The 72,089-nt window shown below is 35.0% G+C and overlaps 1 long non-coding RNA gene across 1 annotated transcript; it reads right to left on the reverse strand.

The window, feature by feature from the left end:
- Nucleotides 1-25,270: 25,270 nt before the first annotated feature.
- LOC110353146 (uncharacterized) lies at nucleotides 25,271-39,391 on the reverse strand. Its single transcript, XR_002403255.2, has 3 exons — nucleotides 39,303-39,391; nucleotides 25,957-26,148; nucleotides 25,271-25,860 (listed from the first exon to the last, which is right to left on the reverse strand). It is a non-coding gene; the product is annotated as an uncharacterized lncRNA (long non-coding RNA).
- Between the last annotated feature and the right edge of the window lie 32,698 nt (nucleotides 39,392-72,089).

The following is a 72,089-nucleotide window of genomic DNA, read 5'->3' on the forward strand; positions in this document are numbered from 1 at the left end:
TTTTGAAGAGCTGCTTCCTGTGGGAAGTCCACACAGGATCAGTTCGGGAAGGATGGGAGGGACCCCATGTAGAGCGGGGGCAGAGAGTGACCCTGAAGGAGCGGCTACAATGAAGTGTATGGACAGATCAGAAACCCCAATTCCTCATCCCCCTGCTTTTAATTTGCTTTTCATTTCTCACTGCTCTAGCTTGTTAGTAATAGCTAATAAATTGTATGAATCTCCCTATACTGAGTCTGTTTTGCCCAAGACAATAATTGTTGAGTGATCACCCTGTCCTTATCACAACCCTTGAATCTTTTCAATCATATTTTTTCCCCCATTCCTTTTAAGGACGGGGAGTGAGAGAGTGGTTGTGGTGGAGTTCAGCTGCCCAGCTGGGTAAAACCACTACAATGACTAAAATTTCTGATATACAAAACAAATAAACAAACAAATAAATAAATAAATTGTAATGTCGAAGTGGCTCAGAGATGAGCTTGACAAAATGTGATTTGTTCTAAAATGATGTTATTATCACAGGGTTTGGAGCCATGCAATTTTTAAATTATATTTTATTTTATTTATTTTTTTGCTATAAATATTTAAAAGAACAAACAAAAAACCTACCATGAGCAATGCGCTCATAGTAAAATTATCAAGAAGCCTTGACATACTAATCAAAACCTCTTGAATCTACATAAAATTTAGGAACTAATTAGAAGAGAGAGGGAGACATTTATTTTTCAGAACTTGATATATCTATTTCCACTTATCCAAGTTATAATAAAATTTACATGAATTTGCCATGTATAGTATATATATATTTCTCTTGAGTATCACAATGAAAAAATAAGACTGCATTTTTCACATCAGTATCTGTGGTCAGTTCCATAACATTACAGGACAGCTATAAAATTTCTTCTAAAAATAAGCATACTTTTGACTTTGTTTCACAGAATTTCACAGAATTTTCTAGGTTGGAAGAGACCTCAAGATCATCGAGTCCAACCTCTAACCTAACACTAACAGTCCCCACTAAACCATATCCCTAAACTCTACTTTTGTTGTTGCTCAACCTTTGTTGTTGCTCATATAATTATGTTCATGTAATTGCCAATAATATATCCTTGAGATAATGTACTGTGAACAATCTCTTACAAAACTGATTTAAAATTGAAGTATTTAATTCAGGCTACATTTATGTTACAATTTCTTAGGATTAAAAATAAGCCCATGGACATTTTGAGACTGGACAACTGCAAAACAAAAATGCACAACTTCAGGATACAGGTTATGGAAGAAGATGTTAGACTGAAGACAAGTTTTTCTTAATTTCACCTTCAAACAGATTGAATTTCAGGGTTTAAAACAGAATTTAAACTTAAAAACAAACAAACAAACAAACAAAAAAACTAACTAACTAACAAACAAAACATATACAGTACTAGAGCTTGAATTTAATTTTAAAACAGTGTGTTTCATAATTTACACTTCTTACCATGGATTTTTCATAAATGGTAAAAAAAAATAAAATCTGCATTTATGTCATGTCAGCATAAGCTTTAATATTTGATCAACCTCAGAACAAGACCACAGCAACTGACACAGTTACTTTACAGTAATTTAAAGAAATGGTAATGAATTCTATGACCTTCAGCATAGTGTATCACAATTTCTAAAAATGACTTCTACTTGTGTGACCTCAATTACAAAGAACCTTACTATCATGAATCAAACTAAATTCATTGTCTGAATTTATAACTTCAGTTTTGTTGTCCCAGTCATCTACACAAGCAGCCTTGTCCATTTTAGATGGTTACTGTTTATGTCAGTGTAAGGAAAATCATTTATTTCATATATTAAATCATATAAGTCCTTCTTACAATCATTGTGGTTACTTGCATTTTAATGTTAATCCCAAACTTTGATTTCTGTGAATATTTTGTGTACACTTAGGTGGTTCACTTTTTCAACCAGAAAAAAAAAAAAAAACCAACAAACTTTTTTCATAAATTTACTTAGTCCATCTTAAAGCGTAGAAACAGATAGCTATACAACTGAATACATATTTCAGACATCAACCATCACTATATGACTGAACTATAGTCTACATATTTCACTAGACACATAGTTTATGCAATTTTGTTTTTATTTCTTAACTGTTACAGCTTTGTTGGGGTTAATCCAGGATGAAAACAGAGATGAGCTGACAGGAAATAAATGTAAGTCATCAGAAATTGATGTCTTTGTTTACTAAATTTCCGTTAAGTCCCTTCTTCAGTTCTTACACATATTATGGTTTGATATGACAACTTCTTGCCAGAATATTACTTAATGACCAATCCTAGCTCATAGAAAGCCAACCTTTCCAACATTCTTCAGTGAAGAAACTTTACAATTTCTTTGTAAAATTGTGAATCCAGATGAGATGAAGTAATCCAGATAAGATTTCTGAAGTTCACATTTGTGACTAAATATTGATCTTAAGCTAAACACCCCTTCAAAAACATCTTTATTTAGTCAGCATTTAGAAGTGTGTTTTTAAATCTTGCTTGTTTGTTTGTTTTTTCATTTCTTGACCCTTCCTGTGACAGCACAATAGCGCTCTGCCCTGCTGCTGGTCAAAAGCAATACTTTTTCTTTCAGAACAAGAAAACAATGTAGAGGAAATACCTGCAATAACTGCCTTATTTTTAAAATGGTAATATGAACAGTTTAAACTTCTGCCTTTGTCCCAAATGTGTCCTTTTCAAAACAAACATGCACATTTGCATGCTGTAACGTCTATCATACATGTATCTTACAACCCATCACAGTTATTCCATCATAAAAGATTTACTCTACTCCTTTGACAGAGGCACAGAGGAGAGGAAAAAAAAATGCTACAGCCTGATACTGAATGATAGTTGGAACAGTGCCTAAGTTTCTGTTCCTCTGTAACAGTCTCTGACTAAAGGCAACTGCTACCAAGAGAAGGAATTTAGATTTCTGATATAGATTTTGGAATCAGGACTTTAACAAGTCCATATACCTTCTTCCTTGCACCAAATATAGGAATGCTCAGCCTGAAGTTCTCTAACACTGAAGATCCCAAAATTGTTGCTGCCAGAGACTGTGTCTACAGTATGATGTTGGACATTATAAAACTTGAGAAATTTAAGAGACAGAAAAAAAAACTTTAAACAAATACATGAAACTCACTAAACTCTTCATGTCATACTGCTCAGTATGAAAAAGTTGCATTTGTGCAGAAAACATTAGAGTGGGAGCTTTAAGTAAACTAGATGAGAGATTATAAATTTATCTGTGAAGGTCTTTTAAATTTTCTATACTTCTGTTTCAAAATGATTGTGAGGTTGCTACAGAATTATATGGTACAGTGTTCTCAAAAGAAGGAATTTGATTTGCTAAAACTAAGCACATTAAATATCCCAATGTTCAGTCTAAGGAATGAATCTGTATTCTTAGTATCCTTGAATCTAATGTCATGATTATTAAGAGAAAGGGAGGATTCAGCAATAATCCAGATGACAAATGCACCAGGAATTTCTTTAACTATTGCTAATATACTTGTTTTCTCTATTAAATGGTTATAACAACAGGTCAAAAATATTTTAGAATCATGTTAACCAGCATTTCATTAACATTTGAGTAAATCTAGCAGGAGCTGTAAACAAAACATGTTTAAGTCTGCACAGGAAAACTTGAATTGGTGAACCAATATTGTCCTGGTTTCAGTTAGAACAGAATTAATTTTCTTCCTAGTAGCTGGTGGAATGCTGTGTTTTGGCTTAGGATGAGAAGAGTGCTGATAACACCCCGATGTTTTAATTGTTGCAGAGCAGTGCTTATACTAAGCCAAGGACATCTCAGTTTCTTGCTCTGTCCTGCCAACGAGCAGGCTGGGGGTGCAGTAAGAGCTGGGAGGGGACAGACCCGGGACAGGTGACCCAAACTAGCCAAAGGGGTATTCCATACCATCTGACATCATGCTAAACAATATATAGGGGTGGCTAGCCGGGGGGAGGGGGCCGGACTGCTCGGGGTTAGGCTGGGCATCGGTCAGCGGGTGGTGAGCAATTGCATTGTGCATCACTTGTTTGTACATATTATTATTAGTAGTACTATTATCACCATTGTATTATTATTATTATTTTATTATTATTGTTATTATTATTTTCCTGTCTTATTAAACTGTCTTTATCTCAACTCATGGGCTTCACTTTCCATTTCTCTCCCCTGTCCCAGAGAGGGAGGGGGGAGGGTGAGCGAACGGCTGCGTGGTGTTTAGCTGCCGGCCGGGCTAAACCACAACAAATATTCTCATCTTCCTATAACTTTCTGTTATAATAGAAACAAACAAATCTTTTCTAAGAAAAAAAAAAAAAAAAGCAATACATCTAGTTGGTTTTGGACTCAGTCATCAACAATGGAACACATTGCAGGTATATGCAGGGTTTTTTTTGAATTTTAGTCATAGTATCCACATGCAGAAGTTTATAATAATGAAACATCAACTATATTGACATCCAAGAAGTAGAAAAAGAATGCAGTCTATAGAGTGAAAATACCTTTATTTAGAAAATATCAATGTCTTATATCTTTATTTTGGATACTTACAGCTTATTTAAATCATTTTAAGATGAGATGCAGACTCACTTGCATTAAATCAATAAAGAGTTCAGAGAATTTCATCTTCTCCTGTGCAAGATAGTGAGCTTCCAAACGTAAGGAATTACGTTTCTAGATACCGGTTGACTGGGAACAGAAAGGGATGATAAAGGGATGGGCTTTGGAGCAACAATGGCTATTTCAAACAGAATACTGAGAAGTTTTATTCTGTTACAGATCATCTCTGACAAAAGGACAAAGTGCAAACTTCCTGGAAATACTTTATTTTACTAAGCTGCAAAGCATACTTATTGAGAGCTTCTCAGGGGGCACTTCCAGTCCCTGTGACTACTGCAATTTGTTGTTACAGAAATTCCAGAGATGGGAATCTCAGAAGTGTCCAGTGATGGCCAACTCAATGTAGAGAGGCCCGTGGAGGACACCAGGTGGCAAAAAGATTTTCACTTTTTAGCAGACAGATGCAGTCTATTCTCAAGAATCAGGCTCAACAACAGAGGGACATGGTATTTTACATGGATGCAACACACTTTGCTTACGCTTCTTGGGATCAGAAATCTTGTCCCTGGCACTTCTCTGTCAGGTGAATGCCCACTGAAAAGACATCTCAGTCCCTGTGGAGACTGGTTGTGGAGAGCAAAGGACTGAGATTTTACTTCATATTTTGTCACTGTGCTGCACAGAAAGGGCAAGCTTAGCACAAGGCTAGAACATATTCAAAAGCTCTTCATCACTTCAGTCATCCCAGAACTACAATACTTTATAATCTGTCCATTTGGTTCTCATTTTCTGTCTACTGAAAACTTTCTTAATGCTTCCGTGTTATTTTCTGAATTCAAGAGTTTAGAAGAAGGAAATGCTCTTTCTTTAAAAGAGACATGAGAAATATGCAAGTCCATATGTTTGATGATAATGTGGCAGACTGAAATGATGCATGAAAACCAGAATCAAGAAACCCCCTCCAAACTCTATGCCATAAAAAAAAGAGTGAACAACAGGAAAGTCATGCAGAGCTTCTGCCATTCATTCTACGTGTCTGGAATATTACAGTCTCTGTGAAAAAAAAAAAAATAAAAAAATAAAAATCTGCCATAAGGCAATTTTCTGTGCAGTGTCATTGAAAGGGCCCAGATATCCAAACAGGAAGTATCATGAAGTTTATTGGCAATATTTCAGTAAGAGCACACACTGGCAAAAAACACTTGAGTAACAGCATTGACAGCTGCCTTCCAAGGGAGAATTCTGCTAACAGAACAGCTGGTTTGGGAGAGGGAGGAAAATAACTTCAGGGACTGGAAGCCAAACATTTAGTTCTTTCTCTGAACCAAACTCTCAGAGTCACAGTAAGATGACATACTGGGAGACACCACAGAAAATGAAATAACTTGAGCAGCAACAGCAAAACTTTAGAAATTACTCTTGCTCAAGAATACTAAAAGAGCAACAAAGTACAGTGAAATATGGACACATTTTCTCTCCCTAGAACTGCAGCCCATACAAGCTGAAGCCAAAAGAGCTCTTTTCCAGACTTAATGAATTTACGATTCTATCTTGGTTGAAAATGAAGTGGGGCAACTAGCTGGTAACAACAAAGCCTATGACATGGCCAATCAAACAACTGGAAAATCTTATTGTGCATTTTAGATTTGTGGTGTATTGCCTGCTATTTCAAAAGGAAGATACTGTGGCCCTTCTTTGAGATTACAGAGAAGAAAGTACACCAGAAGAGGATAAATTTCCGTCACAATCTGATACATGCTCTGGAATGCATACTTGAATTCTGAAGCTCGCAGGAGCCATGGTGTAAAAAATAAATAAAATAAAATAAAATAAAATAAAATAAAATAAAATAAAATAAAATAAAATAAAATAAAATAAAATAAAATAAAATAAAATAAAATAAAAGATACATGATACATGAATCATGTATCATGTTTATCTGAGAAAATAATAAAACAATGCTGCAGTTGCAGGATATTTGTTTTCTGTGACAACTGTTCATGGGTCTTGGACCTACCAGAAAGTTATAAAAAAAGACTACACGATGGATATTGTCTTTTAAAAGGACGAGTAGTCACATTAGTTTAAAGTCAGGCATCTCTTTACTACTGCTTCAAAGAGAACACACAAAAAATCACACAATTTTTTTCAGGCAAGTGAAAACAGAATATTTTCATTCAGAGCTTTTCTAGCTACTATCCTCTCTTTATATGTCTATGTATATGTATCTATACATATCATGAGGTTAGAATATCAAACTTGTTATTTTAAAACACAAGGAAAAACTATGACAGAAGGATTCACTATCACTGTGGATATCATAGTAGTTAACAGCAGCTTTTTCTTCTGTTCTATGATTTGAGAATTAATTCCCAGTTTCCTGGTTTGACCTGTGCTAGATGCACGTCATTTGGACTGGAAAAAGAATTTGAGATTCAACAGTGATCAGGGTAAAGGAGATTAGCAGTGATCTGGGTAAAGGAGAGAGGAAATAAAATAGTCAAAAGATGGGACAAAAAAGGAGATAAGAATATGCTTACAAGTAAACTTAAAAAGCAAGTCCAATTTTATTAGTCTTCTTGTCTTATTAAAAGAATAAATGCTTCTCTTAAGTGAATACTTCACTGATTTTTTTTTTTTTTTCATTTGTTAACCCAAATGCTAACATTCTATGGATAGAAACAGTTTATGTCACTCATTCCCCTAGGGGTAGATTTCATTATGCTTATTCATAGCAGCTAGTGAGTTACTCTGCGTGAAGATTAAATTAATCTAATGAGACCATTCACAAAGCAAGCAAAAACCAAAATGAGTGAATGTTGCAGATTTTGACCTCTAAAAAGCATCGAGACCATTTAACCCAGTGTTTCAAAATTTGTCTCTGCTTCTAATTGCAACCATACCTACCCAATACCATCTTTTAATAGCAATCTACTTTCTACTCACTTGAATAGAAGAGGTTTGAGCCACTTTAAGAAGTTCTTAAAACAGATGACCTCAAACAAATATAATAGATGAACATTGAAAAAAGAAGTACAAAAATGAGGGTGAAAACACAGTACAGATCTCACAGGAACATAGACTAAATTTTCTGTTCTGACAGCTATTTCCACAGTAAATAAACTTTCAGAATAATATTAACAAAACAGTCATCCATTCTGGATAGCATTTAATTAGTCCAAATTTAAATGAGCGTCTTCAATGAACATATGGAGATTTTGACTTATGCAATAATTTCTATTGTCCCCATGTGCACAGAGTCACAGAATCATCTAGGTTGGAAGAGGCCTCCGAGATCACCGAGTCCAACCTCTGACCTAACACTAACAAGGCCTCCACTAAACCATGTCACTAAGCTCTACATCTAATTGTCTTCTAAGACCTCCAGGGATGGTGACTCAACCACTTCCCTGGGCAGCCTATTCCAATGCCTAACAACCTTTTCAGTAAAGAAGTTCTTCCTAATATTCAGCCTAAAACACCCCTGGTTCAACTTTAGCCCATTCCCCCTCATCCTGTCACCAGGCATGTGGGAGAACAGGCCAACCCCCAGTCTCCTTTAAGGTACCTGTAGAGAGCAATAAGGTTGCCCCTGAGCCTCCTCTTCTCCAGGCTGAACAAGCACAGCTCCTTCAGCCGCTCCTCGTAGGACTTTTTCTCCAGACCCCTCACCAGCTTCGTCACCCTTCTATGGACTCACTTGAGCACCTCCATGTCCTTCTTGTAGTGAGGGGCCCAAAACTGAACACAGTACTCATGGTGTGGCCTCACCAGAGCCGAGTACAGGGGGACAATCACTCCCCTAGCCCTTCTGGCCACACTGCTTCTTATACAAGCCAGGATGCTGTTGGCCTTCTTGGCCACCTGAGCACACTGCTGGCTCATATGCAGCCAACTATCAACCAATACTCCCAGGTCCTTCTCTGCCAGGCAGCTCTCCATCCACTCATCTCCCAGCCTGTAGTGCTGCTTGGGGTTGTTGTGTCCCAGGTGCAGGACCTGGCACTTAGCTTTGTTGAACTTCATATGGTTGGCCTCAGCTCATCGGTCCAGCCTATCCAGATCATCCTGCAGAGCCTTCCTACCCTCGAGCAGATCAACACATGCACCTAACTTGGTGTCGTGAAGCTCCCTCATTCATACCAGCCCAGAAATTTACACTAGCATCAGATTATCCTGCATATGCAAAGGGCAGTGGCAATCTTGGCCTTGCTTGTGCAGTTTTCCCAGTAGCTTCCACTGCTACTTTTTATAGTTTTATACATTTAACTCCCACCAGCTGAGGCATTGTGAGCATCAAAACATTTTTGCTGTTGCTTTCCATCTCTTCCCTTTTACCAGTAGAGAAAATGGGGCTGCTATATGTTTTATTCATTTTTGCTTCACTCTTTATTTATGCAGTTCTTTCTTCTCGATAGGGAGTAACTCCTGTAGTAGCTAGGACTGTGACTGGAGGCTGTGTATTCTGGGATTTTATTTTATTTTTGATGTTGTTTTTCTTTCTTTCTACTGTTATTCTGCTTTTTTTTCATGTCCAGTATCATCTCTTTCCAGATTCATAACCGTGCCCATGCCATGAGATATCTAGCTTTTAAGCTTACAATATTTTGCTCTTCACTGATTCACCTTTCTCTTCTTAGCACCATGATTTCTTATTTACAGTTATTAATGCAATAAAATCTGTTTTTCTTTCTTACCTGCACAAGTTGACAGTAAAATTGAAGGACAATACATTTTCACCTATGATCTTTTTCATAAGTACTAAGCTATTCTTCTGCAACACCTTTGAGTATTACACATCAAAGTCAAATATTTAGCTATATTTCCATTCATACTGGAATTATATTGGAATGAGTGAAGCAATCCACACTGTACCCAAGTCACACAGCAAATACAGCATGTTTTTTTTTAATTCTTTTCTCTCTCTCTCTCATTTTTTTTTTTCCCATTTTTTGTGGGAAGTTGAGTCAGCCTAATAGCTCATAGATGTCAAAATGAATAAGTCTTATTCTCACTTCTTTCTCCTCCCCCTCACCTTGAACCTTATTCTGCACTAATTTGACCCTTCTGTAAGCTTCTTTAATGGCATCTAAAAAGAAAACGGTCCTAATTTTCTCCCTATATAACAATATATTAAAGCAGTTATGAAACTGCCTAATAAATGAAGAAGCTGGCACAGCATATAGCAAGAATGCAAGGCTATTGATAGGGAAAGACTATCTGAAACAGCTTCTTTAGCATCAGTGAGCTATGAGATTATGTGTATGTAGTTTATCGAACTGTATCCTCAGATCGATGCTCTTTTTTATCAAGGGTGTGTCAAGATAGTGTTTTCATATAGAACATACTGAATCAGTTTTATAAATGGCCCGTTACCTCACTGGATGTATGACAGGGCTGACCCACCCACACAACTTTGAAACACACAGAAAACTTCTCTGGACCAAGAAAAAAAGATGGCATTCCGTAACCTAAAGTTCATATTTATCTGCAACCTCTGCATCAACAGAAGTCACTGTCATGCCAAGTAGCGTTAATACAGCATGGAAACAAAACCTGAACTATTCAGATAGTTACAGTCAGATTGGCCACCTAAGTGGATTCCAGGTATGGTAAATTCTGTCCTTTCCTACATGCTGCTGGGTATGTTGTTTACCCATGCTTCTAAAGTAAAGTTTCATTATCATTATCATTATCATTCTATTATAATATTTTGATAAAATTCTAAAACTATATATCAGAAACATTTTTCAGATCTAATCTTTCTATTCAGTTTATTAACTAAACTATTTTATAGTATTTGATTCAAAAGCATTAGTTGCTTTGTTTTATAATAAAGTATGAAGGCATAAAAAGTCTTATTTATGTGTAGCATCTAATGGCTATTTTACTCAGGTGCAGCATTTTCTTTTCTCCCTCAGCCTTTCAAAATGTATGAAGAAGACAAAGCTGCTACTGGCTGTCTCCATAGAGACACCATGACAGTACCATGAGAAAACATTTCTACTTCAGTACTTAATGGATTTGCCTCCTGAGCAAAACCACTCAATAAAGGAAATGCCAGGAATAGAAAAGTCATTCATTACAGAGTGCAACTCATTGTGATCTGCATTGGCTTGGTGTGCGATAAATGATTTAGCACAATGTTTAGAAGTGTTAGAGAAATAGATTTTTATTTTTTTTTTCATTTGTTTACTTTGCTAAATTCAAAGATTATTTAAGTTCAGTGTCTGGTTTAAATGACACAAAAGAACAGTCTATTTCTATCAATCTAGGAAAATTACTATTTTACTTGGCCCTGGAAATAAACTTGGTTAAAAAAATCCACCACCACCACTGCCAACAACAACAAGATAGCTTTTTATTTGGGGAAGTATTCTGTGTAGTTTCAATGATATCAGAAGGGTATTTAATTCAGGAAGTAGAACTGGAAATACAGCGATGACCGCTTGCAACCTTACTATTTTTAAACTGGAGTTTGCATGTGAAGCCATCCATTTACAAGCTATATGTCAGAGGAGTAATTTGTGTTCTAAAAGTTCACATAGTCATAGTAGTCTTCACTACTTTAAAATACACAGATGTTTAAAAGAAGTTCATCACATTGAGATGTCTTCCCTATTAAACATCTCTAACTCTACCCCAAAAAATACATTGTGGTATTACACAGTGCATATTAATATAAAGTGGAGTTGTATAGTACATATAATGTTAGTTAATTTAACATGGGAACATAAAAAAAAGAAGACAACAAATCAAAATATACACCACCACCACTCAAGATAATTTAGTCAATTTAGAACAGATTATGTGAGACTACAGGTCATCTGGAACTTTGGATTTTAAATTGGATTTTAACACATTCAATGAATGCTAAGCCTTATGACGTATCTTTTTTTTTTTTTTTTTTTTTTTTTTTGCAAGGGGTTTCCGGCAAAAAAAGACATTCCAGACTGGTATTTCTATAGTTATATTGTCAAGCAACAATGCCACCAGAGTGCTTTCCTGGTTTTTGACTAAATACACAGTGATTTTGACATAGCATTTGACTCTACCTACCCTTTAACTCTAGCATTACCACTGAAGTTACATATCACTCTGTTCACTCCCACTCTTCCTGGATATGAAAAGGCTTTCATGAGTCTTTTGATTAAACAAAGAAACAAACAAATTAAACAATACATCATCTCCAATTCAGAAGTGCTGAGATTACTCCCTTACATCAAATTTGCATAAAGTTCTGCTCTTTTTTATGATAACAGAAAATATACTAGGTTTGGTATATTTTTAGACAGAGAAGAAAAACCCTCTCCCTACTTTTCCAATTGTTTTAGAATAAAGATGGATTACAGCATCTACAGTAATAATGGTAATGATAATGATGATAATGATAGTGATAATGATAATGATAATGATAATGATAATGATAATGATAATGATAATAATAATAATAATAATAATAATAATAATAATAATACCAGAGCACTGAGCAACAAGATTTCCAGTAGTACTAAGCTATTTGTTAAGCCATCTAAAAACAAAGCATGCTCTTATTTGTCATCCTATTATGGTAACGCTGGTAGACCTGATGGATAATATAAACCAATTTCAGCAGGACTGCATCTCTAATGAAATTCCTATCCAATATTTTTGTGCCTATGTCTTCATGTGCCAGTAATCTTAACACTTAGTTATCTGTTTGTACTGGCCACAAACATTTTTAGATAAAGCCTAATAGGGTCATATCTAGAAAAAAAATACTAGCAGCTATCTTGAGTCATATTAAATATTTTCAAATAGAAAATTCTAACATGAATAGCAAATTTAAAATCAAATTAAAACCAACCTATCTTGAGGTTCTTTTTTATGATTCTTTTCAAGTTAGCCAAAAAGTTAGAATTGCAAAGGGGGAGAAATAATATTTTATTATACAGAGAGGAAAAGAAAATTAATTAAGATTTCCAATTTCAGTTAAAATTGAATCCACATAATATTTAATTATAATCCATATATAATCCATATAATATGTACATATATATAACCATGTTTATAATTTTAATAAAAGTATATTTATTTTTATGTGATGTAAGATTTCCCTATTCCTACATATTGGACAAAAACAAGATTTTTTTGAACCTTAAAGCTGAGGAATACTAAAAGCAATTAATATTTGGCATTTTCTAATAGACTTCTTGCACATTGGAATATTCTGGATGCAGTTTTAGCTTTCAAACTAAAAAAATAAATCAAATGAAAGAGAGAAAGAGAGATTCTACTATTAAAAATTTAAGGCTGTCTATAAGCTATCTGGCTGTAGTGATCTTTATTTTGTATCACTGAAGCAGCTGCTTATTCAGCAATTTTAGTGAAAGTGGGGATTTTTATTTCATTTTATTTATTTATTTATTTATTTATTAATTCAAATGGCACAGAAAATGTCTGGAGGCAAAAAAGTGTCCAAAGTTGATTGATCAAAACACAAGGGCTAAAACTAGAGCTAGAAAGCAGAACTATTTCCAGGTTCAGGATATAAGATACTGAAGTCTATTCTTAAGTTTTATTTTTAATTTTAAGATAACCACATTTTCAGTTTCTAGGTGATGTTGTGGTCCACAGTTGCTGACATCTATGGTGGAACTAAACTTTTCAGCTTTTTTTCCCTGTATTTTTCATGTCCAAAATATTACCTTTCACAACTTTTCACATACTGAAAAGATTATGTTAAATTATGCAGTGGATAAAAGGAAAAATAAAGAAAAAATAAAGGAAGTGGAATGGGAGAATGTGGTGCAAATTTTGAAATATCACATTATTCCCTGCTCAGGAAAAAATAACAAGACAAAGATGCAAATTTTAATTATATATATATATATATATATAATATATATTATATATATATATATATTATATATATATATATTATATATATAATATATATATATAAAAAATATATATTATATATATAATATATATATAATATATATAATTATATATATATATAATTATAATATTATATTATTATATTATAATATTATATTATAATATAATATTATAATTATAATATATATAATTATATATATAATTAAAATTTGCATCTTTGTATTTGACAAAATTTGACAAAGATGCAAATTTTAATTATATATATATATATAATATAATTATAATATTATATTATAATATAATATTATAATTATAATATATATAATTATATATTATATATATAATTAAAATTTGCATCTTTGTATATATATATATATTTTTTTTTAATTTAAAAGTTTACTCAAAGAGGGGCGAAAAAGTCTATTTAAAAATGTTATTTTGAGAAACACCTTTTTCCAACGTTATAAAATGTTACTGGACAGGAATGTAACTTATTTTCATCAACTCTGTTAAGCAGGAAAAGAAAGATAGTTTATATCAGTAGTCAAAATGCATGAGGACACTCACTTTTACATATAAAAATGCGTGTATAATCTTTTTTATGTCTAAGCAAATAGAAATATATTAATCTAATTATAAATATAAAGTTATAGTTAAATTTGTTATATTCTTTATACGTTCTTATAGACATATTTCTAGTTGTATCTATTGTAATACGGTATACTACTGTATAGTAATGTATCTATTACTAATTGTATATATGTATCTATTATATACATTGTATATATGTATCTATTATATACTCAGTTATTGTATATGCATGCATATGTATGTGTTCATGCTTGTGTGTGTGTATGTGAATGCATATATGACCTTAACAGCTTGAGGCTTTCTACTACTCTTCTGTGAGACTGAAAGAAATTAACACATCTTAATTTTTCTGGATGAAGGAGTTACAGAAAAAACAGAACAGTTTCCATTGAAGCTCTAGATCTGAGAGGACAACAGAGCTCCAGAAATACTAAAGTTGATGCCCATTTCACCCCTGCAGCTCCCACAGATCCGTAGTGTGATGACAGGGCTGAAAACAGGTCTAATGCTAAGCAGAGAATCTGAATATTTTGGGTTTGGGCAGATAACCCACTGCAGGATATAAAGATATAGAATTATAGAATCAGATAGTACAATGCAAGGCATTTAGACAAACTTGACTCATGCAAGTAAATAGACTTACCAACCTCTTTTATATTGTTTGGTAGGGCTACTTCAGAAGTGTCTATTCCATCAAATGAAACACTGAAATACTACAGAGCAAAAAGTATCCACATTTTTTATTAACTTCTAATCAAAGTGAGCCTATAGAGAGTTAACTGCATTTCTGAAACACCCTATCAAGACAATGCTGACCCCATAGTTATGGTTTAGTAACAGTGCTCTGTTTTGGTGACATATGGGAGAACTGAAGCAGCAGGTTAACAGGTAACTATTATTATTATATTTTTTAATGCATTAACATGAAAATGTTTCCAGAGAGGGTAGATAGAACAGTTTTGTTATAAAGGAATAATTAAAGATTAATTATATGTTTACCATAACAACATTGTTTCCATCTCTCATTATGTTGAGTTTTTCCTCATCTTGTCAAAAATGCTTTGTAAGATTGTCATTGCAAGAAAACACAAGTTTTAATGAAGATATGAAAATCTTGCCTAAAAGAAAGAAAAGACAACCAGAAAAAAAATCTTGAAAGCATCTCCAGAGGGTGGCATAAATACAGCTGCCTTATGTCCCTTCACAGAAAAAACATAGCAAACTGTTAATTCATCTGCAGTTCAGGAAAATCAGTTGGATGGAAGGAGACTATACTGAAAGAGACAGATGAAGAATTTAGTAGTCATGAAATGAGGAAGGTGACTGTCACTATCATAAAGATTACATCATTGTTTTGACTTCATGGCAAGATCCTCAAGATATAGAATTGTCTAGAGAGGATATTTCTCTCTTTATCTTTTTGCTTTACCAGATGGGATTATAAAGTTACAGACATGAGTAGGATAACAGTTACAAAAGGATTCAATAATAATCCAGTGGAGATATGTTTAGGAATAAAATCAAGTGCCATAAAATACTAAATAACTGTGACAATAACAATTGACAAAACAAGCGATGCACAATGCAACTAATTGATCGCCACCCACTGATTGATGCCCATCTGGACCCCAAGCAGTGGCGCCCTGCCCCCAACCAGCCCTCCCAGTTTTATTGTTCAGCATGACACCATACATTATAGGACATCCCTTTGGCCAGTCTGGGAACCTGTCCTGGTTCTGTCCCTTCCCAGCTTCTTGTGCATCCACAGCTTCCTCACTCATAGGGCTGTTTTAGAAGCTAAAAAGTCCTTGACTAAAACACTGGTGTTTTATCAGCATTATTCTCACTCTAAATCCAAAACACAGCACCATACCAGCTACTAGGAGGAAAATTAACTCCATCCCTGATGAAACCAAGACAGGTTATCAAATCTCTCTAATAAGAAGATTAGTTACTATCCAGATGGCAAATGAATAAATGAAGTCTCCTTTGCAAGTGTCCTGGCAACAGCATTTTCAGGTGAATAAGTTCCCCCGAACAGCCATTCTTCTGAATTTTAATAACCAACTGTCCCATGGTCCTTTGGGACCATGCCAGCACATGCACCATCTATCACTATTAGATTCACTCATCTTAAATTGTGTATAAAATATGTCTTAACTTGTGCAAAGGATGCATCTTCCTGCATCTGCAGGAAAAATCTCTGCTAGATACTTATAGATGTCTTCCCTATACACTACTTGGTCAATTGCAGGTGTCTACAGAGATGGTCAGATTGTCAATCTTGGATGTTGATCAACAGATTGAAGCAAACAAAACTGGGGCATAGCAGGAGATGCCTGAGGTAACCTCTGCAGTTTTTTGAAATTTCTGCAGTTGTTTGAAATTTCAACCTGTATAACTCCTGCAACTGTTAGCAAATGCTTTTCTATGAAACCAGTTAGAATTTCGGTCAGTCCCCTTGCTCGAAGACAGTCCATTGTTTCATCTATCTGAAGAATAGCTGAATTACACACAATACAGGGGACTGAAGACTAAGTGTTCTGGGTGCAACACAACAATTATAACTATACAAGAAATTAATTTTTATCTTTCTATCACACTTACAAACTTAAATTCTGTAACTCTTGTCACAGGCTTCTGAAGCTTTTGTTGTTTCCATTGTCCTTTCAAGCAGCTTTTAAGCTTCCTAGTCTAGGTTAGATAACAACAGCTAAACCACAAAACAGTAGATGAAAAACTATCAGAAAAACTTCCTCCAAGGCAGTAAAGTGCCTTCTTGCATGCAGGTGCCTAAAATGGAATTCAGCTGTTCATGTTACATATTATGAAGGTCACTTCAGTATACAACTGCTGAAACAGAGATGCAGTAACAGCAGAATGTTATTATTTTCAACGATGTATGTAAGCTCAACTGGATAGCTGAGAAAAAATACAAGGTCCTGCACACATCCTGCTTGAGATGTTCTACACATTATTTTGGCATGAGAAGCTCTGTGAGCAATGAAAATGAAATGTCTGGTTCTGATTCCTCAGAAGTATGTATACCCATATCAGTAACATGTACATGAAACAGCGTGTGAACATATGATGAAATTGGTAGCACGTAAATAAAAGTTTTAACTCATTAAAACAAGAAACCTACATTAAGAATGGTGTACTTTCTTTTTGGAAGGACTGAATCAAAATTTCATAACCTTTTCACAGTATGGATTTGAGAATTTGAGAAGAGATGTTTAGCTTTGGAGTTCTGGCAGGATCACTCTGACCCCTATCCAGGTTTCTTGAACATCTGCTGAACTAGATTAATTTTCTCCTCCCAACCCTTCATTCTTGTCTGCAACAGTATCATCTCAATTTCCTTTGATGGGGTGTGGAAGCTAGGGGTGATTTCCCAAATACAAAGTTTTCATCTCCTTTATGATGAACTATTACTCTATTTTGATTTTGCTTTTGTTGCTGTTCAAAATCAATGTTTCATCATTCTATGACATTGCTCCTATGGATCATAATCCTTTAATCATTCTTACTCTGTGACCAACTATTTGTTTCTTCTACAACTTGTTTCTGTAAGCAATACTGAAAATATTGTTGTATTATCAGCATTGTTTTAGTCACAGTAACATACAGTCTCCAATAATGAAAATTAATTCCATTCTAGCCAGACAGAGTAGAGATATAAAGGACTTGCCACCACAAATCTTATGTCTTAATATCTAATAACTGAATATTTGAAAAGATAACTCAGAAATGAAAATATTTTTGATTTTGTTGTTGTTTTTTTGGTTTTGGTAGGGCTTTTGTTGTTGTTGTTGTTCTTAGTTTCTTTTCATGTGGAAATTATTCTGAAAGTTTAGTACAATCACATCACCAATTATTTATTAATTTATTGATCATAGAAACCATATTGGTTATCATTAAGAAATTAATCAGTAAAGGATTCCAATGTTTGATCTCCAACTGCCTTGAAATATTAAATTGAGATTTAAGTCCTTCTAGGAAGACATCAGTAACTAGATATCATGAGTGAGGTGTGATTATTAAACAGCACAGTCTAAACAATGTTATATAGGTGGTATAAATAGAGAACTCTCATGTCCTTAATAATAAATAAATAAATATGTAAACAATAATAATAATAATAAAATTCCCTCTTCAACATCTCACTACTTCTTAAAGTCACTGCTCTAAAACCAAACAGCTTTTCTGAAGCACGCAGTACAGCTATCTAAATTATTTTACAGTACTTTCTCACTTTCCAGTTTTTATCCCAGTCTTTGATGATGGTATATACAGGTGTTTTAAGGCCTTATTTTTATTACAGCATAATTTTCTTTCTGAACTTACCTGTTGAGGAGAAAAATATATCAGTCCTTATCTTTTTCATGAAAAAGCCTACAGAGCTTATACAGTTTCCAAAAGCTCTTGAAATCAACAACAAGTAGGTCAAACAACTCCACAATATTAGACAATTTCCCTTCCACTTTTCTTACTTGTCAGAACAAAAGAAAAGTTGGGACCTTGAAATTAGTACCTTTACAAGTATCTACAAATTCTGTGTTAAATTTAGATTAAATCCTTGAAATTGTTTTCATATAATCAGGTAAGACATATTGTTTTTTTTGTCTACAGCATCACAAATTCCAGAACTTGCATTCAGACAGTTATGCGCTGTTATCTACAAAGATTGTTAAGAGATTGAAAAATCTATCATATGAAGAAGGGCTGGACTAGTGTGTCCAGTTCTGGGTTCCCCAGAACAAGAGGAACATGGAGGTGGAAAGAGTCCAAAGAAGAGCCATGAAGATTTCCCTGGGCAGCCCATTCCAATGCCTTTCAGCTTCTTTCAGCAAAGTTCTTCCTAATATCCAACCTAGAGAAGCAGTATAGTCTCCATCCCCTGAGATACTCAAAACCCAACTGGACACAGACCTAAGCAACCTGCTCTAGGTGACTCTATTTGAGCAGTAGTGTAGAACAAAATTACCTTCAGTAATTTACCTTCCAACTTGTGATTTTATGATTTTGTGATTTTATGGTTTTCACTTTGTTTCCTTCATTGCTTTCCCTTACATCCTACAATACCTGAATTTAGTCCTATGTTTGATTTTCTTCAGGCTGCAGCTAAGTCTCCCAGAACAAAACTTATACTTTGTTACAGGGAACTCTGGTTTGCGTACGCATATACATAAGACACACATTGACATGAATTTGTATTTTATTTTGGTTCAGTCTTCATAATAAATTGAACTATATCTTTCAATTAGCCTTGAAAAGGAGGTAGCCTAGAACTACCAGAGCCTGAAAGGAAAAAACAATACAGTTCAGCAGTTCAGCTCCTTGTGTTCCTTAGTGTTTCTTTCTTTCTTTCCTTTTTTTTTTTTTTTTTTTTTTTTTTTTTTTCCTCACCCTCTCTGGACCCTTCCTGTAGCTGACAAGTGATAGCCTTTGAAGCAAGTGTCACTGTTGATCTGAGTACTTGCCACCTTTCAGATAAATGAATTCTCTAGCAGCCCAAGTGCACAAAGCCTGCAATTGCTTCTGCCCAGTTCCTGTTCACTTGCCAAAGGCAGGGCAAGTGCAATCACCACTTAATAGGAGAAATATAGCTTATGTTAAACTGTCAAGAAGGCATTGTTTTAAAATGAACAATTCCAACACTTTATTTCACATGTACTGCTTAAAGATATTATGGTATAGAAATACCTATTTCTGTCACACAGCAGTAACACTTTATATTCATCCTGTCTTTTTCTATAGAATCTGAAGACATGAATAACTGAAAAAACTATGACAATGAGCCTACCAGATTTAACCAAATACTTCATTTTCAGGAACACCAGGCGGAACACCTTTTAAACCTGCTCTGATCAACGAAATTAGGTTGCATATATTAGATTTTGCAGGGTGGTGGGCTTTGTTTATTTGTTTTTGTGTCTTTGATTTTTTTCTTTTTAGTGGTGACTTTAGGATTATTTTCTAAAGTCTGATACTGAGTAATTCAAACAGATACTGAGCACTAAGATCAATAACTAAATAACAGTGTGTATGCTAAATAAGTATTAGATACCATACATGCATTATTCTTGATGATAATGAGAACTAAGTTTAATTTGTCAGTCTGTGTGGCAGACCATTTATTCCCATCTCCTTTTGTGTCAATTTTTTTTCCTATCTAAGTCACACGATGCCTTTCTGAGACCTCCAGATTTTTTAATCAACAGGTTCATACAATTTTCCCTGAGCAAGCAGTGGAATTGTCAATTAGTGGTGGCAGGTATTTTGAAAACATTCACATTGGGTAACATTTGTTTTTGCTGTATATTTCCTACTAGCATTTTAGGAAATAAATCTCGTTCTGCTTCTATAGCATAGAATTATTGAATACAATTTTTTGTAAAACATATACCACAAATAAATGCAGAGCTCTCCATAATGCTCCAGAAAAGCACAGACTAAGCATATTAAGTGAGAAAGTATCATCTTCTGACATTATTTCACTACTTCATCCCAACTGCAATGATAATACTACCATTGAGTCTTTGGACCTGAGTAGCCTTTTTCTTTCAGAGCACCCAATTTGTGAAGAAATGTAGTTTGTTTTTCATTCATTGAGTTTCAAAATATGTGGATTCTGCTCAAGAATCTGTAGGAAGGCAAGTCATTATATTACATTGATTACAGTCATTGTTCTTCCATCTCTCTGCTGACTTCTGTCCAAACCAAAGATCTGGGAAACAATAATTGGTCTGAGCATAAAGCTGAAAGTCAGAAGTTTTATTGAATGTGGTGAAGGAAGACCAAGCAGACCAATTGTACACTCTTTGCCTAAAAATTCAAGATGTTTCTAGATTAAAAGTATGACTAACATTAATAACAGTAGTTGAAGCATGACCTAATCTCAGCACTATTATGTACAAACTAATGACAGAAATTTAAGTATTAATTTCATTATAGTAGAATTAAGTGTAAAAAATGTTTGTTTCAGTATTTCCCTACTCCAGCAAGTTGTAATGCAGTTCTCTTTAAAATTAAAATAATTTTAATCTGCAGTAACAACTTCAGTTCTTTTGCTATTAAATGTTCTCTTGATGTATTAGAAATTGAGTACTTAAATATGAAACTGTTTAAATTTAATCATACTGAGTTACCAATACTCTGTACTACAGAGCTATATGCACAATGAATAATTCTGAAGCATAGTTATTGTGCAGAAATGCCCAGATTGTCAGGGCAGTCTTCCTTACGCAAAAACATATATTTTTTTAAACAAAATTAAAATATGTCTGGACAAGCTAGGGAAAGACATACACAACTCAAACCTGAAATTTAATGTCCAAATATTTCCTGAGCAGTTCTGCTCTAGTTGACTCAGCTCTGAGTTGAGGGGATTGGACTAGATGGTCTCCAGAACTCCCTTACCACCCAAGCCATTCTGTGATTCTGTGAAAAAATGAGTGTCATATGTAATGACTAATTCAGACTGTATATCTAATTCTCTAAGACTAATGTAAGTTAAATTTCTACAACTGCAGTACTTGAGTAATTGAGTACCTGAATGTTATATACTGACTTGTATGTCACTGTACCTTATAAAAATAACCATCTGTATTCCTTATGTAGCCTATCAAGAAAAAAAAAATGCCAAAATGAAACAAGTAATGTCCATAACACCACCACATCCCCAACACTGTATTAGCTTATTAGCTGTATAAGAGAATTTTTGGTCTGCATACCGAAGGCCTGGTGGAATCAAAGGAACTTCTCAAGGAAAGGAAACAATCTGGGGAGCCAAGCGGAAAAACAGTGCTTTTTAGTCACAGCTGAAGGATTCATGCCACTTCAATATATCAAAAAGAGAAATCTACTTAACAAAACCTTTTTTTTTTTTTTTTTTTGGTGACAAAAATGCTAAAGAAAAAAAGTAAAGGAAAGAAGTACATCTGGAAACTTTTTCGAAAATGGATTTAAATTCTTCTCCCTAATATAGATCTAAGGATAAATGTTAGTGGTAGGAAAGGGAAATTACACTCTGCTGAATTTGTTCCTGTTATGATTACAAAATGCCAAATGATTTCCTTTCTCTTGAATAAAAAATAGAGATTATATTGTTAATGGGAACTCCTTTAAGTATTTAAGTTAATTATTATCAAATATTTGCCTGAGGCATTTCAAAATTATTGACAACAAAAGAGAAATTAGTTCGTTAGTTAAACTTTGCATTGCCAGACTTGGAAATATTTTGGGTGTAACACATGACCTAGAACATATAATCAGTTTGAGAAGTATTCAGATGTTCTTATATGTTTCTCATATTAAATTAAATTCCCTTTAAACAAGAGCAAATAATTCTGTGTTTCTTGGGCATCTTTTCCTGAAGCTTACAAAAAAATCCTTATATAACTTGTATGCAAATTCTGCCAGAAATTGTATGCAATTAATTCCTACATATATACCAGGGCTTCCCCAGAACAAAACCAGGAAGCTGCCTGTTATTCTTATGCCTTTTCTAGACACGTTAGTTTTACAGTGTTCTGCCAAGTGACATTCTGACTTCTGTCAAATTAGAAGCACATCAAGTCAATCTCAAGTATGAAAATTTGTTCTCTAAACCCATACAAATAGACTCATTACTTACAGCAAAAAAAGGTTTGTGTCATATTTTTGTTAGCCATCTATATTCAATAAAATGAATGTTTAGTATACTACTATGAATATTAGAATAAATTTAAAATATGCATCTTCACATTCATGGAAATATACAGAGCTGGCTTCATCCAGCAGCATAGGAGTACACTAGGATGTGGATGATGCTGTCTATACCTGCAGCAATTCATCAGAAGTTTCTAGTAAGTAAGGTACATTCCATCTGTCGTGCTGATTCTGACTAAATTATTCTGGGCTATTTTACAATGTATCTGTAAGCTACAGAAAATGAAGAATACCAATAATTTCTTAGTCATTAGGATCATAAAAAAAGACTAAGAGCTAGATAATCTACAGATAGATAGCTAATGTAAGATTTAGGATTAACTAAGGTCCTCAATTTCAAAGCTCCTTTCTAAAAAACCCTAAGTGCTGTCTAAACCTAGAAACACTTCGACACTTGCACATTAGAGTATAGTTCCTCTGAGCTGTGATGCTCAGATTGGTGCAAAAGCAAAGATGGAAGATTCCTGAGGATGGATATGGAGAAGTTCCTGTTCTTTTGCATAGAATAGTAGCTTGCTCAACACAGCAATGATAGAGTTGCCTGTTTAGACTAAAATGGGAAGACATCACCAAGAAACAGAAAAAAAAAAAGTAGAAGTACCAAAGTTCTGCCTAGAAACATGCCTATAAAACAAATTGTTCCTATTTGTATTTGGAATAACAAAAATGTTACAGAGAGGACCCTGATTAGGATGAGAAGCAACACTGGGAGTGTCAGGGCTGCACCAGACCTCTCCAGGGCCATATAGACACATCCCTGTGAGTAACCATGAGTAATCAAGAAATGACAGCAGTATTAGGAGAGAAACAGGAAAAAACTGTCCATGGAAGAGGTAATGTATGTGTGTGTATTGGATATGTTTAGGCATGAAACCTAAACACACCTTGACCTATCATAATAAAGAGGATAGTTGTAGCTACGCTATAAGCAATCCTTGCATTATTATTTTATTTATTTATTTATTGGTAGATTTAGAATTAAAAGTTATACGTTATGAAATGTTAAATCTGTGCCCAGACTTTATATTTTCCAAACAGTGAAAAAAGGGCTCCCTCATCTCTCTAGCTTGTTCTTTGAATATATATGAAATCGTTCTTTACAGTAACCTTGAGAGCACTTCAGAGGCTATTGTCAGGTCTTCTGAGGCCATGTGGCAACTTGGGCTGAGCAGTAAAATGAGTGAATAAATATTTTTGTCATTGTTTATGATGAAGCTATACTGTTCTTACTCTTTTATTTATTATTTCATTTTTATTTTGTTTTATTGGTACTCTTGAATATCTACTGTATTCAAAACCTGTGCAAAGTATGTACACAGACATGTCCAAGACTAATACAGGATTTTCTGTTGAGGTCCCACAACAACAACCAAAACCCAATGCAACTGCCTATCAAAGCATTAAGTTCCCTGCTAATCACAGCATCTAGCATTTATACCATCAAGACTGTAACAATTCAGTGGTTGAAATACTTTATAAGCTAAGGAAATCAAATGGTTCCGGTACCTTCAGTTAAGACAGTTTTATGCTCTGCTCTCTGTTCTGGGTATCTTCTATGTACTTTAAAATCAGAGAGGTGTGTAAAAATTCCTAGAAATAGAAAACAAAGTCAAGACCTCTCTCTCATGTGAGTATCCTAACAAAGTCACGCTCCAGTCCTCATCAGTGAGCTTTAAATGTTTTATAAATTATGGATTGAGCAACAGCCCCTTGAAAGAGAGGTGTTTAGAGAGGTGTTTGCATACTAAGCTATACTTTAAAATGCTTCAGAGCATAGATACCTCTATCATTTAATTTCTCTCAGTAGTTTGACAGATGCACTTTTTGGGAGAGCAGATATCTGAAACCATTCTTTATAACTAAAACAGATGGAAAATTTTCAGTAAACCATAATTACATTTCCCAGTGGCTAGCTGTAGGCACCTTTCTCTGTACTGTAGTGTTTGTTTAAGATCCTTTTCTGAAATGAAGAATAACTCACAAGTTAGCTTAAGTAACAAGAAAAGCATCTACTACTCTCAGCTAATCTCTAAATCACCTTTCTTTCCCCATGAACCTGTTGTTTTTCAGTAGCAATTGTTTAGCCACATGTCACTGGTTTACCAGCCACCTTCTGGCTGGTAAATTTATCATCTAGCTTAATTGTCACTACTCCCTGTCTCTGCTAAGGTAATCTAAAAATCCTCTACAGTTTCTTTTAATAACCTGGAATCTAACGGGAAATTTGAAGCAGTTAACAGAGGTTAGCTATCCATTCAGCCTCTGAAAGAGGAAACCTAAAGACAGGCTGGATTGACAGCTCAGGATAACGTTTTCTGTTTCAGTTCCCTGACTTGCATTTGCCTGTCCAAGCATTGTGTTCCCAGTGAACTTAGGCAGTCAAGGCACACAGGCTATAGTTCTGGTCTTTAAACTGTGAAAGACACTCAAGTTCAGCAAAGCATGTTCAAATGTTCCACTAACCATACCTATTTGTATACATATATCTTCTATAAATTCTTACATGGTCATTTTACAAACCAGAGGAAAAAAGAAAAAGTACTTCCAGAAACCATCATCAGTCCAAACAGTTTAGAGAATACCACAATGAAGAAATATATCTAAAGACGTTTTGCAAATTTAATATGGCTTAGTCAACATGCAAAAGAAGATAGTGAACTTAATATATATAGATTACATTTCCATTTCCATTACTGTCCTGGACAAAACATCCTTGACTTGGGGAATTTCACTTTATTTGATTTATTGCCAGTTAACATAATCTTTTAACTACTGAACTGAGTACTGAGGAAAAATAGACATACAACTTACGGTCACCTAAGCTAACAGTTTTCCTCTCCCCTCTACAGCCTCAACTTCAGTTCAATACCTTTCTTTCCCCTAGAAAGTCTCCATTCCCACAGTTTTCAGCAGTCAGCTCTGCCTTAGTCTGCCAGGCTGCAGGGGTATTATGGCTCCACAGTCCCTCAGACCTCTTGTAGTACTACATCTTCCAAGAGCACATCTCCAGCTCTATTCTTAGCAATATCTCCTTCCATGTGTCTCCTGCACTTCCTCCTTTTGTTTCTGAGGAAACAAACAAACAAACAAACAAACAAACAAAACTTTTCATATCTCCTTGCGTATTTCCTGCGAAGGTTCCTACATCCTGCAGCTACTGACCTTTCTCACTGATGTATGAGAAGTGGTGCCACATGGTCCTTAGACTGGTTGAAGTTTTGGTCTGCAGTTGGCTGTTTCCGTTTGTTTCCAACTCATCTGGACCTGGCTGTGACTATTAGTTCTTGACCTTTTCCCATAGAAGACACCCTGCACCTCCTGCTACTTAGCCAGTTATGCCCAAAAGTTGGCTGCCTAGGAAGCAACAGGTAAAAGACTATCATGTTTTTAAATAAATATGGACAAGTATTGATCTACTCTGGAATTACCAGGAAATTAAATACTCCCCAGTTACAGGTGCAGGTCTCTTCTGGAATGCCAGTTTTTCTGACATCATTGAAAAGGTTGTTTATTAATGAACCCTAAATTAAATCATTTTTTTTCTTCCTAGATTTTTCTATTAACCTCTGAAGAAGGTTAAATAAGAAGCAGGAGGCCAGAATATTTTGTATCATAGCATCCTTGTATCTTTCAGCTGCCTTCTGAACATATTTCAAGCTAAACCTTCCCAAAGGCTTTTCCACAGGTATATTTATCACCAGGCCCTAAATAGTTTATATTATGCATGATTTTTATTAAACATGAAAGACTTTCAAATTAATTAGACAGTTGATTAGTTGGTAAGCCTGTTTGTCATTGCTATCACCCCCAACATTTTTCACTGCATAACTGATAAGTTAAATACCTGATTATACTGAAAGTTAATTGGTTTTTAATAGAGCATCTGCAGGGGAAAAAAAAAAAAAAAAAAAAAAAAAGTTGTAAGCTCCAAGGTATGTGCCAATCAAAACATAACGGTTTTTAACTGGAGAAGATTAACACATACTACTACATAAGGTTTGAACTTGCCTTCCTTCTCCCTGAAAGTTACTTGAAAAGATAAAATTCTTACCCGAATGGGTACAGTTTGAATAAGATTCATTACTTCTTCCTGCTAGCCCTGCTTACACAATTGCTTTCATACTGTTTCTTTAACTTCAGTGTGATTTTACATCAGGGCAAAGTGATCAAAACTAATATAAGGCAATTCATTGTGCACAAACTGTTTACCTCGGAAGAGTTTTTGAGCAGTACCTAGCAATACCAAGAAGAAAACAGGAAACAGAAAATTAGCTGTTTATCTTTGAAGAGAAATACAAATATCAAGGCTAAAGATGCATTTCTAGTCCTAAAATGAAGAAAACAAGAAAACAAGGCTTTTTTTTTTTTTTTTTTTTTTTTTTTTCAGGGAGGAATAAAAGAGATAGAATAGCCTTATTCTCTAAGAATCAGAGGTATCAGTTCTGAGCAGGATATTTTTCAGTAATTTTTGAAATTATTACAGGTCTTAGCAACTGATAGAATTCTGTTTATTTAAAATATTCTTAATCATGATATTTGTAACTCTTATAAGGTTGTAGCTTTGTGATATAATTCTTATAAGAATCCATTTCAATAAATACAGACTTTAAAAAACACATTTTTTATGTTAGGTAGCAACATACTGGAACATGGAATATAATTACATAATAAGGACATTAGGGTTAAAGAATTTCATATTTACTATACAATTCTTAACATTAAATATCCTGTGGAAGTACGGATTTCCTTCACTGCATATCTGGATCCATACTCCCACGCACATTCACTCTACCTCTATCTACGTTAGAAGAGTTTAATATTTCTGCACCTTTATGTATAAATTCTCTTCTACCTTCTACTCTTGCATTTCCAGCTTTAACATTTTATTATTATTTTTTTTTAATCAAGTTTCTGTCTTGATCCCCGCTTTGTTCTTTTATATTGTCTTTTATTTTTTGGAACCCTAGTTTTTCCATTTCCTTAAGTACTGCTGTTCTTAGATTTTAAAATGTCATGTTGTTTTATCTTGATTAGTGTTCAGAAAACCAAAATGTTAACTAAATGCATTACAACATCAATATTGGTCTCCTATCTAATACCAGCCATAGATATTCAGTCTTGGCATTTTTGATGTTATCTTGTTAAAACTCTTGGTAGAAGAAATCTGTTATTTTCCTGAAATTGTTCACCTGACATCAAATAACACCAATTCTTCAAAGCCAAGCAAGCCTTTAATTATTTTTATATGCCTGCTTTATTTTCAAATACATAATGTAGTTAGTTATCTAAATGATCCATTCTTCTTCTCAAAAGAAAAAAAAAATAGCCTTAAGAATACCCAGGTAATTTCAGTGAAGCATGTTCTCATAGTTAGGTAGGACTCTCTACTAAAGAAGTTACATCATCTTAATGGAACAGGTAAACAGGTATAACAGGGATTAGGCACACATTAAAGATTTATTCCAGTGTTTTCATAACAGTTAAAAGAATAGAAATCTACTTACGGTGATTTTTATCACTTTCATAGACTCTCCTGAGGTCTACTAATACCAGTGATATTCTTGTCAGTCCAAATTGTCTTAATTGCAAAGTTAAGGTTCTGGCATTCTGAAAAGGTTGATGTTTCTATGAGAATACTTCAATGTGTGTAGTTAAGAACCTGATAGCATAACAGGTGCTCATTCTGGAGAAAAAAAAAAAAAATCTATCTGTTTCGTATAAGCCTTTGCTTCTCCAAGTACTGGTAGACCTAATAGGTATTGTCACAGTGACAGCGTTTGTAGTGGCCTTCAAGAGTACAAGAACAAGATTATTATTATTATTATTATTATTATTATTATTATTATTATTATTATTATTATTATTATTATTATTATTATTATTAAATTAATATCAATATTAATATTAATATTAATATTAATATTAATATAATAATAATAACAATAATAACAATAATAACAATAACAATAATAATAATAATAATAATAATAATAATAATAATAATAATAATAAAAGTTATTATTAAAGAAATGCAACCTTGAGAGCTGTTAAGAGCTGGGGTGAGCTGGGATGAACTGTTTTAGGGCAATAGGAAATGAGCAAAAAACATATATCCCACATGCATAAACATCCTTATACAGTGAAAACACAAAAAACATAATCAGAAACAGGAATAGTTCTTCCATAAGGACAATGGTGTCCATCCCCAGCAGAACTCTTTAATCTGCATTAAAATATTTTTTCTTTCCTGTTCTAAACATAGATGGTGGACATGCTGGTACTAAGCCCAGCACCAGAACAAAAAGTATCAACAGAACTGGAAGTACGTTTTGCTTATCATTTGAGATTCAAACCTGCTTTAGAAGAATTAGAGCCACAACAGATTAGAATACATAAGACCATCACAACTCCTATGATAAAAAGACCAAAGACAGAACAGAGAGAGAAAGAGTTCTGCAGCATTTTGTCCCCCAGTTGAACCTGATCAATACCACTGCTTAAGCATCATCAAATCTTTCTTCTCCTTTTGAAAGAGAAAGCAACGCTTGTAGTTTTACCATTAATCACATTTTCCTTTTGCAACCCAGCAGCTACTTACTACTATAAAACGGGTATTAGCATATTAGAACATTAAAACGCAGAGTGTGTTTTTGTTTACTGTGTGTATATGTATGAATGTGTATGTGTAAAATATGTGTTTCCTGCTCTAGACTTGTCACACAAAGTGGCAGATACTGCAACAGCAAAAGCAAATCAGAATAAGCTCAGATGCAACCTAGCTACTTAATAGAATGCACAGTTGATGCAGAAAGCTGCAAATTCTCTGGTGAATAACCTAAAAATTCTCTGGTGCATCAGAATTGGCATTTACATAATTATTCATTCTATCCCATAGTCTTTCATGAAAGGACATAGTGCCTAGTTCTTAGATACATGCACTATATATCTTAAAAGACACCACACAGCAAGAGCCAAAAGCAGACAGTGTTAGTCAGTTCGTAGTTCTCAAGAACTAAAACAGGATTTTTTTTCCAGCAGCATCTGAAATCCATGTGTTTCCTGGAATTTACACAACTTCAGGCTGCAGGAAGGCATTTCTAGAGACTTGATTATACTTAAGAGTTGGTACCTATTAAAGAATTGAAATACACTCATGTTTTTCTTCTTTATTGTATCTAGAGAATAGTAGTTTTGCTGATTCTTTGTTTAGCTTCCAAATAGTTTAAAAATTCACTGTGGAACAGTGAAAAGAAGACTAAGGCAGTCTACGCAATAAAAGAAATAGGTACCTATATTTAGGAGTGTTTCTTCACTAAATAAGAGAGGGACAAAAGCATGACATGAGTTTTCTGATCCCATTTGTAGACTCAGGGACATGAATTCTATCTCCAGTTCTGTGCTAAGCAGCCTATTTCTCCTTATGGTTAAAAGCTGATTTCTCCTTTATGGTCTAATCATAATGACCCTGTCTTGCAGGGGACAGAGAAGCACTTCATACCTCACTATGATACACATATGGCGAAGTACCAACACAGCTCATGGGTTCAAATTTATGTGTGCAAAATGCTGCTTTATGGTGAAAGAGATTAAACACTGGAATAAGTTGCCCAGAGATGTTGTGGAAACTCCATCTTTGGTGATATTCGAAGCTCAACTGGATATAGCCCTGAGCTACATGCTTTAGTTAACCCAACTTCAGCAAGAATATTGGTCTAGATGACTTCTGGACATCCCTACATACCTTACCTGTTCTGTGATTCTGTGTAAGATTAAAGGGCCTATTTTTTCATTTTAATGTGAATTCAAATACCCTAGCCAATTCAGAGAAAACATTGTATCTAGAAGAATTAGAAATATCTACATAATATCAATGAAACCTCACCTACTAGAAGACTCATGATTTTTTTCCAATTTTAAAAACTGCTATCTGATCAATATAGAGATATGAACCTCACTAAATAAACCTTGTAAAAGATTTGTTATGATATTACTGCACAGTGTCCTCATGAAGACCTTAGCCTTCTCAGAAGAGAAAGCTACAGCTGTGGAATCAGTAATTCTAAAAGAAACTTATTCACTGACTCCAGTCCAGTGAGCAAGAATGAAACAATACATCTAACAAATCAGTGTTTGGCTGTCATTCTAAGAAGACAAAGGCAGTAAGCTGACAACTTCAGAAACAGCAGAGTAAACCTTTGAGAACCTCCTGGCTTAAAACCAAGCATAACCAATCAAGCAGCTGTGCAAATATACTCACAAGTCCCATTTTACTTGACAGCTCCCAGCAATCAAGAAACGTGGCAAAAAGAACCATCAGAATGAAGATTTGCTCACTGATATCAAACCAGCTTTTGAGAATGACTGTCAGCTTATGTCATAAGGTTGGAAAGGAAGATGAGATGATGATAAACCCTTTGGTGCTTAGACAATAATCAATAATTGCTAAAAATGAAAGCATATATCCGTAGAATGTTTTTGCTTGTGTTTTTTCCCTTGTTTTGTTTGCTTGTTCCTCCCTCCTAATAAATAAATAAATAAATAAAATTTTATCAGCATCAGCCTGCCTCAATACAAGAAACACTTCTCTGTTTTTACATTTTGAGCCATGATGATTCTTTCCCCTTTACAATTATAATTGTCCTCTCACTTCCAAATTTTAGAAACAGGTACCAACATTTTATTTTACTTTTTTCTCTCTTTCTGTAAAAGGAAATTTAATCTTAGGAACAAGAGGACTGGCTACAGAAAGAAATGCAAGTGCCCGACAGCAAGGTTCCAAACAAGGTTCCAAATCTTCCTACCAGTAGGTGGAGCAAAAATGTCATTAATGTAGAGGCAAACTCTGAACTGTATCTGCAGTCACCAATAGAGTGTATTCCTTTTCCATTCTGTTTTCTAATCGCTCAGTCCAAGGAAGACAGCCTAATGCCTCTTGTTTTTATCCAGTCTTAAGAGTAAAGGGGGTATTCTGTCTGATATGGCTTTCAGAGGCACAACAAAGGAAAAAATAAATGCTCTGCCAGTTTCTGCTCTCTTACTTGCTTGTCTTCTCTGAGCATGTTGGGAGAAGGACTGGGAATGCATCACAGCACATCTTTGCATGTATATTCATGGACTTCAGTTTAGCTGGTGGTTGCTTTCCTTGTAGTCCTGAACTTGGTCCAATTGATTATCTCTTTGTCCTTTAGATTTGTCATGCATGCTGTTTCATTTCCCAGAACAATGTTGTTTCATGCCACACCAAAGATAATACACACTCACTGAACATAAACTTATTTTTCTATGCTGATTTTATTTATTCAGGGATGTGCTTATGCTCATGAAAGAAGCATGCTACAAAATCATATATCTTTCAAATACACAGCCTCAAACCTGAAGCACCTCAACTGCTTTTACTCAGACTGTATTCAAGAGTACCTTAGACAGACTACCTTATACATTAAAAGATCTTGAAAGCGTCTTTCAACTTCGTTATGCTTCTGTAAGCTATAGATTAATGGGAATCAGCATGGGATTCCTCTCTACACAGAGAGGAATACCTACAGGAATTAACATTTAAACCAAAAACTTTACAATGAAAAGCTTTGTCATCTCCTGACAGAATCATGCCCACTGTTTCTATGATTCACAACAAAACATGGCTTTATATTAAATCACAGCTGAGCACCAGGATGCAGATATTCAAGATGGTCTTTCAAAAGGACATTGCAACATATCATCAGAGAAAAATGTAGCTAGAATTTTATTATTGGTCATTAGGAAATTCCAGCAGCACCCGGATATCTCCAAACTCAACATGACCAACTTTAATTCTCTTACATTAGGATCTTCAGCAAATAACTTTATTGTACTAATTTGTGTCAATTTGGGGGTCAGTTTGAAAAGTGTTAATTGGGGCAAATTCACTGAATTTATTAGTGATTTGGTTTCTTCATCAGCTAATGTTAATTTTGTCTAACTTGAAAGACATCAATTCGTTTTTGTTCCATTTGTCTGTGTCTATTAACAAAAACAGACCTCTTCATAAGGCAGTATTTAGAGACTTTCTAGCTGAAAGAAATAACACTGAGAGAAATTCTTTTAGAATTTTAATTACATAGTGAAAGTTAATTTTTAGTGTTTCTAAAATACAGGGCACCCAAGACTAAAAATCTCAGATCTGTTGAATTACTATCCCAAAAAAACTCAGGTGATTTAGCACAACTTAGACAACCTTCTGATTTTCATTTTATTATTATTTTCACATGGAATCATTACAGAAGCTAGTTAAAGTTTACTTAACATAAACCAGTTAAAGAATGTTTAATAAATTACTTTTGTTAATACTATATGGAAAAAAAAAATAAAAATGTCAGCATCAGCAGATTCACCTAGGCAAGGTATACAAGGTTTGGCACCATTTGCTTAAGCACTTCCTATGTGTTAATCATATGGATAAAATTTAACTTTGATTTGAGATAAAGGTTGACAATTGCACTTCAAGAGTTTACAATTTAGTACTGGAAGAAAAGACAGTCAGATCAAGGTTTCTTGTTTCCCTCCCCCTCTTCCCCTCACTTTCCCCTTCAGTCTTGGTTATGTGAAATTATGCACAGGAAAAAAAAAAAATCCCAAATTAGTGTTTTAATGATACAAGAAAAGATCATTAAGAACTTTACAAGCTCTTTCTGTCAAGCCACATGTTTAAGATTCCATACTTATATGTACAAACTTCAAAACTTGGTTCTGTAAAGCTTTGTGATCATTTTCTCAGCTATAAAAGAAGGTAGTAAAGGACCTCCATGCACAGTGAGTTGAAATAAATTGTTAATGTAAGCATTTTGAATGAGGCTTCCATGATTTTAATAGCAAGTTCACTCCTTATTCTGCCCCCTCCCCCCCCCAGTTCCCCATCTTGGAAATATATACCCTGCTAGTCTTTGCTCCCACTATCCCACTATCTGAAAATAGCTCCTGACCTGTATTTTCATTAACCTGTACTTGACAAAGCAGTGACATTTCACTTTGTCAGTTTGTAAGCAAGTAGAAAAACTTAAGGGTGTTCTCATATACATCCCATATTTAATGTAAAATAGATTAACATAGGAAAAAGGAAAATATGAAATACTGATAAAATGTCAGAATAGAGATACAAAAGACATTGTTTGAAATGGCTCTCTCAATAATATTTCTTTGAAACCCGACTTACAGTGAGTATCTGTAAGTATGTGAAGTAACTATCTGGAAGGATTCTTTTTAATTTTCAAAAGTGAATATGGCCAAAAGTTCTCTTCAAATTTAGCCTTAAAAAAAAAAAAAAAAAATCAACTTACTGAATACAATCCTAACAAAATAACATAACAAAAGAAGTAGTTACTATATTTTACTCTAGCTAACACAGTTAGTATATTCCATTAATTTTAAAATGTAATGGGACGTAGTTATGAAGTTAGCGAATACAGCACCCCTCAGGATACCTTCTTTGGATAAATTCTTAATCTCATTTGTCCTTTTCATATTTGTTAAAAAATACCAGAATAATACAAATAAATCTTGAGAGCTCAACATCTCGTAGCAGAGGTTGCTGTCCAGCAGCAGTGGAAGGGAGATATCAGCAGGGAACGTTTTTGCTCATCCCTCCCTCCTGCCCATTGCTGCATGCTTAGAGAAGTTTATCAGCTGAAATCCAAGATGAGGCAAAGACAGCAGATGAGTATAGCAATATCACAGCTGAGTGCTGGGAAGCTCTCCACCATATACCTATTCACACATCTCTGGGTAGCAGTGGGATGACTGGAGTTTGCCTCATACTCCAGGACACTCTCAGACAGGAGGTTGCCTCACTCTTTTTCTGCAGATGTGAATCTTCTTGATGAATGAAGGGGACTTCTGTGACATGGAAAGCTCATATTTGGTATTGTGTGTGTGGTATCACATATTCCCCTTTTCTTTTTTTTTTTGTAGCGCCATCTGTCAACATCCTACCAAAGCCAAAGAATTCTGTTTGCAGTCTCCTCCTAGCCCTGCCCTGTCCAACCATTCACAGCACTGTGGTAAGAAGCTGAGGCAGTGGAAGGATTATTCCCATTTTTTTAACTTGTTATATATCCTAGTTTCAGCTAGGATAGTGTTAGTGTTCTTCCACTGGTATGGTGCTGTGTTTTGGATTTAGGATGAGAATAATGCTAAAACCAATGTTTTAGTTGTTGCTGAGCAGCACTTAAACAAAGTTAAGGATTTTTCAACTTCTCTTACAGTCCTGTCAGCAAGGAAGCTGTGGTTGCACCAAAAGCTGGGATGGGACAGAACCAGGACAGCTAACCCAAACTGGCCAAAGGGATATCCCTTTGGTGTCATGCTGAAGAATACAACTGAAAGGATTCGCTAGGGAGGGACCTCCCTAGCCGATCCCCCACTGCTTGGGGTGTGGCTGGGCATCAATAAACAGGTGGTGAGCAATTGCATTGCACATAAATTGCTTTGTATGTTATTATTATCCCTCCCTTTTTTGTCTTATTGAACTGTCTTTATGTCAACCCATGAGCGTTTACCTTTTTTTTTTCCTGATTCTCTTCCCCATCCAACTCAGGGAGAACAGGGGGAGGGAAGGGCAAGGGCAAGGGGAGTGAGCAAGCATCTTTGTGGTGCTTATCTGCCTACTGGGCCAAACCACACTATATTTTTTTAAAATAAACCATCAAACTTCAAACAAAGAAATAAGCAAACAAAAAATTTCTTCCTTGAATACTTCTAAACAGGAAGGCATGATGACGGGAATGTTCCAGTCACTGTTTTCCACTTCCTTAGACTTCAACCTTTTAACCTTTCCTACAACAGAAATGCTTTCATTTAACTAGCATAGAATATTAATAATGTTCAGCTAATACTGTCTGAATACATAAGGAAGCAGAAACACTGAATTTGCCATTACCAAGGACAGCACTCTATCATGTGTGATGGCATTTATTACTGAAAAATTACTTCAGTGTATTCTATGTAATTCCTTCCCATCAGGAATTTATTTTAAAAATAATGCTTTCTTTCTGAATTACAGTCACTTTTGACATCCAGTGGAACTTCTGCTTTCCTTTCTTTTAATGAAGTTTGAATCACACAAGTGTCAGTAAAAATTAAGCTATGAGAGCCTTAAACAAATGCAATTACAGTCAACATACAAAGGATGAACTCCTGACAGCAATATGCATTAGAGTTAACTTCCAAAAGCAAACACTTTTCTGTAGTGCATACTCATAGTGCTTAGTTTCAAACCCTTTAAAAATATCTGGCTATCTAGTGGGTGGCATCCCTGCCCATGGCAGGGGAATTGAAACTAGATGACCTTTAAGGTCCCTTCCAATCTGAGCCATTCTATGTTTCTATGATAAGTTTATAGTTCCTTAACATGTTAATGCCTTGTTTCGCAAACAGCAGTTTGAAGAGAAACAAGAATAATTGTTAGGTATTTTTACAGGAAAACAAAACAAAACAAAACCTTTCTCCTGCACATAGGCCTTTAACATTCTACTTATAATGGCACAGTGGTTTTCTAACGGTTCATGAAACTGTTTAGATATAAGTGATTAACATTTGTGACACATAGCCTCCAGACAGTTACTGCATCAAAATATTTGACTTTGTGTTAATAATTTTTATTTTAAACCAATAAACCCCTAAAATATCTATGTTTGCAATTTTTCAGAACTTTGAGCAGTCAGTACTGAATGGGACCTCCTTCCATCTCTTCTAATGAGAGCATAGCAATGCTGGTCTATGGAAATTAACAATGCACTTAACAAAACCTTTCAAGTTAATGCTCTTTTTTCTTCATTTAGAATTGAAACGTTATTCAAGTTACCACTAGTCAGATGGCAATTATTAAAACACTATGTTATAATAACATGATTGCATGCTCTTCTGTAAACTGGAAGTTTTGATGGCATTTAGAGCAGGCAGAGCATATGTCCTTAGATATCTCTGCTACAGAGGAAAGAAAATAAATAAAATCCATCTACTGTACCTATTTAAGAAATTTGTTCTCAGTGTATTAACCGCAATCACCTTTGGAAATGTCAGTTTAAATGGTCATGCTTACATGATCATAAAGCCTAATCTTATTTAGGCTTAAAGTGAACACTAAAAATATAGCATTTCAAAATTTATTTTTTATATGACTTAATTATTCTCATCTCTAACTCTGAAACTAAAGGACATTTAGTTCTAAGTATTGGGTCAAACATATATGCTTAATATATGCTATTCACTAATGGAATTGTGAGGAAGAGACACACTGTTGGGAAAAAAAATCCAAGTTATTTATTTAAAATACACATGGAGGATTTTACCATATTTTTCCTTACAGTTCCAGGTAGGCCAGCTGGCAACAGGTGGAAAGCTGGTAGATAATGATGGTTCTGAACACTTGAACCCAGGCAAAACAAATGAATACTGAGTCCTTAAATCAACCCTCCCCCCCTTTTTTTTTTCTATTTTTTCTTTTTTTATTTTTTCTTTTTCTTTTCTTTTTTTTTTTTTTTTTCTTCCCCCTGCGTATGCATTCATATACTCAAGAACTGTGTGTAATCCAATTTCAGAAGGAAAACTAATCTTTTCAAGTTTTATGCTTGGGTATTTGTCACCATCACGCAATGAAGTGAAATGGACTGGAATATTATAGTGTTTCATCCAAATACTATTCATACATGAAGGACTTTTTTCCTCTCTCTTACTCAGGAAGGTTGAAGGGAAACCTTCCCTAGGGAACCTGCTACTCTGTTACTCACTGCTTATCATTTCTTTCATTTGTTTAAGCAAATTATAGAAGTGCAAACTGTCTTAATAATGAAAGAAAAAAAAATACCCAAACGTTATTTCTCTCTCCATCATGCAGAGAAGAATGTCACTTCTAGATTAGATTTATTGCTTTTCAGAAAAACACATAGCAACAAAGACATGATGAGAAAGCAGCATGACAGTTACAAATTATTCGGACAGCAATGCCAAAGCTGGTTACTGAAGGCTTACCTGTGGAAATTTTTTATATTAGTTGCATGCAAATTTATACAGACACTAAAAGAAAATTGGTCTTACTGAAAATATGTGACAAAGTAAGAAATACAAGTCAGAAAAAGTCCTTGTGAAATCACATGCAACGATATGGAACAACACCCACCTCCATCCTTGACAGTTAATCTAGATGAATAGTGTTCCCTTTCTCTACAGGAAGTGGAGCTGGTAATTCAAACTGGAGCATAGATTTAATGTTAAGCTATTAGAGACTCCATTAAGACAAGCCAGTTCATATTGTCTTATTTAAACCAGTTATGAACTAACTGGTTAAGAAAGGCAAGAATGTCTAAATTGATAGAGCATATTATCCAGTTTCAAGAAATAAACAGGTTAGGAACACTTGATGGTTCCCAAGGGAGCCATCCTTACACTCAGCATAGAACTCCAAGAAACAACTGCTCATCAAGAGGCAGGGAAATAGAGATATTCCTCAAACACTGAGAGGCAACTTGGGAAGCCTTAGCAGAATCACTATCATAGCTCCAGGCTGACAGACAATTTTTCCCTACAGTCCCCCCAAACAATGTGTATCGTCTAGCTTTACCAACTGTATTACCCTCCCATGCTATAAGGAAGAAGGACTGGTTTTAATATTCCTAAAGGAAAGCTTGGAGCTTTCCAAACACTAGAGACTATTATTTATTTATTTATTTATTTATTTATTTAGGCATGGACATGAGTAGATAGGAGACTTTATGAGAGAGAGAGAGAGAAAAATTAAGCCTGATGTGTGAATGATAACAAATAACAAAAAGATTCCTCAAGTGGCAGATAGTACTCAAGATACAGGTTCTTCAAAGACTTTTTCAGCAGCAAAACTTAGGAAGTAGTCCAATGCAATTCCACAACTAGTCATCATTCTGTGAGCTCTGGGATTACCAAAGTCTGGTTTTCTATATACACATGCTCTAGTTTGACCATGACCTAGCTTTTCCAGTACTACTTTACTTCTTCTAGTTGCATACCTGAAAATTTTAAACTTCTACTTCCAGATAAATTAAACATTTGGAAATGGCTATTCTTTTATCTGACTTGGCAGAAGTGGTCTAAGAGCTCTGACACTCAGACACATGAGGAAACTTGTTTCTTTAGGGAACAAGCAGAGAGTTAAGGAGGAGCATAAAGATACTCAGTGTTGTATAGAAGGTAATTTAACAGTTCATTATAGAAAAAGTGCTCTTGATAATAACCTACTCTGCATATTTTAATATTTATGCTTGGTATTTGATATGATCAGAAAATTTGACACCTGAGGATTAGTGACTGACTCTGCCCTTTTCTGGATTATTTTTCTTCTGTTGAATCTGCCAGACTCTTGGAAGTGCCAGGGTGGTTCAGAGGATAATATACTAATTTAATCAAAGAAAGTCATACAACTGTGGCTGCATTTGTTACCATTAAAGAAGCTGAAAATTATAGGAGCAGGTACAAATTATTGCTACAGTAAGAATTGCAACACCCACCTATTTGCTAGGAGTGGTATCACCTTGTTGGCAAATGATCAGGAAGGACAGATGCAAACTTCACTGAGAATCCGTTCCTGCTGAGATCTAGTATTTTTTACATTAACGAGAAAACAGAATCATGAACACTGGGAATTAAGGCATTAGACACCACCTGTACATCTAAAGGATTACTTAATTTTTATTCACAGTTAAGGGTCTTGCAGGAAAAAAAAATTATATATGAACACAATAAAAATGCTCAGTTTCTTCATATAAGCTAAATTAACATGAATAAAATCTCTGTAAATACAAAGAACTGGAAACATCAGGTAATAAGAATGAAAAGTCTAGTATCCAACCTGTAATAAGATTAATTCAATATCATTTCCCCATTTCTTACTCTCTGTCACAAGAGAATGAATATTGAGCCATTTTCTTAAAAGGTCAAGTTACATAGATACTGAAATACTCCAGTAACATTTTTAAATGTCTAGAAGATCTTTATAGTGATATACAGGCTTTACAATACATCTGAGAATAAAATTTTATGAACTTGTGGCTGATCAGCTCTTACTTCAGTCCTTAGGAACTAACAGAAAAAGTACTAATGCGTTTCTATGAAGGGATGGCAAACTTTTTAAAGCATGCACTACTTTGTTGCAGAAACTAAGGGATAGTACCCTTCTCTACAATATTGTCAACTACACTACTTTGCAATGGGAGATGCTCTGCCTCCACCATTGTAACAGTAGCAACCTAGCTATATCTGCTGAATGAATCGGCTCTCAAGCAGAAAAGATAGAGAAAACATTTTGAATTTCAATTTCATTGAAAGGTTAACTGCTGCTGCTTCTATTTCAAGTTCAGCATTGTATGATAGACAGATTGCTATTTCAACGTGTGAACTCAAGTTTTCATCATGTAAATACTTCAGCAAAATGCTAAACTGAAAGAAACAGTTTCCATTAACCAAAGTATTCAATTAGAGACATACCCTTTTCCAAGTCAACTAGATAAAGTCTAGCATCATTATTCCTGCTACATTTGTCTTCAGGTTTCCTCATTTCCTCAGAATCAAGAGAGACAAACATTTGCCCTTGATGCAGATTACATTTCATATATTTCTCTGTTAGAAAGTAGTCATCCAAGTCCAGAAATTGGAACAAGCATCATAGAAGAAGTCACAAAGTTGAAGCAAATAGTAGGATAAAGGTTACAATATAGGGACATTCAGAAACTAACACACACACACAAATCAGTATCAAGCTACAATTGTTAAATTCAATAAATAAATTTAATAAAAGACAAGTACAGAAAAGGTTTAAAACCAGGTTTTCTTATGTATAGCACTAAACAACTTGTATAGAGCTATTAGAACTGTGAAATAAATTACTTATGTAAAAACTAGCATTTGAACAGTGGAAAAGCACTACACACATTAAAAATTGCTACATTTTCTTAATCGTGTTCCTAAGTTAGTGTACTTTAATAAAGGATTATCCAAACATTTCCAGGAAAATAGGTGATGCCTAGAAATGATCACGCAAAGTTAATAAGAATATATTTTTCCTCAGGTTACAGAGAGTGAACAGATCCACATTTACATAACTGCTGAACTGCCAGAAATCCAATAGAAGTCATGACATACATTGAGATTAAACATCTGCACAGGGAGGAAAGCAAACATCTGGAAAATGACTACATGTATTATCTCTTCATCCATTTTCTGGAAACTAAAGATTGCCACTACGTGACAATGACATGTAGTCTTCTATTGGAAGCAAAATATGCACTTTGTATTTACTTGGCAGTTTATGTACCAATAATAATTATATGGGTGAGATGGTTGAAAAAAAGTAGAAAAGCAGAACCCAGAAATCTTGTCACAGTCATGGAACAACAAGTCCAAGAATAACAGCTCAGTGCCCACATTTTGACATGTTAATGCTCCTTGAGACCCAAGAATAGAGAATCAGACAGGGTATCAAGGTACTAGGTGAAAAAGCAAACAAACAAAAAACTATTTATTTATTGTATTTTATTGAAATTATTAAATTTTATTTAAAATGGCAAATGGCCTTTATTTGAAATTCTATTCCATTTATCATTTAAAGACTTGATTCTACTATTCAGGCTTAATGCTCTCATCCAGCACAGAGGTATAAAGTCAACAACATCAAAAGTTGCATCTGGTATCCAAATCAATATTAGGAGAAGCAGAAGATACAAATTGTATTACTCTTCCTATTCAGTGAGTTTTCAAAGCATCTGTCTGGTTCAGACTCCACCTTTTTCCCAAGTTACAGTTTGATTTTCTGTATAAAATATACCACACCTTTGATTGGACCACTTTGACAGGAAATTAAGATTAGCTATTGCTATAGATTCCTATATAATTTAAAAAATAAAGAAAGAAAGAAAGAAAAAATGTTTGTGAAGGGACATATTACATCTTCTATGACATTTTAAAGACAACCAACACCATTGATAATACTTAAGCTGGCCATCAAGCACACTATAAAGCCTATTTACTGCTAGTTAAATTTTAGTTTAGGTTGCAGAAGGGCCAAAATCATCACTTGGATGCAAATGAACATTTGCACTTAAAGATAGGTGTTACTTAAAGTAGCTTTGCACAGATTTTCATGAACAGATATATTGATAATATTATTTACAGTGTTAGCTATTTCTGACATTTTGCACTAATAATTAAAATTAAAAAATAGGAAATTGTGCTAAGCCTTTCAAAACTTAATATTACTTTTTGTTTCTCTAGTTATGTAATTTCAATTGAAATGTGTTAAAATAATTGCTTTTTGATTACATCAGAATTAACTATGCTGCAGTTTTGGAGGTTACATGCTGGAAATAAAAATTTCCAAATCCAATGAGTAACAAGTACTTGTCACTGGAAAACAAAACAAAACAAATCAAAACAACAACAACAAAAAAAAAACAGCTTTCTTGGTACTGAGGCTTTCCAGTTCAGAGAACACTATCCATTTCCTTTCAAGGACATATCATCTATCTTCCACTTATTCTCTCAGATGTAAAATTACAAATCATTCTGGCTGCCAATTAACTTGCCATATGTACATTGTTTTCTTTTAAAATGCAAAGGAAGCTGTTTAGAATGGCAGGATTTCAGACACTGTTGAGACCCAGTCGAATCTAATAGGCTAAAAATATCTAAAAATATAAAAACTACATTATATTGAAATTTGTCATAAGAAAAGAGAATTTATGAACTGAGTATAATTTAACTCAGTCCAAAAAAAAATATTGTTTGTGGTCTGTGCCTCCCCTCCATTTATTCACCTGTTAGGTTAATAGGGAAAGGAGAATTTATATCACCTCTCTATAAAAACCATGCTATAAAGGGTTATAAAAGAGAATACAGTATTGCTAGGTTTTAAGATATATACTAGGAGACAATATAAATGTTGAAACACCTTGGAACATCTAAATCCCTTTTCTCACAGTATGCGATACTAAGTTTTACCCTGAAATGATTAGGGAATTAGCTGTGCTTTCATTTTTCTCTAATTTGTTATCTTTCACCTAAGAAGACAGCTACTTTGTTCTTTAGTAAAGGACTTTAAGAAAAAACTTCTTACCTTAAACAGCTGAACAGTCCACATTAATACTCTGTAGTCCAAAGTGTCACTTTTGATTGCCTAGGCTGTTCCACCAGGCCTTTTAGAAGATTCCTTGCTCCATCCACACAGAACTTTGAGTTGACTACAGCTTTATCTTTGTCATTTTCAGTCCCTGAATTTAGTTTAATGCAAATGCTTAGGCACATCCTGGAAGATATCTTACTTAATGGAACAATAAAGAATACACCAAGTTCTAATGAAGACTATGGGACAAATAAGCCACCAGGCCAAAATTCAGAACTTACTCTTTCACCCACTAGAAAGGGAAAACATCTGCAGACAGCATTCAACTGCAAAATTACATAGCAAGACTAGACTCTTATAGTACAACAAAAATATTTAATGTTCAGTTTGGGATCTCATAGATTAAATTTATCAAGAGAAAGCAGTTATAGAAGTAGTAAACTCTCAAGTCTTACATATATCTGTACTTAAATGTACAATTATAATGTTCATATGTTCTTAATACGTTCAGTGCTTTGCAAAAAAGCACTGAACGTATTAAGTTCTTTTTCTTTTGCATTTTAGTCGAAAATGCAAAAGAAAAAGAACCTACAGAATTGCTATCTGTGACTTACAGCTTTGAGTTTTCACACATAATGGTCCTGCAACAGGTGAACATGAATTTGTTTTAGCCAATGATATCCACTGATCAAGAGCTATACTATGGATAGGTTCATACTTTTCTTGGTGTATTTACAAATGTATCAGTTTCTTTACTTGTCTTTAACTGTCTGGGGTGACTGATTCCCTGTAAAATAGGTAACGGGTATTTTGGTTAGTACAGACATGTCCAACACTGTCTATACTGTGACTGCACAAAACTGCTTTCTTGGAGCTTTTTAGTTTGGGTTAAAAAAAAAAAAAAAAAAAAAAAAAAAAGCGAATGAAAGCCATCTAGGGAAGACAATAATTTAAACAGGATCTTTCTTTATTCAGTAGGTAATGGATAATTACAGGACAAGGGAGAATGAGATACTTCTGAAGGTGCATTTTTACTATTTAAATGAATGTGAAGATCCAGATATATTAATTTCAGAATAATGCACTCCATTAGAATAAATAGATTTAAAAAGTCTGACAGGTGAACATATTTGGTTGATAAAGAGTTGGGGAAATCCTACATTAGTAATTAAGATATAGTACTTCAGTTCTGTGGTATTCTAGGCAGAGGAATTGTCATATGACAGTTTTATAGGAACAAGGGCAGCATTTTATGATGCTCACCTCCCAACCCCCCCTCCCCCCTCCCTCCCCCCCCACACTTTACCTGTAATTTCTATTACTGGAAGAGATAAACAAGATTTTAAATAGATGTGTTAACATTCCAATATAACAGAAACATTAATTATTTTCAATATTTATTGCCTTGTTCTTAAACCGAGATACTGAGACTTAAAAATTCTTGCTTTAACTGCTAATTGGAGCCATAAAGGTTGCAGTTTTATGATAACTGTCACTTCTGTGTCAGTTTTCAAAAATGAGTCTACTATTTCTTATTCTTCTGGGCTTATTGATTGGTTAAGCAACAAAGGCTAAAACAAGAGAAAATATTAACTGCTTGCAGCTTTAGTTTTAAATGACTTCCTGGTCTGTAGAATCAACGGAGGGATTACCTAATTTAAGTTATAGTAGAATCAGTGACCCTTTAAATCAGTAGTACAACACCACCTTTCACCAAATATAAGAGAAAATAGAAGCAAAGAAGCAGTTGCATATGGAATATAAAGTAGCAGAAAGGAAAGACTGCCTGTTTCTGTATTTCATCTAAAGAAATGAAGACTGATGAAAATATTTAATGAAGATATATAGGTCTTGAGGTATTTTTTTTTTATTTTTATTTTTTAATCAGTATACAAAAGAAAGTAGATATCTGAAGACTGAAGGGTAGGAAAAATCATCCATTTGCTATGTTTCAGGAAGAGTATTCCTGTTCCAGCATGCTGAATAAAACCAACAAGTTCCATGACAGTTTCCTCATTTGACTATTTTAGACTATAATCCAGATTTTACCAGCATATCATTTTTAGTTCTTCAAAAAACATTTAAAACCTGGAGTGGTTTGTCTTAAGCTGGTTTGTCTTAACACACTGTAATAACCATTAGAAGGGACAAAAAGCTAAAGCATTACAATAGATCTGTTGTTTCATACAACTTGAACACTGAGTGTCTTGAAGGAACTTTAGTTCATCAACAGAAATGAAGAAGTTTGAAACACAACTGAGCTACAGGATTTGGTTGATTCAAAGGACTCTAAGACAGCCAAATGACAGCCTGAATATCCTGCTTAATGTTTCAAAGGAAGGCCAGAAGTCTTTTTGTAAGGCACAGGGAGAAGATTTGGGTTTAGATGAGTCAGTTATCAAACTGGATGAAGTAATTTCTACTACTGTGCAGCAGACAGAAGAAAAAATAAAAACGAAACACAGTTAATGCTCGTTTATGAAAGACATAAAAGAAAGACAGAAATTGTATATTCCTGATTTCCTGCATCTACTTGCAATGCATTCTACTGGACAGACTGACAAATGCACTTAAGTACATTTCTCTTCTAATCTTTGATTTGAAAGTACCAAAGGTACTTACAAAGGTACTCCCAGCTGCTGTCAAGATTTATTTTTTTTCTATAGAAACATGTAACAACATGATGTGTCATGCTAAGACAAATAGTCACATTCTTAATAATGTTGGTCCTAGATGACAAAACAGTAAGAAGGAGGTCCATTATTTCTATTACTCCCCATCTAAAAAAAAAAGGGGGGGGGGGGGGGGATTTGGGGGGAATATTTCGGAACATTTCTAGTGGTAGAATAAATAGCAGTCTAGGTAGCCCACTATTAATAAAAGTGAAGTACTAGTGTAGCCCAGGAAATTGTGTTGCCATTCATAGAATCACAGAATGACTGAATTTGGAAGGAATCTCTGGTTATCATCTGGTCCAACCCCCCTCAAGGTTGCTCAAGCAGGGCTAGCTATAACATGTCCAGATAGCTTTAGAAGATCTCTAAGAAGGGAGAATCCACAATCAAAACCCAGACACCTGGTAAAAAGCTGGCAGTGTGGGGTGTCAGGAGGCATCTTGCCCTGCCTTGCCTTGGTGGACCTGGTGTCCATGTTCCTGTTGCCCACCATGTTGCACTGGCTTCAGTCTGGGAGCACCTGGAGCAAGGAGCTGGCACCCCCATGTGGTCACTGCAGGATAAACAGCCCTGCTGGGGTAACGGAGAGGGCAGTGCACAGCTCCCAGACTTTACATGGTAAGCAGGAAGAAGAGGGCAGGCTCTGATAGGAAAACATACGAAAATGGCCACAGGCAAACCCTAAGAATGACAATTACAGAACTCTTACAAGGACTGTCATGATACTGTCAGCAAAGACCGCATAGCACTGATGTTAAGTGCTAACCTTCCCTACCCCAGACTGTGTCAACTAGAACTCAGAAGATTTAGGTTTTACATTAAATAAGAATTATAATTAAATATACTTACAGATAAATAGATTAGTCTTTCAAAGAACAAGACAAAGTTCTGGATTCAAGTCATCAAATTACAGTGCAGTGTAAGATTTACTCTTCTTAGTGTAGCTATAAATTAGTGATATTCACAATAATTTGTTAGGTTAGATTTAAGACTCAGAGCAGTAGAATTTTAATGTTCCTATTCCATTGTAAACAAGAACAAGCTAAAGTTTCTGTTTAACAAATAGAACATATATTTTTTCCTAAATTACAGAAAACAATATCTTTATTTTTCCCCCTTCCTGTAGTTGGTACTTCACTGTAAATCTGTTCTGCTTGGTATCCACAATAAATTGATTAAGCTATTGGAACTAGTGCAAGTCAAAGACAAGCAATACTTCAGATTTGTTCTTTGCTCAGCTTAGCTACAAGTCTAGGCATTATGAGCTATCATTGGCATGACTCAAAGTTTTCAGTGTTACTTATGTAAAATCTCACCCGAAGACTGAAGTTTACTGAACCAGAGTATAATTAAGCTAATATGTACTTTAGAGTAAGCTGTGAATCACATCTTCATAATTAGTTTTCTTCAGTTTCTGAGCACTATGTGTTTTCATAGAGCATGGGAAAGTTAATGACAATAGCATACACTACATGATAAATAAACGTACAGTAATTAAAGCACTTATTGTCTGTATATAGCATAATTCTCATTTAATACAAAGGATTTTACAGAATTAAGCTCAAAAAAACAATGAAGACATAAGAAATAATTATGCACAGGTCATATTATGTGACCTTATATTTGTTACACTATAAATTAAAAGAAGTAGATAAGAATTAAGTTCATTTTAAATTCATTTATTAGGACATCAATAAGATGTCTTAATAAAAGGACATCTTATTCATGCTGTATGTTGACAGTGGCCCAATCTATGATTATATGAGGTACTGAACACTAAAAATGAATTGCATATTTATTTTGTTCATTGATCTTTGAAATCTTGCAAGCAAATTAGCATTGCTCTGGGCTTGTAATAAACAAATGCATTTATGATTATCTTTGTATTCACATTTGTCTTTGGAAGCTTGTTGAGGGATTTTTGAAACTGCAAGGATGCCATGACTTGCTGCAGCTGAGCAAACCAAGCTACCAGGATGACTATGAGAAGTTCCCATGATAGTGTTCCCACATTGCCTGATTGAGGAATTTAGAAAAATATTGTTGCCAGCAGCTGGCTTCAAGGACGGGATCTACCTGACTGCTAATCACAAGAGGGTTGTTTTCTTGCAGCTGTGGTTGTTTTCTTGCAGTTGTTTGTCTGAGTGCTTTTGACCAATAATCTTGTGTGAGACACTATCCGCCCGTGTTAAGTTTGCTATAAAAGTCAGGCTATTCGGGTAATAAAGGGAGAGCATGATCTGACAATATTAGTGTCTGTCGTGTTTTTGGCTGTTCTTCCTTCAACAGAAGCTGACTCAACATTACTAAATAAAGATATTAAGGAATGATATCTAGTTAAATTCCCGATAGGTACCATTTGCAAGAGCTTTGCTTCATTTTACAGCACAATACTTCCACTGTTTGAAATCATTACTGAATTCCATGGCACCAGTAACAAATTTTGTAAAAAGATGTTTCTGAAGCCCTAGTCTTAAACTGTGAATGAGGACTCAACATCACGTTTAAACTGACTTTGGGAAAAAAATAAATTAAAAAAAAAATAAATAAAATGTAACATTGGTAACATCTGAGAAATTCCTCCTCCCAGTGAGGTGAACTCTAAACAGAGGACTATCAGATTACATTCTTCCTGTGCTCAGCCAAGAACAGAGTCCCACAGAAAGAAACTGAAGACCACTGCTCCTTTTGAGAGCTCCTCTTAAATATGTTGGATACCAGTAAGAGAACTTATCAAAGATTAAGAAAGTAAAGGCAGACCAGCAAGTTTATCTCTTCGGGCTGACTCTTACCTGAAAAGGACCAAGGACCTATTGTGAAGATTTGTAGCATACCTATGGTATGCTACCTTGAGTGTGGTTTTATGTCTTTGTCTCTTTTGACATTTCCAGCTGAGAAAAAAACACTGCTACTACTTTGGGGCTGTGCTCACATTCAGCCTGTCTCTGAAAAGACACCTTTCCAATAGAACTTCTCTACAGCCATTCATAGTTCTGTAAGACATAAAGACTATTTATGAAGTCTTTGCAGCAAGATAGAAAACAAATAAGCAGGGATTTTTAGAAGCATGCAGCATGACAAACATTTACTTGATTAGTTTAATTCACAGGTTTGTGAGAGGATTTGAAAACTGCTTCAAGTATTGTATTTTAGCTACCCTCATGTTTTCAGAAGTAACCTTTGCATATTATTAGGAATTACTTCTACCGTCAGCTTTTCACCAGCCACACAATTCCTCTGTAATGTCTGGACTAGTCAGTTATGTTGAACAGCACTCCATATGAGAGCTTTTAGATATGCATATGTTAGTATTATACAAGAACAGTGTCAGGACAGAAAACTAAATAAATAAGTAAATCTTTTACCATGGTCTAAACTGAGACTTGAAACTTGGTGGAAGGGGATTGAAAACTCAAGAAAGTTTTCAGGCTGAAAAAAAGGAGCCTTGGGTGATGAGGCAGCACGTGTATCCTCTCTGGCTTTGCATTCCTAAATAGCCAAAAGACTACTTCTTTCTTTTAGCTTGAGTGAAAATATGGAAGTTATCTACTGTCCTATGAGGTCCAGAGCATTTTGTTATTCAATATCTCTAGTAGCTAAGACGTATTTCTTCAACACTAGATCTCTACCAAAGCTAATTGTGCAAAATCTCTCTCAAAGGAATAGATACATGAACATCTGCATTGCACAATGATGTTGTTTTATGAAATCTTTTCATTCTAAAACAGAAGGAAGAATATTTCTAACAAAACAGAATGCTTTCATAGAAACAAGAAACTTGTTTCTATGGCTATCAGAAACTTATTCTCACATGTTCCTTTTCTACAAAACATAGATATACTGAGAGAATATCTTTAGGAAAAAGACTCAGTCTTGTAACAATGAAAGGTCAAATACTTTCTATCAGTACATATAAAACAAGCCATTTATATATGATTTCTTTGAGAGCTACAAATTAACATGTCATTTTGAAAACAAGTCATCCTAAACATTCTTATTCACAGGAATAAGATTAAAATAGATTGAAATAAGAAAACTTGGTTCAGGACTGAAGGTCACTTGAGTGAGTTATACTTATTCCCAAAGTAACTGGGTTTTGTAGCTGGCGAGGCTGGCTAAGTAGTGTCTTTTTTTTACTGGCTTTCCATAATATACACCACAGAAAATGGAAAACCAAATTATGCCAGAACACAAAAATATTGATACTTCATCATTTATTATTTTGTTTCATTATCTGAGGACTTGCTTCAGTGTGCTGATACAAAAGTTTACTTTCACAAGATTATTGAATTAGAGTACAGAACAATCTTATTTAAGAGCAAAATTAAGCAAAATTAAACTTCAAATCTATTGCCACTCTACTGAGTTTGGACAATATAAGGTAATTAAACACTTGGACTTATTCTGATCAGGTGCGAGATTTACAGATGATCCAAGATACTAGCACTTAGTTTCATTAATCAGAGAACATATACATACACCGAGACCACGGTTTCTGAGATTCACTGTATCCTACATATTTTTAAGTGCCACAGCTTACAGTTATACAGTTATACAGCAAACCTGATGGGACCCTGGTCTTTCTTGTAACTTCAAAATATATCACTGTGATGACATTCCAGAAGCTGATATGCCCTAAGTATAACAATTGACTTCCAGCTCCTTTTGTTATTAGAGACTTTTGAGTCATACACGTGATATTGTGAACCCATGGACTAAAGGTAGTTTTGTTCCCATGTTACTACCTCCAGCAGCAGAGCTAGCAGCTCTAAGGCTGCTACATAATTCATATCCCCAAGGTGCTTTTAAAGCTAACATTGTACAAAGTCTACCTGCCACCCGAGCCTCAACTTCTAGAGGAAAGAGACCTCCATATAGCAACTGTTTTTGTTCTATGGACTACTACTTTCAGCTCTTTTTTTGAGCTTCCTCAGCTCAAGGAAAACAAGACAATACCGAGAATTTATGAACAGGTAAACATGTAAGAAGAAGGAGTCGTATTGCATATAACATTTCCCCGACTTTTTGAAAGTATTTATTCTGTAAATGCATTGTTTTCCAAATAAAAAGATTCAAAAATGATAGTCCTTTCATAAAGGACTATTTCTGTCTTAGTTTTTCACTGTATAAAGACATACAAAACATTCCGAGGAACTAATAAAACAAATATGTTCATTTCAACTGCACAAGCTTTTTGCAGCACTGACACTTAAAAGACTGCAGAAATATTGATCACTATTTTTTCTTCCATGCGAGCTGAGCTTTATGGTAACATATTAAGGTTTTGCACACAATAGCAAGATTCCCATTTCCTATTAATTCCATACCATACAGAACAAGATTTTAGCAAACGTAAATTTGTGAACTATTAATTAATTACTTAATAATTATTTAAATTGTAATTAATCGGGTTTATAAATCAATAATACAGTTATGTGCATATTCTAAGTCTTCACTTGTACAAGACAAAATTATCTGCTAAGGCCAAGCCTGCAGTCCAACAGAAAGATTCAATTATTGTCTGCCTTCAGCAGAAACTTGAAAGTTGCCTTAACAAAACATCTTAATTATGTCTGTGAACCTGGATTTCATGAAGATATTTTTATTGTTCTTAGTATTTAGGAAATCTCAGGTAGATTTCCTGTTTCAAATTTCACTGAAGTGAAAACTTAAAGCAGAACAAAAGTGAAATTTAAAAAACCTTAAAGCACGGTTCTCACAAAGGCTCTTCAGGACACTGAAGTGTAAGGACTTACATCACTAAGGTGCACTCCTATTTCACATAAATTTTAGAAGATAAACTTCTTGCTCAAGATCCTTTACCAGTTGTCTCATCAAATGGAAAAACTTTCATAAGTTATTTGCTTTACAGTCAAACATTCATAACTTTGATTATACAGATTTTCATTTAGCAATGGCCACATTTTCAAACAGCTCTATTGGTTTCAGTGACATAGAAGGATATTCAGCCATTTACATCCAAATATCCTTCAGTGGGATCTGGAGAGATTTTTCCATGAACATTCTGACAAGTTGTTGCTTTTCAGTTTCGCTTTGAAAACTGGCATGACACCTCAAAGGAATAATAACTGTCAAATTCTTCCCATTTCTCATTGCCTGAACAATACCCTTCTTATCTGAAGGAAAGGGAGACTTCTGCTTGCTAAGAGAGCATTACCCTTGTGAAAGAAGCCTTTGAAACTGAAAGAAACAAACAAAAAAGTCTGCATGGAAAGCATTATCCATACAATGTCTGCTCAGGGAAAGACAAGCAAAGAAACAAGTATTAATTTCTCTTATGTGAATGAGTAAAATTGTTTGTTCCTTGTGCTTTTATTTCTATGTGTTCCTTAATCCAATTACCAAGAAGGAGAAGGAGAACAACTGATGTTTTGTTTTTATGCTGCTTTCTCTCTTGTAATAGGCTTCCCAACTCAAGTCCCTGGTGTTTCTCCATGGTTTTATCTTCCCAGTTATACATTTCTTCCTGAAGGAATAGGTAGTAGATGATACTTTAAAGGACACATGGGTCTGATCATGTCTTATTCTAGACCAAATATACTTTCTAATACTGAGTGAAAGTGATTAATCCCTTCCTTTTTTTTCCCCCCCCCCCCACACAAACTTTCTGAAGAAGTATAAAAATATGCTATAGGTATCACTGAGGATAAAATTTGCCTAGATGAACAATTTTCTACACTTTATTAGAAGACTTTAATTTACATGGTGTCTCTGATTACACAAAGTTTCAATTTTCAGTTCAGCAGTGCTTTACACAATCAAAAACTGTGCCTGTCCAAGGTGTACACATTCAGTGTTCACCTGTTTTTCAAGGTGTTGGAATGGACTTGCTTGGTGTCTTTGGAGAAAAAGAAGCTTTAGGCTTTAAAGGAGATATGAATGTGCAGACAAGTTCAGTGATTGCCATAAATGCAGTTTTACTTATGGTAGTTAATTCAAGAGCAATAACCCCAAATCTTTCTACTCAGAGGAAATCACCCAAAACTATTTAGGTAAGTTTGTCCTTCCTATCTATGTCCTTTTTCCACTTTTCTTATCGTAAGCCCACACAAGTGATTAACAGAAGGGCTCTCACAAAACATTAAGAGATCTTTCAGTAATGAAAGTTAACAGAAAAGATATTGCTCTGTCACTGTATGCAAATGCAGTTCATTGTCAAACCCTGCTTTAACAGCAGGAGTTTTGATACTGATTGTAGACAAGAATTGAATTGGACACTTTGTCTTCTATTGAATTCTGTAGCATAGATACTTTGGAAATTTCAGTAATCTATATCGATTAAGTATAAAAGCATCCAGAAGTCTGCATGTACAAACTTTAATCTGGAGTACTGGTAAACATCTCCTACATCCCAAACTCTTCCATACTAAAAATTCTGAAAATTTGTGGAGGTTTTGCAATTCAGAAATGGAAGCTGTGAGATACTTTGCAATAATATAACACAGATGATATCTAGATGATATTTTCTACCAGGTGTTCTATAAAGCTTCCTTTCACCATCCTATTTCTCTTAATATGTACATAAAAGGATTGACTGCCAAAAGCATAGATTTTCCAAAGTCTGATCATTTTCTTGGCAGAACTGTGTTGCCAGCATGTTTGCTGCTGTTGAAGCAGACATGTTCATAAAGCAAGAAAATTCACTCTATATTTTATTTTCTGCATATATTCTTCTCTATATTATCTTTTCTGCATAAAGCAAGAAAATACACTCTATATTCATAATCTGAAGTTTTACAGAAGTATTAATGACTTGTTTTAAGTGATATCGGGAATCCAGAATCCAGTTAATTTCATGCCTGAATAAGAAAATATTCCTGCTTTTTGACAGATTTCAGCTTGCTGTGAGTAAAGTTGATTTATTTCTACCCTATGCATCAGCTACAATTAGACTTGAATATGTTAAAATGTAACTCTACTTCTATTCAAGACCACTAACCAAGTTTATTCCCCTTCATTTTCAGTATTGTTGCCACAAAGATTCATTTAGCAGTGATTCTAAATCAGGTACAGATCCTTCTAAATATCATGCTACACATTGCTAAGATATTTCCCATTCCCTAACATACCTCTCTTATCAACTGGCAGTTTTATTCCGTAATTCTTCAAGTTAGATTTTTTTTTTTTTCCCAAAGAAAACAGAGCAACCATACTAGAGGTTCCTTTCTCAGGTTTGGTGCGCATTATTTTTTATTTTTTTTTTAATAATTTGCCTGATATTAACCTCATATTTGTTCATGGTTTTCATACAGTTGTTAAACCTTAAATAAGATTTCTTCACCAGCATCTTCTGTTGTAAAAATATATGTTTTAGGAAAACTTGAGAGGGAAAAAATTCACTCTGAAATGTTTTATCTATCATGCAGTTGAACTTAAATGAAGCTTCAGTTTAAAACATCAGCAAATTAATTAGCTTAGATTTAACTGGGACTTAACAGTTACAGAGTGATCATTAATGTCCAAAGTTGTTGTGACAGCTTAAGAAATAAAAATAAGAAATAAATACTCGCACACAAATTTATTTTAAATGGTGTAAGGAAGCGCAGGCATGACCACCAGCTGCTTCAGCCCTGGACTATTCCTGTTTGGCCACTGGGACCCAGTCCAGTGCCTGAGGACCCAAGATCTCCACAAACACTGGGGAATGCAGCTACCACTTTCCTCTTTATAGGCTCAGCTGGTGACAAAGCTGAACACATATTCCAAACACATATACGCACACACACACAGACACAGACATTGACACAATCACTCACAAAGGCAGCCCTAGTCAAGGGCTACAATGCACAGGACTCGTGTAAAACACAGACAGCTGAGTCCCCTTTCTCATCTCTGTCTGGTAGAGATTACGGATCACTAATACAGGCAGATAAAGAGCTCTCCCCAGGTTCACAATACACACACATTTGTGGATCCCTTGAATACTGGCATGGCCTCTTTGTCCTTATAGCATGACTGCACAGATCCTAGGCTCTCATACCTCCTACATGGGTCTCCAGCTTGAAGTTAACTGCACTTGCAGCACTCACACATGCATCCCTCATACACATCACATTCACAATTTCCCCTGGGCGTACCAAAACAAACCCTTGGGCACCTGATACTGCAGCCCAGACCTGAAGCTCCCACTACTCACCAGCTAGTTCAGCTTGAAGTTTGCTAGTGAATACACACACACACTCCAAACACACCAGGTTGCAGAAGATACTGCCACTCCCCCCTGCCCCCAGCAGTTGGCACACACAGGCTGTGACCTGTAGCCCCACTCCTACTGCTAGTGTGTAACCCCACACTCACCTCACTCACACCAGTTACCCCTCCACAATAGTTAGCTGAAGGACAGACCACTGCTACCCCAAGTAGCTGGAAGCAGACAACCCCGCTCAGTCCAGTAGCTGCTACTGCTAGGACCCCACTTTTCTCCAGCAGCAGACACCACAGGCCAGGGGCACCCACATCCCTGGTCTAATTCCAGTAGCTGGCACCCAATCCACTCACACCAGCCCTCCTGTAGCTGGCACTCCTGGCACAAAGTCTTCAGGACTCCTTCTAGACACAGCGAGCCATGCCCACCCCCAGTTGCTGATGCCAGTACCCCCACTTGCTTCAGTAGTTGGCATGACAATCTGTGGGCCTATATCCCACACTTGACTCCAGTAGCTGACAGCAATCTTCACTTGTGAACACACGTCTCTCCAGAAGCTGGCACTTAAGCCTAGCAGCACATATACACACCAGAGAAAGAAAACATGCAGAGGGAGAGTTAAGAAAAAAATAATGTGAAAATATAAGAAAATAAGACAGACTGTGGTGATGAAGTGCAAGGTATGGCCAAACAAGCATACTGTCCAGCCCCATTTTACATGTGAACAACACTTTTCTACCTAGTGTCTCTTTCTGTTCCTCCTTCCCCCATCTCCCCCCTGCACATCCCCCATGGTTTTGGGTTTGCAGAGCTCTGCAGTTTCTTGCACTCTCCCTGTATAGGCTCCCCTGGTTCACAGTCAACTTCAAAGTCCAGGTTGATCTTCCTGGAGGAGGCACGTGTAGCTTGGTACCTTTAGAAAGTCAGTCAAAATGAATCCAATTACTTACGTCTTCATACTTACAGTTTAAAACAACATATTCTGTGTTCAAAAACAAACCAAAAGCTTAGGACAGAAGAAATGTAAAATTATTGCTATGCATAAGACTCAGCACTTTCCCCAAAACAGAATGAAGCTCTCAGGAGCACACCAGAGAGAATTTATTATTTTTTTTTTTGATAATAATAATAAAATAAAAAGATAAAAATCCATAAAACCTGTTTCATTCTCCCTGCAGAGATACAGTATTTCTTTCATACACAGACAATAATAGTACATCAGCTGTATATATATACATATACTTTAGTGAGTTAAAAACTCACTAAAAACAAGCCTTCTTCCTGTCTTATACTCCTTACACGTTACAACTAAAATACATCTGAGGTAAAAGTGTATTAGGACCAGAAGACCGTGAAACAGATACATTTATCACAAAGACACATATGTACCAGAAGGAACACCTTAAAAAGACTGAAAAGTCTTAGAGTATCTTATAAAACATCAGACAAAACTCAAGTTAATATTTAGAAAGGAAGTTACCTTTGCTTTTTATACTAATTCATTCAGATATATCTTATACATCATAAGTTAAACCAAGTGTTGGTTTAACCAAGAACCATAGGTTAAACCAAGCACCTCTCCTGCTAACCTGCCCAGATCCCTGAAGACTGCTTTATCCAAAGAAGTGAAAGGAGGTGAAAATATCCTAGAACAGCAAGTGATTTAATTTGATAACCATGCAAAACAGGCCACATATCCTTAGCAAAGCTTCTTAACAAGAAAAGTAAAAGGGAAAAAATATTTCTCTAGATAAATTTGAAATATCCTTAAACAGTGTGAGGAGTCTGCTTTATTTTATTTATTAAAATAACTTTTCCTCTTGTGTTCTAACATCGTAATCAAAAATAACAATCAGTTCTTATCAGTCTTGTTCCTCAGTATCATCTGTCAGAAGGATCTACAAGTTCTTTTGTAGATATAATAGTTCAGTTGAAAGGGGCCTTCAAAGATAGCTAGTCCAACTGCTTGACATCTTCAGGGCTCGTCAAAAGTTAAAGCATATTACTGAGGGCATTATCCAAATGTTTCTTGAACACTGAGACATCAACCACTTCTCCAGGAAGCCTTTTCCAGTGTTTGACCACCCTCATTGTAAAGACATTTTTTCCTAATATCCAGTCTGAACCTCCTCTGGCACAGCTTTGTGCCATTCCTGCACACCCAATCATTCACACCAGGCAGAAGAGACCAGAAGGCCCCTCTTTACTTCCTCACCTCAGAAAGCTGTAGAGAGCAATGAAGTCACCTTTTAGCCTTCTTTTTCCAGACTAGATAAACTAAGAGCCCTCAGCCTCTACTCATACAATATGCTTTCTGCCCCCCTTTTCAGCCTTGTTATCTTCCTATGGATATATTCAAGTATATCAAGTACCTACCTTCAAAATTCTGAAATAACCACAAGTTTCAAAGCTTCAAAGTTTTCCAGGTACTTTATTAAACTCCCACATGCTTCCCCAGCTGAAGGCTGATTGCCCTCACTGCCAGCCAGGGAGGGTACTCTGTATGCTACCTCACATTTTCCTATCAGGATCAACTCAGTCCTAATGAATTAGCCTGTAATTATCATTAATTACAGTTAGTTCAAAATCTATTTTAAGCACTCATCCATTTTTACTTGGATATTTTTGGCATTCCCTTTATTTAAAATTCTAATGATGCTGTCAGAATGTTTTCTGGTATTGATAGATTGTAATTGTCCAGGCTTTAAGTGTGCCCTTTATGAAGCTATAAATTGAGTGTACTTCAGAAAAAGGTTTAGAAGCTTCCCAGGCTGTAATCAGCATTTTTAAAAAGATCACTCTAATATCCTGTAGTCAAAAATCATGTTTCATATTTGCATTTTCCATCTATGCATATTTGTTTTATTTTTTAGTTTAAATCCAGACAGGTGACAGGTATGTTTACCACAGGTATTTACAGTAGCTCTGTCAGTAGACTCTTCCCGATGAGAGTGACAAGGAAAGCAAAAGCATTTCAGGGACAGAGAAGACATTAATAATCAGGACTGGGCTGTTCCATGATCTCTGAGAACAATCCTTCAAATGCTTAAAAGACCTCCAGCAGGAAGACAACTAATAGCAAAAACAGTAGGAGACCCAACTGTTACCTTCTGTTCTGTCCCAAAGGCTCTGAAGAGATTCATATTTCATTGTTCCAGAGCAGGAGGAGAAAAAAAAAAAAAAAAAAAAAAAGTGGTGAAGATAAGGAAGAGCAAACTGGGAACTGCTTTCTTTGATGCTTCTCATCTCAGAGAAATAATGAAGACATGAAAAGCAAAATCCAATTATGTATGGTTAGCATACAACAATTATGACACAATAAACTGAGCAGGGAAAGCAGGAACAAAAAGCTCTGACGTGAGCAATAATGACATGAATCTAATAGGTTTTCTTTTTTACTTGTTTTGCTTGTTGTTTTTGTTTGTTTGTTTGTTTGTTTGTTTGTTTTTATATAGGTACTGTTCCTTAAAATGTTATATTACTGTTTATAGCACAGTGCACATCTAGAGATGGAAGCTGGTATATACAGTAATTCTTACACATTTGTCTCAGTATATATTAAAAATGTATATTTTATTTATTTCACTATATTTTGCTTCTTTACTGAATATTCTCATTCAAAGAATGAAAGAATGACACATAAAAACTACATATAGCTGCAAAAAGTTCTCTAAAGGGATAAATGTAAAATCTCCCTTGGATTAATGTTACTCAAAATGTAACTATAGCTAACAAAAAGAAAACTCAATTATAATATATTGTATTATTATTTTAACAATTTTTTTTTTGTATTTTTTATTTATTTTGTTATTTTCCTTATAAATTGCATAATAATGCTTCTGTTTGCTGAGGAAGAATGTTTTAAATGAGATTAATGGCTAACAAATACAAAATAGAAATAATATACACTGAATATACCTAGCTCTCTTTTCCACTTACAAGTATGCTTTCATATCATAAAAAGTTGCTTTCGACATTTGAATCCATTGTTTAAAAGTAAACATTCATCACTGTTTGCTCATAATTTTTTTGTGTAAATAACTTCCAAAGTATGTATGGTGCTTTTTCTTTTTAAACGTTCTTGTCTATTTTCCCAGAAATCCCTGTGGTTTGAGCTTTCAGAGTTTTGTATTTTTCACCATTATTATTATTATTATTATTTTTTTTTTTTTTTGCAAACAGTTGCAATGATATGGAATGAGACAGCTTCTTTTGCTCTGCAGCACAATTTAAAGAATTTGAGTGGCATGAGCTACCACTCAACCACATGACCAAATTTATTTATTTATCTATTTATTTATTTATTTTTCATAATGATAAAGGACAGATTTTAAAAGCATTCAAAAGTCTAAGCTTCCAGATAGGATGCCTTGTGAGATTTTTCAAATGCATCTAGGCTTACAACTTTTTGGAAGTTACTTAGCAAATACTATTTTTGCCTGTTCCTGATTTCATGCATGACCATTTCATGCACATCATATTCCCCCTCTCTATACAATAATATATTATTGCCTTTTCAATGGCTATTTTCCAGGCAAAAACATTCAGTGTGAATGTTGACTGAAAGAAGTCAGGAACTTCTTTGTCAGGGACTCCATAACTGGGCATATCTGCTGGCATTGAATGAGTGAGTCTAAGCACCATGGACAGCAAAACAATTTTATCATTTAGTTACATAAAATCCTGATGGGAAATCTAGAAAATTGCAGTAAAGTGTTCACAGTACAGCTTTGTGTCCTTGTGATGTATTAATAGTATATTTTCACACATTTCAGCATGATGATATTGCAGGAAGTCAAATGTATTTATGGTTTATCTGTTTCAAAATATTAATTTAGTTCTTATTTAGGAAAAGAACTTCAGTTTCCTGGTAGTTGCATGTAAAGAACACACTTAACACACTTAAACTGAAGTTTGTACTTCAGTTTAACTACTGTAATATCACAGTTGGTCTAGCCCAATTACAATTTTATATATATACGTGTGTGTGTGTATGTATGTATGTATACACATGTATATATATTTCCCTTAAACAATAGGACTTTGTTTCTGTTATAAAATGCTAGAAGTCCTCAGCCCTGAAAACAGTTTCTAGGGGAGCAATGTACAAAAGTTTAACCTATTTTCACAGTATTAACAGATGCATCAGAAGAAAGCCTATACATATATACAAAAAAAAAAAAAAAAAAAAAAAAAAAAAAAAGTAGTTCTCACTCCTGCAGAAGTAAGTGCATCTGTGATCACAGGTGTCTACTAATCTATAGGTACAGCAAAGATCTTCAGTTACACATTATTTTTATCTGCAGGATTGGAGAAGTGGCAATGCAATGTTTTATTTAAAGTCAAGGTTGCAGTAGGATTACCTACACTTATCTGAAGATCCCTTTTGAAATTGACTAGTTTTGAACAACTTGTGAAAGAGATAACCAGCTAGATCACAGAAACATAAAAAAGTCAACAGGTTTGTTTTTTTCTTCTGTATGTTCTGCAACTCCTATTTGCCATTCCCTAAAATAACCTATTCCTGAAGTTGTTTAACAAGCAAACAACAAACAAACAAACTTTTAAATTACATTTAAGTTGTGGAAATATCAGTCCAGAGAATAAAAGTCTTCTGCCTAAAGTATTAAAACCCTCATATGAAACTACAAGTCCCCAAACTGTTAGTGATTCAAAAGTAACCAGCATAACATAGTATATGTCAGAAGGGAAGTGGACTTAGTAATCAGACTGTAAACTTGTATTAGACCAAAAATTCATACCTTTTTTTTATTTTCCTTTTTTTTTTTTCCTGAGCATGTGCTTCCAAATTATTTAATCATCCTAGCATAAGGCTGATTGCTAAATGCTTTTGTCCTGACTGTTATAATCACTCTCAGACAGCTAGACTTTCAAGTAAGTGTTTGATTATCATTGCACGGTAAATAATTTTGCATATATTAATTATTTTGGAAATAAACTGATTAGACAAAATACATGCTTCTATGTTAGACTAAGTCTCAATTTTCATCCAAAAGCTACTAGTAGCTAGAACCTACAGATATGATTCAGTTACATTGGACTAACTGGAAAATTACAGGATGTATTTGGAATTTTGATACACATTCTATGTATTTTGATTTTCTGAATCCTGTCAAATCCTGTCAAATCATCCTGCACTTCAGACATTTGCATCTTATTCACAGAAACAGGGAAGATGCTAATTTAATTTAAGTTAACATTCAAACATTGTTATTACCCCAGAGTAAGAGCCTTACTGGAGTCTTTGTTTTAAGTTTTTATTATTTTTCAATAAAAAAATGTGGACAAAGGAAGGTATCTCTTAAACAGATGAAGGTAATTGGAAGCTTGTATTTCTCTGTGTCTATAAAATCCTGGTTCTCCTTCCAATAGAACAGAAAATCATATATTTTTTGAATGAAAATCAAGGTAACTATTCTTAACTAGACATTTGAAATAGAATTTATAGGCAATTGTTTTCATTTCTGTGCTGCAAAGTATGTAATTTTATAATAAACTGAAGCAAAGTTCATTTCAAGAGACAATACCTAATAACATCCCTCCACTAGAAAGAGCAACTGGCAGGTATTCCATCTCATTTAACTTTGATAAAATATAGATTTTTTTTATACAGATAAAAAATAGTTAAAATGTTTTCATAGTTAAAGAGCTGGTACCAGTCATTCATATCATCCTTTAAGAAATTGATTTATGTGAAAATGAATGTAAATGTTACTAAGAATATTCAAAAATGGAGAGGATGTCAGGCAACTTATTTACTAGGATTCTGTTTTCACTTGTGTTCCAAACCAAGAATAACCCCAGTAAAGTGAATTGAAATGTTCTTGACAGCAAAGTAACAGAGAAGAATATCACCATTTTTCTTATCCTATGCAAACAAGGGTTTGGGGTTTCGTTTTTGAACAGAGATGAAAATTCTTTCTGCTGTTCAACAACCTGCATAATTGTGATAGGCAAGGAATTATATCTAATATCTTCAGCAGGATGTTTAGTACCTAGCCTGCTCTAGGGAGTTACGCATTCCCCCTGACATGTTTTGCTGCACTCGTGGCTTCAACACCATCACGCAATTTCTGTGAGATCACTGCGGGACTGACCACTTCTCCAATCCCGACTCATGATTCAGTGTGCTTTTTCTAACAGCCTCAAACAATGTTGTACTTAAAAGGAGAAAATGGTGTAAATCCAACAGAGAAAAAGTGTTAATATAACTGAACTGACCAAAATCTATAGAGTTCCTGGACAGTGATTATGGTGCCACTTCAAGCATTTCTTATTTTATAAAGGGTAGTTCTGCCTCACCTTGTCTTAAGAGTCTTATTCAAGCTCCTCACAGAGATCAAATAAAGTTTGTTTGTCAAATCCCTATGTATAAAAACCTGTTCCTGTATTAGACCTATAAGCAAGAGTGTGCTAAGCTCTCTAAATCCTGTTAGAAAGATAAACCCCTAAATCTTTTCCACTGTCTCTAGCGTCAAGTAACAGCACTTGCTATTCTCTTTGTGGTATTACTTCCAAGCTTTAACTTCAATAAGTTAAATCTAATAAATACTACCTAAATCCAACAAATCTAATTAAGTTAAATCTAATAAATACTTTATTATAAGTCAATTTCTTCTGAAAATGCATCTTCTAGTTAGGACTCTGGCTTCTTCAATGAAAAAATCATAAATACTGCTATATTAGCTATACACTGTATATTAGAAGACTGGGAGAAGATCTTATCAATGTATACAAAAACCTGAAAGGAGGGTGTAAGATGTTGGGGCTGAACTCTTTTCAGTGGTGCTCAGCGACAAGACAAGAAGCAACAGGCACAAACTGAAACACAGGAAGTCCCAGATGAATTTGAAAAAATATTTCTTTACTGAGAGGTTGACAGAGCACTGGAACAGGCTGCCCCATAAAGTTGTGGGGCCTCCTTATTTGGAGATATTCAAAACCTGACTGGATGTAATCCTGTGCAATGTGAGCTAGATGACCTTGCTTGTCAGTGGGACTGGACTAGATGATCTCCAGAGGTCCTTCTAACCTCAAACATTCTGTGATTCTGTGATATTAGTACTTCTTAAATCGTTATTTTTTCTTTAATATGAAGATCTACATGTGCTTTTCTCTGCATAGAACAGAGAAATATATTCTCTATTGATATATGAAACTAACACATCTCAGGATAATATTTCTTATATAAACCAATTTCCCATCTCCCACAGTCCTCAGGTACAGGTATACTTTTCCCATCTCACACAAACCACAGGTACACTCTTTGGTAATTTTATCCTGGAATAACTATGTAAACTGAACTAGAAATCAACTGTTGGTCAAATTACAGCAGTGAGAAGTGAAAAGATAAATACTTTGTTCTTAGAGAACCAGTAAGGAAGCTTGTGATCTGCTATTGTTTCCATCTATCTAACTTGTGCTTAAAACCCGGTCAGAAGTACACAAATAAACATACCAGATTTTGCTTTCTGTACAGTGCTAACAGCACATCTGTAGCATCTCAGCTTCTGATTTGAAATCCCAGTTTCATTCATAGTGGAATCACCAGACTAAACCTATATTTTTGATGTAGTATAAATGTACTTCTGGGAGCAAGGTTTTTTTCCTCTCTTGTTACATTTCAAGAACAAGACTGTTTCATAATGGTATTTCTGGAGATGGTAAGAGAAACATGTTGGCCATGTTCACACTGAGCTAGAACCATCTGACTTGGATGCTTCTGCAGCAAGCGGATTTTCTCCCCCCTCGAGTCTTTGCTAAGTAATCAAATTTTCTACGGTGCAAGAAAAAAGCACAATAAATCTTTAAGGAAAAATAATCTACAGTAAAAACCTGTATTAATAAAAAACCATAGTAAGGTTTGTGGGGAGAAACTATATTGTGAGCTTATATCCTTCTGGTGGTTACACAACACTATTACTACTTCAAACTGTACCATTTTTCAAATTGCTATAAGAAAGGAAAGGTACGAGAACTGCAGAATAAGATTTTCTTTTTCCTTGTGGCAGAACCAGTGTTGTTGTGGTCACATATTAACGTTACTTAGAGGAATGGTAGAAGTATACTAATAAAAAGTTTAACGGGAGTTATTTCAGTACGAGGTGGGGTGATTATTGATATAACTCACAACAGTTGATAATTTTCTCCCTACCTTTCCTCATCAAAAGAGGTGATTTTTAAAGACACGATACTGATTTGTAAACAAGATAAACATGATTTTTCTCATAACTAAATGCTGAACCTTTGTGCAAGTTAAAGTATATGTTACTGTAATTTAATAACATGGTTGGAAATGCTAAATTTGTTAAAACTTCATGAATTCATAAACATTTAGAAAGTGACAAGCAGTACTTTTTTTTTTTAGTACTTTTTTTTTTTTTTTAAATGTATGATTTTCATGCTTTAAAGGACTTGCTTTGAAATAAATAGGGAGTTCTGCTTTAGCTCACGAGTATTTTGCAGTCTTGATTCAATTTAGCAACCAGAAACAGACAAATAACAGTTTAAAATTTAACCAGTAGTAAATTCTCCAGACAGTGGATTGAGAACTTCAGCCCTGTGGTCTGCCAGAGTGGGTCTGTCAGAGTTTATAATTTATCAAAAGTCTTTTTAAAGTTGTAGGGCAGTTTACAAATTTTGAGCATTGTTTTTAGAACTTCCAGTTCCCGTAGTGTTATTTACTAATCATAATTAACAGTGCTTTACCAGAACCTAAATTTCCTTGTATAGCAGTACTGTGAGACCTGAATGATTATGACCTTTGCATTGTTCCATTTATGAGGAGAGTTAATTATAAATTAAGGTATTATTTACTGTTAATTATTTTTTCATTCTCCTTGCACTAAAAAATAAGACTTTGAAGAAAAAGGCACGCACACACACAGAATTACCTACAAGCTATTCCTACATGCTAGTGATGAAATTAGCATTCTATTCAAAATAAATGTAAAAGATAAATAAATAAATAAATAAATAAATGCAACACACTTTAGAAAAAAAAAAAAGTAAGCTAACAACATCAGTCCTCCCTATATTATATCTATTGTCTAGAACATGAGATTAGAAACTTACTTTTTAAAGTGGTAAAATACTGGGCTCATAGGAAAAAAAAAAAAAAAAAAAAAAGTGTTTAACAAAAGTGACCTTAAAATGCAAATAATAAAATTACTGAAAGAATCTGAAGTTGAAAGTAATAATCTGAAGTTGAAAACTGCTTAGACGCTATGGCAATAATACTGGCATTATAAATCATCTAGACAGAGTTGAAACTTTGTCTATAGTTTCTAGATATGAAGCCCTGTATCTTCAGAAAAGACTATAGACTGAAGACAATTCAGTCTTTTAATTGTTCATGAAAGTAAAGGTAATCGACATAACATAAGCAATAACAAAAACCAGGATATATTTATTGGCTAACATATGCCCATTTGATACTTGAGGTGTCATTGGTTAGGTGGGTTTGAATATGGACTAGATTTATGATTGAAACCAATCTCACTTGCAAGAGTACTCTAAAGTACTTCCTGGAAGATGGCAGTTTCCAGTGAATGCATTATTTTTTATTTGTTTGATCTTTTTAATGAGGGTATAAAAATGAATTTTGCTTAAATCTGTAAATTGAGCTCATTAATGTCCTTAAGGAGGACATGCTTATAATTGTTTATAATTTGGAGGTATTGCTGATTCAGTGAGGAATGAAATAATGCTACAAGAATAATTAGACTATACTTCCTAATAGTAAAAGAAATTCTTACTATAAAATTTAAAAGTCCTGGACTAATTGTGAAATAATAAGGAGTTCTACTATAAAGAAATACATCATTAGTTGGAGCTGACAGGAAATGAGAGAGATCTGAGTATATTTTTTCAGTCATAGAATCATTATAAGCAAAAAAAGGGAAAAGTGATGCTAAGATCAGTCAGACAAAGGATATGCAGTAGAGACGGGCAACAGATAAAAGGCGCCAATACACAAGACAGAGAACATCCCAATTAGTATGCTGTGTGTTGTTCTGATTATCTGCTTTAAGATTAACTTGCAACAGGTGTAGTAATTGGCTACTAGGTTGATCAAGGAAGGAACATATATATTAAGAAAATATACTTAAAAAATATATCTAGTTCAGCACAAAAATGACTGAGAAAGATATTGACTCCCTTTAATTATGTTAGGAAGCAATAAGGGGCAAAAATAATGTAGCCATTGAAATGTGAAAGGAAATGGTTTTCCCCAATGTAAATCAATAGAAGGTTGTCAGAGCCCAATAGTTGTTGACCAGGTTCTTTTAGATATTCCACACATAAAGAGTTTATTGTTTAACAATAATAATAATAATTTATTTGAAATTATTTGATATTTTATGGGATTTTGATTGAGTAGAATAATACACTACTTAAGTCTCATTCACAGATTCATCAAATAATAGAGTATCACAAGTTGGAAAGGACCCACAAAGATTGAGTCCAACTCCTATCGCCACACAGGACCACCCAAAAATCAGATCATATGTCTGAGAGCATTGTCCAAATGTTTCATGAATTACAGGAGGCTCAGTGTCATGACCACTTCTCTGGGGAGCCTGTTCCAGTGCCTGACCACCCTCACAGTGAAGAAACTCTTCTTAATACACACCCTGGGTCTCCCCTGATTCAGCTTCATGTCATTCCCTCTCTTGAATCACAATATCCATCTAAACCACACTTAGTGTAAGAGTCTAGTGATTACAATATACAGCTGAATCATAATATAACTGTTTTTTATTACTTATAAATGCTGTGGTTTGACCCAGGAGACAGCTCAGCACCACACAGCTACTCACTCACTTACCCCAGGTAGGATGAGTAAGAGAATCAGAAAGGTAAAAGTGTGAGAACTCATGGGTGGAGATAAGGACAGTTTACTGGGTCACGTTAAAGCCACACATTCAAGCAAAGCAAAATAAGGAATTAGTTTGCTACTTCCCATCAGCAGTCAGGTGTTATGCCACTTTCAGGAAATCAGGGATCATCACATGTACAGTTTATTGGGAAGACAAATGACATCTCTCCAAATGCTCCCCCTTTCCTCCTTCTTTCCCCCAGCTGTTATTGCTGAACATGATGCTATATGTTATGGGACATCCCCTGGGGCCAGACTGGGCCAGCTGTCCTGGTCCTATCCCTTTCCAGCTCCTGGGGCACCCGAAGACTCCTCGCTGGCAGGACAACAGGCCTTGGCTCTGTGAGCTCTGCTTTGCAACAACTAAAATATTGCTGTGTTTTCAGCACTATTTTCTTCAAAAATACTAAACACAGCATCACAGAAGCCTCCAAAAAGAAAATCAACTCTAACCCAAAAAAAAACATGACTAATACACTCACTGACACAAAACTGTGCATTCACAATTATCAGGAAAGAATATGTGGGTAGAATTATATTCAGAGCTCTGGCTCACTTCAGAGATCCTTATTTTTTGTTTCAGTTTGTTTTCATAATGTATATTTTTCCGAGCCACATATGCACCCTCTACCTATCATCATTAGTCTGGATAACTCAGGAAGATATTTGCATTCTTCTGATTAATTCAGGAGAAACAGTTGCACAGCTATCTTATCCACTCAGCTGATATAGCCACTTATCTGGAAGAAAGGACACCTTCTACTATCTCTTGTGTTAAGCAGATGTTTTTTTTTGTAACAATTGGTCAGTCACTCAGAATCACAGAATCACAGAATTTCTAGGTTGGAAGAGACCTCAAGATCATCGCGTCCAACCCCTGACCTAACACTAACAAGTCCTCCACTAAACCATATCACTAAGCTCTACCTCTAAACATCTTTTAAAGACCTCCAGGGATGGTGACTCCACCACTTCCCTGGGCAGCCCGTTCCAATGCCTAACAACCCTTTCGGTAAAGAAGTTCTTCCTAACATACAACACCTGGTGACAGAAAAAAAGACTCCCTACATTCCTTCCTGAGCTTCAAGATTCATTCTAGGAGTGAATTTAATGGGCACATAGATTTCAAGAGAAAATAAGCCTGTAAGTGAGATGATCTAAAAAGATTATCTTAATGAAATAACAAAAGGGAAGAGCTTAAGTTATTTCAAGATGTAGTTTGCCTATTAGGGAAGGATATTTTTGACAGGACAGGAGGGATTTCAAAGTTGGAATATAAAATCTAGGATTACGGTATTTAGCAGGGAAAATGTACTGTAATTTCAGAAAAGTGGCTGGAAATGTCATTACTGTTTCCTGACTGTTAATTTGCCCAATAATTTTATTGCAACACTGTCCTCTTGCTGATCAACTGAAGAAGACATGAAGTCCCCTAACACAGCATAAAGAGGGAGATTTTTTCTTGGTTGCAGGTTCTTTTTTTTTTTTTTTTTTCTTTTTTTCTCTAAGATTTATAGCTGCAGTTCTTTATGGAAGACCTGAAGTTTGCTACTTGTGTTAATGTGTTCTGCAGTCTTCAGTGAAGTCATTGCGACTGCAGGTCTGGCTGCCTGCAGCTGTGAGACTGGGATCCTGCCAACTCCACGTAATCATCCTTTGGTATTTTAGAACAATATCACAGATTTCTATTTAAGAAAATATGATGATTTATGAATATACATATATTGCTAGGTCTGTTTATTTTATCTAAGATAATAATTTAAAGATTTTCCTTTCAATGTACTGGGGGAGAGAAAGAGGGGTGAGAACAATATGACCTTCTAGCTGCCTGTTATTTATCTTAGTAACTGGATTTGAACTGGAAGACAGTGGCTCACAAATATGATAAAACAATTTAAAAATACAACTTTATGTGTGTGGAGATGGGAGGAAGTGAGGAAATTTTCCCTCCAAATATTTGCATGTGGTTGATGACGAAAAGAGTTGCAGAAGAGGTAGGACAAGAAAGAATACAAGTCAGTTTGCTATGCTATCTTAGAAACCTGATTCCACCTGCTCATTCATTCTGACCTATATTCACATTTTTTTTCAGAGATCTAGCAGTTATATGTCAGAATGATGTGTCATAACCTTGTTTCAGGATAAAGCATCAGTCTGCCTGTAAGCATGATATCCTGATCTGACAGAATTTCAGTGATTCTGAGGGTCCTGTAATTCCTTTGCAGAGGTAGTTCTGAGCTCTGAGTGCAATAATATTCTATCAAACAAGATATTCTAACAAAGTTGCTTGTCAGATTATGTTTTCCCAGGAGTATCTGTTGAAGGTGTTGCCATTCTGTGTTTTTGTGAATGTTAACAGCACTTCTACAACTATTTTTTTTTTCTTTACCGCCTAGTATGTTACCTCTGGCCATTTATTCTATTTGCTTTTCTGAAGCCAACAGCTTAAGACAAGGAAGGTTCATTCTTTCCCCCGTGTGATGCTGAACCTAAAAATGCCTTTTCTTCTGTATCATATAAATATTGCTTTCTGATAGCTGGGACTTAAACATGTTGGTATTTGTGTGTTAAGGCTGAGGGTAGGCAAGAGATAGCCAAATATGTCATGTTTCATTCCTCAGGTACAGGGTTTGCACATCATTAACTCTAGACATATATTCCGTCACTTTGTGCAATGAAATTCACTGAGACTGAAACTAAATGCAAGGATTCAAACAGTTGAATCTTTATTACCCATGTAATTCTGAGAATGTCCCATTCTTCCAAAGCACACTGAGTGCTGATTTAAGAAGAAAATCAATTATTTTAAACAGTAAGAGAACATTGTATGGAAAATGCCTGTGTCGGTGCAGGATATGCAGCATAGTTCTGTCTAATTACTCTTAGTATTTATAGCATGCCACCTCAAAGGACAGAAATTGAGGAACAGTACTGGAGTAACACAATTTCAAAACAAATTTAATCTAATAAAGCACAAAATTAGTGATGTTGTATGAAATAATTGCACAGAATATATAGGCATTTAACCAAAGGACCTGACCTTAAGTTCATGGTACATGAAGGAAATATGAAAAATTTCCTTTTCAGAATGAAAATTAGCTTTATCAGCTTGACTTCATTTATTAAACAAACAAAAATATATTTTACTTTATATTAATCGTTTTTTAAACATACAGTATCTTTTTGACAATGTCAATGTCAATGACAACACCACATTTCAACGGGAAGGTGATGATCTGTTAGAGGACGCACGGCCAAAAGCACGACAGACACCAGTAGAGTCAGATCATGCTCCATTTTATTGCCTGAATAGCCTAACTTTTATAGTGAGCTTTACAGGGGCAGACAGTGTTTCACACAAGATTATTGGTGAAAAGCACTCAGACAAACAACTACAAGAAAACAACCACACCTGCAAGAAAACAACCCTCTTGTGATTAGCAGTCACGTAGCCCTTGTCCTTGAAGCCAGCTGCTGGTAACAATATTTCTCTCAATTCCTCAATTGGACGACGTGGGAACACTGTCGTGGGAACTTCTCATAGTCGCCCCGGTAGCTTGGTTTGCTCAGCTACAGCAGGCCATGAGATTTGCTAAGGCCTACTCCTGGTTGCTTAAAGCAAGCTCAGATTAACAACTGTTCCACGGACTCATGTCCACGCCCTTTGTGCCAATTCCCAACAATGATCTCTTTTAGGAGGCTGTTGGTCTTTTTTCTCAGGTGACAAGTGACAATGAAAAGGTCTCAAGTTGCACCAGGGAATGTTTAGGTCGGACATTAGGAGGAATTTATTCATGAAGAAGTGTGTTAAGCACTGGAATGGGCTGCCCAGGGAAACGGTGGAATCCCTGTCCCTGGAGGTATTTTAAAAGGTTATTAGGGACATGGGATATTAGGGACATGCGGTTATTAGGGACATGGTTTAGTGATGGTACTCAGTAAGTCAGGTTGATGTTTTGTCTTGATGATCTCAAAGGTCCTTTCCAATGTAGATGACACTATATTTCTATATAGTATCTACATATATTTCTATTCTATGAATATAAAGATATATTGTGTATTGCATACATCCTAATCTAATTTTTGCCATGTATTTAACTTTACAATATAGCAGATTCAATGTAAAATATATTACCCAAATGCCAAATATATCTTTTCTAGGCAGAAAATTTGTGTTCTGTTCTCACATAATCTTTTACCTCAGGTTTCTCTGAAGCACTATTGTGACTTCTTTGGGAGTCTCAAAAGCAGATTTTGTTTCACTCTTATTTAATTTGGACAGCTAGAAGAATATTTTTAATATATGTCCATACAGCACTTCTGGGATCATCTGCATATATCAATTTTTCACCATTGCCTCGGGACAATCAGTAGTTAAAAGTCCTTTAGCTATTTTGTAGAAAACTCAATTGTTTTCCCAAACACCTTTTTTGTATAGAAACTCTTGCGTATCTTCAAGCAATTCTGTTAACTGACAAAATTGAAACTCTTCAGGTAGTTAGATACTATTAATTGAAGGTACCTTTAATTACAGCAGGGAGGTGATTAGACCATTAAGCAAGGGTCAAATAACTTGAAGCAATTTGTAAGAGGTGTCACTGCCAGGTAGCTTACAATCCGAAATCTGAATACCTTCATTTTAATTCTTTTCTACTTATGTCATCTCTTGGAAACTCTGCTGAGATGTCTTAAATGAGAACTCCTATTATGATTCCCATGACATCCGTCAAGTTCTCAGATAAATGTTTATATGAGAAGCTTATTGTAAAGTAAAAATCAAAATGATACAAACCAAAAAAAAAAAAAAATATTATGTTGACTATAGCCAGCATCCAAGCACCCATATATCCACTTGTTTTGTCCTTGCTCTCAGAAGGATGGGAGGGAGAATCAGAAGAGCAGAAGTTAGAAAATTTGTGGGTTGAGATAAAACAGTTTATTAAATGAAGGAAAGTTGTGCATATGAGCAGAATAATTTATTCAGTACTTCCTTCCAAGAGGCAACCACAAACATTCCCACTTCCTCCTCTTTTCCCCAGCTTTTATCTCTGAGCATGACATTAGATGCTAAGGAATATCCCTTTGGTTAGTTCCTGCCAGCTGTGTCAGCTCTGTCGCCTCCATTCTTTTTGTGCACCCACAGACCTGCTTGCTGTGGGAGGCAGAGTAGGAAGAACAGAAAGGTTGGGTGCCTCAACAGCACTGCTCCACAATAGCCAAAACATGAGGGTGTTACCAACAGTGTTTTTGTCACAAATCCAAAACACAGCACCAATGGGCCACTATGAATAGAATTAACACCATCCCAGCCACACCTGTTAAAATCTATCAAGCTATCTAAAGATTTATAATTATGTAGATACAAGTATAAGTGAAGACACAACAAAATTATTCCAGGCTTTTCCAGACTTAGCAACTCAGCTAATGAGTTCTGGACAC

This window comes from Anas platyrhynchos, chromosome 2 (genome assembly GCF_047663525.1).
Source record: "Anas platyrhynchos isolate ZD024472 breed Pekin duck chromosome 2, IASCAAS_PekinDuck_T2T, whole genome shotgun sequence".
NCBI lineage: Eukaryota > Metazoa > Chordata > Aves > Anseriformes > Anatidae > Anas > Anas platyrhynchos.